General features: G+C 39.1%; 1 protein-coding gene and 1 long non-coding RNA gene across 7 annotated transcripts; one reads left to right on the top strand and one right to left on the bottom strand.

Moving 5' to 3' along the window:
• The first annotated feature begins 27362 nt into the window (after positions 1-27362).
• mcmdc2 (minichromosome maintenance domain containing 2) lies at positions 27363-40481 on the top strand. Of its 3 annotated transcripts, none has more exons than XR_010007385.1 (14): positions 27363-27502; positions 28413-28534; positions 28709-28768; positions 28849-29044; positions 29117-29239; positions 30831-30932; positions 31071-31199; positions 31291-31528; positions 31897-32102; positions 32338-32504; positions 36754-36924; positions 37069-37193; positions 39818-39922; positions 40142-40229. XR_010007385.1 is itself a non-coding variant. In XM_062985406.1 (14 exons), the coding sequence occupies exons 1-14, from the start codon at positions 27406-27408 to the stop codon at positions 40306-40308; spliced, it is 2013 nt and encodes a 670-aa protein (XP_062841476.1). In that variant the 5' UTR covers positions 27363-27405; the 3' UTR covers positions 40309-40481. The 3 variants fall into 3 exon arrangements, 2 of the variants coding, with proteins under 2 accessions (XP_062841476.1, XP_062841477.1); XM_062985406.1 differs by having other exon boundaries at positions 39813-39922; positions 40142-40481; XM_062985407.1 differs by lacking the exon at positions 30831-30932 and having other exon boundaries at positions 29117-29179; positions 31041-31199; positions 39813-39922; positions 40142-40481.
• Positions 39998-47149, bottom strand: LOC134300931 (uncharacterized). Of its 4 annotated transcripts, XR_010007386.1 has the most exons (14): positions 47042-47149; positions 43983-44034; positions 43696-43747; positions 43410-43461; positions 43123-43174; positions 42836-42887; positions 42549-42600; positions 42262-42313; positions 41975-42026; positions 41688-41739; positions 41403-41454; positions 41116-41167; positions 40583-40658; positions 39998-40289 (listed from the first exon to the last, which is right to left on the bottom strand). It is a non-coding gene; the product is annotated as an uncharacterized LOC134300931 (long non-coding RNA). The 4 variants fall into 4 exon arrangements; XR_010007387.1 differs by lacking the exon at positions 43696-43747; XR_010007388.1 differs by lacking the exon at positions 42836-42887.
• Between the last annotated feature and the right edge of the window lie 14972 nt (positions 47150-62121).

A 62121-nucleotide genomic window follows, 5' to 3' on the forward strand; every position in this document is an offset into this window, starting at 1 on the left:
ACCTTTTGCCACATTTCAGGCTTCAAACATAACGATATGAAATTGTAATTTTTTGTGAAGAATCAACAACAAGTGCGACACAATCGTGAAGTAGAACGAAATTTATTGGATATTTTAAACTTTTTTTAGAAATAAAAAACTAAAAAGTGGGGCGTGCAATATTATTCAGCCCCTTTACTTTCAGTGCAGCAAACTCACTCCAGAAGTTCAGTGAGGATCTCTGAATGATCCAATGTTGACCTAAATGACTGATGGTGATAAATAGAATCCACCTGTGTGTAATCAAGTCTCCGTATAAATGCACCTGCTCTGTGACAGTCTCAGAGTTCTGTTTAAAGCGCAGAGAGCATCATGAAGACCAAGGAACACACCAGGCAGGTCCGAGATACTGTTGTGGAGAAGTTTAAAGCCGGATTTGGATACAAAAAGATTTCCCAAGCTTTAAACATCTCAAGGAGCACTGTGCAAGCGATCATATTGAAATGGAAGGAGTATCAGACCACTGCAAATCTACCAAGACCCGGCCGTCCCTCTAAACTTTCAGCTCAAACAAGGAGAAGACTGATCAGAGATGCAGCCAAGAGGCCCATGATCACTCTGAATGAACTGCAGAGATCTACAGCTGAGGTGGGAGACTCTGTCCATAGGACACAATCAGTCGTACACTGCACAAATCTGGCCTTTATGGAAGAGTGGCAAGAAGAAAGCCATTTCTCAAAGATATCTATAAAAAGTCACCTGGGAGACACACCAAACATGTGGAAGAAGGTGCTCTGGTCAGATGAAACCAAAATCGAACTTTTTGGCCACAATGCAAAACGTTATGTTTGGCATAAAAGCAACACAGCTCATCACCCTGAACACACCATCCCCACTGTCAAACATGGTGGTGGCAGCATCATGGTTTGGGCCTGCTTTTCTTCAGCAGGGACAGGGAAGATGGTTAAAATTGATGGGAAGATGGATGGAGCCAAATACAGGACCATTCTGGAAGAAAACCTGTTGCAGTCTGCAAAAGACCTGAGACTGGGACGGAGATTTATCTTCCAACAAGACAATGATCCAAAACATAAAGCAAAATCTACAATGGAATGGTTCACAAATAAACGTATCCAGGTGTTAGAATGGCCAAGTCAAAGTCCAGACCTGAATCCCATCGAGAATCTGTGGAAAGAGCTGAAAACTGCTGTTCACAAACGCTCTCCATCCAACCTCACTGAGCTCGAGCTGTTTTGCAGGGAAGAATGGGCAAAAATTTCTGTCTCTCGATGTGCAAAACTGATAGAGACATACCCCAAGCGACTTGCAGCTGTAATCGCAGCAAAAGGTGGCGCTACAAAGTATTAACGCAAGGGGGCTGAATAATATTGCACGCGCCACTTTTCAGTTTTTTATTTCTAAAAAAAGTTTAAAATATCCAATAAATTTCGTTCCACTTCACGATTGTGTCCCACTTGTTGTTGATTCTTCACAAAAAAATTAAAATTTCATATCGTTATGTTTGAAGCCTGAAATGTGGCAAAAGGTTGAAAAGTTCAAGGGGGCTGAATACTTTTGCAAGGCACTGTACATCACTTTAAGCCAGTATCAATAGCTTGGCTGTCATCATTCATGCACAAATCAAGCCTTGAATATATTTCTGGCTTCAAAAACATGACTATCAACATGCCCCCTCATTAGGTTTTACTGCCCCCCCAAGCAAAGCAGTCCAGAACCGGGGCTGGTACAGACCATCCCATAAAACTTTTTCAAACTGTATAACCACTGAAGTTGACATTAATTGTGGATTCTATAGACCAGCCTTCTTTTCATCACCAACAAGTACTAAACAACAGTTATACTGCAAATATCATAACTCAAAACAACTCAAGGTTACAAGTGTTGTGACTTTCACTAAATGACCCAAAGAAAACCTTCAAGATGTTGTTGTGTGAATTCAAAATAACCCTTAAAGATTGACACAGACAACCGGGCTAATGATAAAAGCAAATAATCAATTTATTACTCAGCTGAGGGCCAATCTCAATGCAAACGCACACATGCCTTTACAGGAGAGAAAGGGCGACTACTGTCTGCCCTGTTGCAGTATTTATACCCCGCTTTACTGCCCCTTCAGGCTAACTCTTCTCAGCAACCCAGCTCAAGGTCAACCTTCCACACTAAACTTGTTTATCATCCTACAAGAAGAGTCAGTTTGTTAGAAACATGGCGTACTTCCACAATAATGCACCTGTATCAAAACCCTGCGTGCACCCCCGCACACACACAATCCTAACACCCATGCATTCCCATGGAAGCAAGAAGCCCATGCCAAGGTCAACATATCTCTGCCCTTAAGAAACCTTCCAAAAGTCTCTTCTACCTCTGCTAATTGAACTAAGAAAGCAGAAACTTATGAGTTTAATGCAAATAACTAATAGAATATAAAATTTCCATTCACAATGTAAAACAAAACTTTGCCATTCTTTGACAGACTATGTTGTCAAATAAAGAAACATCAAACTTCAAACATGTTAAACTTTTAAAATCATCCCTCCCTCCCTACTCTATACCTATATAACAGCTCCTTTATTTTAGCACCAGTTTATTTTCCATCGCAGAATTCACTGCAGCAGTTTCCCAGACGCGATTTTTTAGCGTTTTGTTTTACTCAGTAACGGATGTTATTTAAAATGTAGCGAATTACAATTCTTAATACAAAACATACTTAAGTAAAAGTCAAATTACTGGTTGTAAAATCTACTTTAAAAAGTACAAGTACACAAAAAAACTACTCAATTACAGTAATGTGAGTAAATGTAATTCGTTACTTTCCACCTCTGGTTTCTATTAATTGGTGATGTATTTCTTGGCCTGCATGCATTGCTCCACATTGCTTAATTATTACATGACTCAACCAAAGGTAAAAGAACTAAACAAAGCATGAAAAAGGTCAACATAAAATATACCCTTTAAATTTATGGTTTATGTGGAAATGTGTGTACTTTTAGGCGTATGAAAAAGTGTTGAAGTGGTGAAAGTGTTATTGACTACAAACAAATCAGAAGAGACAACATTGAAAGCTTTATAGTTGTTCAACCCCCTAATGGTCTGCTCAACCATTTGGCTGATCTTACTTTGAGTCTAAATACTTGGGTGAAAATAAGCTGTATTTAAATTATCTTGTTTGGGCCATATCGACTTCTTGTTTGACATGTGTTAAACTAAAAATATTGTGTAGATTGTTTTAAGAAACCTATATGTGAAATTACAGCCTGCAGCTGAAAAATTATCCTTAACAGTTAATTATTTTTGTGATCACCTCAGCTATTCGGTAAAGGCTCATTACTCTAATCACTTTGCAAAGTGCTTTTTATTATGGACAATCATAATCACCCACTGCACACAACTTTTGTGAAACACAGAAGGAACATAATTCTGAATGTAACAGAATTGTGGCACATGTACATATCTATGTATGTATGTGGGTGTGCACGTGTGTGCACAGACAGGCACATACACACCTCTTTGCACATCCATCTACACATTTTGTTTTTATTTTTGCACTGTAGACTTTATAATTTATACTTTACATTTGATACAACCTATACCAGTTGTGTATACCAAAATAACACCTCCATATGTACCCACAGGCTCTGTTGTAGTGTGTTGTTGTGCAGGTACGTGTTTGTATAATGTGAATCTTTATAGTGTGTACTATTAATTTTGATCTGTATAACTTGCTACCGAGGCCTATCTATCTATCTATCTGTCTGTCTGTCTGTCTGTCTGTCTGTCTGTCTGTCTGTCTGTCTGTCCGTCCGTCCGTCCGTCCGTCCGTCCGTCCGTCCGTCCGTCCGTCTGTTGAAAATCGAAAATACGATGTGCACTAGCAAAAACATATTAATTGTTTGTTGTTGGTATAATCCAAGAGAACTAAGAAATGCAAAGTAATGTTTTTTAAACATTTTCTTGGTAACAATGATTAATAAATCAATTGTTCATCAATTAGAGATTTCATTGCCATTATGAAAAAGATAGAAATAAAGACTCTTTTCATGGGATTCAAACTCCCACTTCCGCAAACACGTGGCACTGCCTTTAGCCATTTATCCTCTTGAGCTACTAGGGACTGATATGAAAAAGTACATTTAAATGTATTGAAATAGCTAGTTCTTCTGGGGTTTTTTTCCTTTAAGAAGAAAATTTGTGTATAATTTGAATTATTTTAAATATAATAATTATATTATATTAATATTTATTATTTTTACGCTTATTTCAATTAAATTGTTATTTCTATTAAAGTTTTTGTTGTTGGTGGTGGCGGTGATATGAATAGATATTAATAGTTTAAATAATAGTGATGTTATTTTAGTCACAGCTATCATATTTTGGCCTAATATTACAAAGTTTGTGAGTTTTTGCACATTCCCCGCTGTGGAAGTCAGAGCGACATTGTAGTTCAGACTACGGTGGTTCAAACCAACATGGTTCGAACTACGACGGTACCAACATGGTACGACAGTTTCGGGAAACAGTCGTACTTCGGATGTTTGTTAGTTTAACGATGCATCATACTATGGTAGTTCAATGCTAACCTCCGTCGTTGTTCGGGAAACTCACCCCAGATTGAGAAAAATAAAGAATGAATGGTGGACAGTACTTGCCAAATGGACACAGCGCTACAGTGACATAGGTGACATGCGCTCCCTCTACAAAGCACTGAAAACCGTGTACGGACCGTCACACCAGATCCAGGCTCCTCTATGCTCCTCGGATGACTCAACTCTACTAGCAGAGAACACTTTGAAAATCTCTTCAGCGACAAGCGTATTGTACAAGAGTCATCACTTTCAATGATTCCACAAATGGAAATGAAGGTAAAGCTCAATGTCCCATCAACTTGCGAAGAGGTAAGGAAGGCCTAAACTAAACTAAACCCAGGAAAGTCACCGGGGATTCCAGCAGAAGTGTACCAGCATGGGGGAGATGCAGTACTAGACAGACTCCAGGATTTGTTTACAAACTGCTGGGAAAAAGGGACAGTTCCACAGGATCTCAGAGATGCAGTCATTGTCTTCCTTTACAAAAACAAGGGAGAGAAATCAGATTGTTCCAACTATCGTGGTATCACGCTACTCTCCATAGCAGGCAAAATCCTGGCTTGACTGCTGCTAAACAGACTGATTCCCACCATTGCCAAGGAAAATACGCCAGAAAGCCAATGCGGTTTCCGGTCCAACAGAGGTACCACAGACATGGTCTTTGTGCTTAGGCATATCCAGGAGAAGTGCAGAGAACAGAACATGGGCCTGTATGCAGCATTCATTGACCTGACCAAAGCCTTTGACACCGTCAGCAGAGACAGCCTCTGGAAGATACTGGAGCGTCTCAGTTGCCCCCCGAAGTTCCTCACCATCCTCCGCCAGTTGCATGAAGGACAGATGGGTCAGGTCAAGCTCAACGGCTCTCTCTCTCTCTGACAGCTTCCCGATCGCAAATGGGGTCAAGCAGGGATGCGTGCTTGCTCCCACCTTGTTCTCCATCTTCTTCAGCATAATGCTTCGTGAAGCAAAAGAAAACCTGGTAGACGGCATCTACATCTGCTTCAGAACAGATGGAATTGTCTTTAACCTGTGCCGACCGCTGGCACAAACCAAGACCGTTGAAGAGCTGATCACTGAGTTGCTGTTTGCTGATGACTGTGCCCTTCTCGCTCACACCCAGAAAACATTGCAGCACATTGTTTGCTAAAGCTGCAAAGGCCTTTGGCCTTACCATCAGCTTGGAAAAGACAGAAGTGATGTACCAGCCTCCCCCACGAGAAGCGTACAGCCCACCACGAATCAGCATTGATGGCACTAGTCTGAATGCTGTCAAGCAGTTTACCTACCTGGGCAGCATCATCTCCAATGACGCAACTGTCAGTAAAGATCTTGACAAAAGACTTGCCCGAGCCAGCAGCACATTTGGACGCTTGTCCAAGAAAGTACGCTTGTCCCTCCGCCTCTCAACAAAAATCCAGGTATACAGAGCTGTGGTGGTCCCTACCCTATTGTATGGTTCAGAAACCTGGGTCCTATACTGCAAGCAGATCAGGCTGTTGAAGCGCTTCCATCAACACTGCCTCCGTTCCATCCTTGGTATCAAGTGGCAAGACTACGTCACCAATGAAGAGGTTCTCCAGCAAGCCAACCTGCCCAGTCTGGAGTCCATACTGCTACTGCTACATCACTTCTGTCTACCAAGATGGCGCCCTCCATGGCAGACGTCTTTGTAACGTCCTCCTTACTCAAACGCTATTTTTTGTTTAATTTAGCTCTTTTGTTTGTTTTAAACACAAAGTTTAGTTACGCACAAATTAGGTATAGCAGAGAAGCACTACTGGATATCGGTAAAGTTCATCATGAACTTACATTAAGCATTTCGGACTTTGACTTTCTTTTACATCCACACTCCGCGGAATTCGAGCAGCATGGCCCAGCAGCCCAGCGTTGGACGAGCAACGCAGACGGCAAACAGAGCGGCCAAAACGGAAGCGTAGCAAGAGAGGTGGGCTTCATGCTAGGCTAAAGGCTAGGGCTACACGACCACCGCTACCTAGCCTGTTGCTGGCTAACGTTCGCTCCTTCGAAAACAAGCTGGATGAGCTGAGAACCAGGACTACAACATAACGTGAGACCAGAGACTGCTGTGCTTTTATTCTGACAGAAACCTGGCTTTTGAATAAAACACCGGATTTGCCAATTCATCTGCAGACGCACTCTAGCTGCGTCCGAAATCGCATACTTACAGAGTACGTACTAGATTGGAGGAAGTATGCACTACTCGGCCGGTAAAAAAGTACATACTTACAGTACAGAAGTATGCAGTATGCACACAACACCGCTACGTACTACATCCGCCATCTTACCAACGTCAAGTGATGACGTGATGACGTAATATCACCATAGTTACAGACTCATTACAAAACCCACACGCCAAAATTTTTGGATATTTATTGTCTTTTTGTTATTTATTTGTCTTTAAAATTTTAATTTTATTTATCTTACACTTAAAAACAGAGGACTCTCTGTTTTCCGCCATCTTTCTTGTTTCTTATTCCGCTTCGAACGCCTACGCAGCTCCAGTTGCATTATGGGATACATTAGCGGACCAGAAGTGTGCATCGCTTGCATACTCAAACATGGCTGCCCAATAAGTAGGTCATCCGGGTACTTCTTGCATACCTCTTTGTGTATACTATGTATTCGGACATACTAACCGCTCTCGCGTCCTCATTTCGCGTACTATTGAGTATGGAAGTATGCGATTTCGGACGCAGCTTCTGTTTACTGCTGGGATCGCAACTCCGCGTCGGGTAATAACAAAGGCGGTGGTGTGTGTGTATGTTAATAACAGTTGGTGCTCGGATGTACAGATTATGGAAAAACACTGTTCAGCTGATTTAGAACTGCTAATGCTGAAGTGTAGACCTTTTTATCTGCCGAGGGAGTTTAACGCAGTATATATACTTGCTGTTTACATTCCACCGTGAGCTAATTCCGCTACAGCACTGGGGCTACTGCACGATACAATTAGTAAACAAGAGACTGCACACCCGGACGCCGTGTTCATCGCAGCCGGCGATTTAAACCATTGCAACCTCAAAAGTGTTCTGCCCAAATATCACCAACATGTAAGCTTTCCGACGAGGGAGAGGAACGTGCTTGACCAAGTCTACAGCAATGTAAAGGGAGCTTACAGGGCAGTACCACGGCCACACTTCGGACAGTCTGACCACATTTCCGTGTTTCTCTACCCTTCATACAGACAACTCCTCAAGCGAGCACCACCAGTGAGTAAAACTGTTAAAGTGTGGAATGAAGAAACTGATTTGGAACTTCAGGACTGTTTTAACAGCACAAACTGGGACGTGTTTAGGACTGCTGTTCTGAGAGAGGACTGTACTGTTGACTTAGAGGAGTATGCTTCTGGAGTAACTGGCTACATCAGCTACTGCACTGAGGCTATTGTTCCCACTAAACACTGCAGGAACTACCCCAATCAAAAACCCTGGAAAAACTGTGACGTTCGTTCCATGCTACGTGCTCGCTCAGCTGCATTTGTCTCAGGCAACACAGAGGACTACAAAAGGGCCAGACATAACCTGCGTAGAGCCATCAAAGGGGCCAAGAGACAGTACACACTGAAGCTGGAGGGATACTACATCAATGCAGACTCCTGGTGCATGTGGCAAGGTTTGCAACACATCACAGACTACCAGCAGAGGAACATAGACATTACAACCAGCAATCCATCACTAACAGAAGAGCTGAGTGAGTTCTACGCGCGCTTTGAGGCCCTCACCATCGAACCACTGAAAGAGGTTCCAACCACAGAGAGCACACAGGACGCATCACTCATTGTGTCTGTGATGGATGTGCGCAGGGCGCTTCTGAGAATAAACCCAAAGAAGGCAACTGGTCCAGACAGCATTTTCGGCCGTGCACTACAGGTTTGCTCATCAGAGTTGGCGGATGTGTTTGCAGACATATTCAACCTGTCTCTTATGCAAGCCTCTGTTCCTTCCTGCTTCAAGACCACCACTATTGTTCCACTCCCAAAGAGAAACACAATAACCTGCTTAAATGACTATCATCCCAAATTTTCTATCTGACAGATCTCAGTCAGTCAGGATTGGCACTCGAACATCCAGCACAAAGACCATAAACATTGGGACACCGTAAGGCTGCGTGCTGAGCCCTCTTCTGTATTTGCTTTTCACATATGAAAGTGTGGCCTCTTATAAAACCACCAGTATTATTAAATTGCTGATGACACCACAGTCATTGGTCTTATTACTGGGGGGGATGAGACGGCGTACAGGAGAGAGGTAGCAGATCTTGTGGACTGGTGTCAGAACAACAACCTTTCATTAAATATAAATAAAACAAAGGAACTGATTGTGGACCCCAGGAGGAGAGGAGAACAGCATACACCACTGTATATAGGTGGAACAGTAGTGGAGAAGGTGAAAACCTTAAAATTCCTGGGTGTGCACATCAGTGAGGATCTCACCTGGTTTTGCAACACAAGCCACATCATCAAAAAGTCCCAACAGAGACTGTACTTTGGCATGTCAACCAAAATTCTCAGCAACTTTTACAGATGTATAGTTGAAAATGTTCTTACCAGCTCCATCACAGTCTGGTATGGAAACTGCACTGCAGAGGACAGGAAGGCATTCCAGCGTGTGATAAAAACTGCACAGAGAATTTCTGGAACGTCTTTTCCTGCACTACAGGACATTTATCAGACCAGGGTTGTCAGGAGAGCCCACAACATCATTAAGGACAGCACCGGAAGGCAGGAGGAAGAGAGGAAGGCCAAAAAGAAGGTTTATGGCTGTGGTGAGGGGGGACATGCAGGTGATTGGGGTAACAGAGGAAGATCAGGACATGGCAAAATGAAGAAGAATGATCTGCTTTAGCAACGCCTAATGTCTGGTTCACACTAAACCAATTTTGCCCTGATTTTCGCTTGCCAAGAGGTCGCCACTAGATGTGGCAGCTCTGAGCTCGGGGCTCAAACATCGACTCTTGATCGGTATGTGTGAACTGTTCAATGACTCGATCCGTGCAGCTCACCAATTGCTCGCAAAAATATCTAGCATGTTAAATATCTGGACCTGTCGGCAACTCAAAATCAGTTAATGTAAAAGGTGTTGCGATCAGATTGTACTTGTTATGAATGCAAGATACAGAAGGGAAACCCGGAGGAAGGAGTTGTAAATATGTGGAACAGGGGCATCCTTGTGGGTCTGTTCGAAGACCTAGTGAGCTGCCTTGCTGTCTTACTGCCTACATACTGTAGGCAGCTGGCTAAGTAGAGATGATTCTAATAAGTCATTGACTTATAAGTCAGGTCATTCGAATGCACTACTTAGCGATTACATCAGTTTTTTCATCAGCCTCATGCAATTTAAACCAATGGGATGAGGTGGCACAACGCGCTAGCATGTCAACTAACATCTCCCTCCGTGTACCAAAAACGTTTAAATTAGCTGACAAGCCAGAATTTACAAATGACACTTGTGCATGTTTATACAAATTAAAAAACATTCATTGCTCAGCATCCGTCTGCCATATTTGTCATTTTTTTTGTGAGAAAAGTTGTGCCGCACTGAATGCTGGGATTGCCTTCATCGTTAAGGCAACATCGGATGCTCCCTCATTATTCTGTCAAAATACCGTTCAGATTTAAGGTGCCTTACTAGACAGCATTTTTTATTTTTTTTTATTTTTTATTTTTTTATACATTTAGCGCGTCCAATTTCATCCCATCTATCATCCTCTCATTAGTGCGGATTCCTGCTCCTGATTGGGGCTGACGAGGCCGTTCCACGCCTCCTCCGAAACGTGCACAGCCAATCGACCGTCTTATCACCCACACTTGAGGATCACACACCCCGCCACACCCCCTCCCGTCTCCATACAGGCGCCACCAACCAGCCAGCAGAGGGCGCAACCGCCCCGTTCCTGAGAGAGCATCCCCTACGGTCTCAAGTCCCGCCCCCCACCCGGACAACAGGCCAATCGTTGTCCATAGCCGCCCAGCCTCGACCGTGAAGGCAGAGCTGGATTCGAAACGACGCTCCTTCGAAATCCACCTGAGTGGCGGTTACAGCATTTTAAAAGCAATCACGTGCAGGATGACGTAAAATGTGGCCAAATTACAACCCCAATCAGAAAAAGTTGGGACAGTATGAAAAATGCAAATAAAATAAAAATGCAGTGTTCCTTACATTTACTTTGACTTTTATGTGATTGCAGACAGTTTAAACCCAATATATTTCATGTTTTTTTCTGCTCAACTTTATTTCATTTGTTAATATACCTCCATTCTTGCATTTCAGGCCTGCAACACATTTCAAAAAAAGTTGGGACGGGGTCAATTTAGGGCTAGTAATGAGGTGAAAAAACTAAGTAATTATGTGATTCCAAACAGGTGATGTCAACAAGTGATTGTAATCATGGTTTGGTACAAAAGCAGCATCCAGGAAAGGCTGAGTCTTTGATGAGCAAAGATGGCCAGAGGATCTCCAGTTGCAGAAAATTATTGAAATGTTTAAAAACAATGTACCACTAAGAAAGATGGGAAGGGATTTGCATATTTCTCCCTCTACAGTGCATAATATCATTAAGCGACTCAAGGAAACGGGAGGAATTTCGGTGTGTAAAGGCCAGAGGCGCAAGTTAAGCTGAACGCCAGTGATCTTTGATCCCTCGGACGGCACTGCATCAAGAACCGCCACTTAACAATAGCTGGGCAACCACATGGGCAAGGGATTACTTTGGCAAACCTTTGTCAAGCACTACAATATGTAACATGCACAAATGCCACTTAAAACTTTACTGTGCAAAAAAGAAGCCTTATGTTAACCATGTCCAGAAGCGGCGTCGACTACTCTGGGCTCGGAGGCATCTAGGATGGACCATCCCGCAGTGGAAACATGTATTGTGGTCAGATAAATCAGCATTCCAGGTCTCTTTTGGAAAAAAAATGGACGCCGTGTGCTCTGGACCAAAGATGAAAAGGACCATCCAGAGTGTTATCAGCAACAATTCCAAAAGTCTGTCATAGTATGGGGCTGTGTCGGCACCCTTGGCAAAGGTAATTTACACTTCTGTGGTGGCAGCATTAATGCAGAAAAGTACATTGAGATCTTAGAGCAACATATGCTGCCTTCAAGACATCATCTTTTCCAGGGACGTCCATGCATTTTTCAACAAGACAATGCAAAACCACATGCTGCACACATTACAAAGGCATTGCTGCGAAAAAAGAGGGCATGGGTACTGGACTGGCCTGCCTGCAGTCCTGACCTGTCCCTAATAGGGAATGTGTGGAGAATTTTGAAACAAAAAATGCAACAATAACGACCCCGTACTGTTGCATATCTTAAGACGTGTTTGCAGGAAGAATGCGATAAATAAAACCTGAAACACTAAATCGCTTGATATCCTCAGTGCCAAAACATCTTATAAGTGTGGTGAAAAGAAATGGCAACATTACAAAGTGGTAAATCCTTTACTGTCCCAAATTTTTTTTGGAATGTTTTGCAGGCCTAAAATGCAGGAATGGACATTTATTAATAAATGAAATTAAGTTGAAGTTTAGCAAATAAATTGTTTATGCCATGTGCGAGAATTATGTGTAACTGGTATCAATTACTTGGTACAGCTGGCCAATTTTTGTTCAACTAACATTAGGTAACAATAATAGATATGGGCTGTACTTACGAAATGGGGATGTACTTACTAACATACACAAAACAGTGGCCCAGTTTTATTTGGAGCATAAATGCTTGCAGTGTTCAAACATTTATACCTGAATGAGAATATTAAAGATAAGTGAGTAAAGCATTTACTCATATCGCCATATTTAAAGAGTTTAAAGATAACCTCTCAGACTATTCCCTGTTTAGCAGCAGTTTTAAGGCCCTGCATGCTGCTTTAGCCTGTTCACCATGGAGATTCTCTACCTTTGTGGCCAGCTCATTGGCTTTGCTGTCGTTTTTCTACTGGCCTTTACGGCTCACTGAAACTGGTGCTTTTTTGCATAGATAGGATCCTGAGGCACCAACTTGAGGTGCCGACTTGAGACCTGAAGCGCCCTCTGGGAGCGCTGACTTGAGCCCTGAAGCGCCCTCTGGGAGCGCCGACTTGAGACCTGAAGCGCCGTCGGGGGGCGCTGACGGGGAGCCAGAAGCACCATCTAGGGGTTCTAACGAGAGTTCAGAAGTGCCGTCGGAGGGCACCAACGAGAGTTCAGAAGCACCCTCTGGGGGTGCTGACTTTAGAGCAGAAGCGCCATTGGGGGCGCCAACTTGAGAGCAGAAGCGCCATCTGGGGCGCCGAGAGTTCAGAAGCACCCTCTGGAGGTGCCGGCCTGAGAACAGAAGCGCCATCAGGGGTGCCAATTCGGGAACAGAAGCGCCATCAGGGGGCGCCAACTCGGGAACAGAAGCGCCATCGGGGGGCGCCAACTCAAGACCAAAAACCAGCTGCGTGGAGCCTGGCGAAGAGGCTTCGGGAGTCAGCTGCGTGGAGCCTGGCGAAGAGGCTTCGGGAGTCAGCTGCGTGGAGCCTGGAGAAGAGGCTTCGGGAGTCAGCTGCGTGGAGTCTGGAGTGGCTTCTTGAAGCTTGAAGCCTGGTGGCGGCAGCAGCAGAGCTGAAGGAGAATTGTCTGTAGTAGACTGTGGCTTGAACTCTGCAGGCTGAAACATAAAGCTTGGAACTTTGACAGGAAACAGAACTGGAGAGGACTTGGAACTGTTCGACTCTGCCTGGGTGGCAGGAGGGCCCTTAAGCACAAACAGACCACCTCTGAAACCCTGACCTGCTGACTGACACCTACGACACCTTAGACACAGGACAGACTTGGACAGACAGACCAGGACAAGACATGACAGACTGACTGACAGAATTAACAACAAACTGACTAGGAGCCAGTAGAGGACTAGAACAAACTGGAATACAAGGAACAGAAGCCGGCGAACAAACAAAAGGACTCCCGGAGCCCTTAGGGTCATTACTAGGCACAGTACTAATCAAATTATCCTGAGTGGCTCCTAACATGGATGTGGGACGGTCATGAGCATTAGTAGTGGGCACTGGCACCCGGACCACACCAGCAGTGGGCACCGGGGGAAATTCCACCTCCCCAGTGGGCACTGGATGCCAGGTATAAGCTGCAGTGGGCGCTTTGCTGTGTGTAGCGTCTCCAATGGGTATGGGAGGTTGAGTGAACTTCCCTATACCAAACACATTAGGGTTTCTACCTGGAAGTTTGGCTCTCAAGAGGCCCTCAAAGACTTTAATCGAGTTCAGCTCAGCACCCTTATCAGACCAAAGCTGCCTAGCCCATTCTTGAGCAGCACCCTTCAGCCTTGACATCATAAACAACACCTTTTGTGTCTCAGTAGGCTGAGGGTCAAGAAGGTCTTGCAAGTAGAGCTGGCTCTGAAGAAGGAAGCCCTCGACCCAAGGGTTGCTTCCATCATAAGGTGCTGGCCTATTGAGCGGGAAGGTCTGAGAAAACCTCATGGAGCCAAAATCTGGGAACTCCTGAACAAACAACATCTCGCTGTGTCCTTTTGGGGGAACTATTATGTCACGCGGGGCTAAGGACAAGACAAAGGGGGCGGACACACACGCAGAGATGTAAGAACTAAACCAAGATTTATTATTAAAAAGACAAGACAGAACAAACAAGGCGAAACTAAACTAAACACAGCTAACTAAGGCTAATAACAAGAGCTAGGAACATGGCTAGTAACAAAAGCTAGAAACATGGCTAGTAACAAGAGCTAGAAACATGGCTAGTAACAAGAGCAAGGAACATGGCCAGTAACAAGAGCTAGAAACATGGCTAGTAGTAATAAAGTCTGGGGTTTTTGTTCAGAAACAATTATATAATAAGAAAACATAATTCCCCCTCTCATTGCACTCTCTGGCTTTTTGTAAAATAAAGTACACAAAAATATTAGATTGTCAATTCTTTTTTCAGTGAAAGTTTTTGTTCATAAACAATAATATAATAAAACTAAATGTATTCCTTTCACTGCACTTCTTCTCTGGCTTAAAACAAAGTACAGTACAACATTATAACTGAAGAACAAATGTTTTAAAACTTTAAAACTTTTTTTTTATTTTAATAATTTTTTTTTTAATTCCAGTGAAATATCCAGTGGAAAATATCCACTTTTTCGCTCTGCCTTTCACTTAATGCTATATGTATTTTCTCTCAGTGTCGCTTAGTCACGTGATGGCACGACAATAAAACACAGTGGAGCAGGTAGGAGCAAAGTGTGCTTGTTAGATGTAGTGTTTGCACACACACGTCTACTTTTTGATAAAACAGGAGGAACGTACTCAATGTAGCTGAGAAAAAACTGAAATCAAAGTATCGATCCCATCATGCTAGTATCGATCCAATTCCAATACCAACGTTGGTATCGATACTATCAATATTTGGATCGATCCGCCCACCACTAATGGAAACCATCCACATTATGAGATTGTGACTATAATGGGTGAAACTGTCTATGTAATCAAGCTTTGTGGACATTGAACCATTTCAAGTAGAGGCTGCAATCCTCAGTAAAAAAAAGGAAACTTTGCAAATTCTTCTGTGTCCTGTGTTTTTATCAAGTCAAGTCAACTTTATTTATATAGCGCTTTTTACAATAGACATTGTCTCAAAGCAACTTTACAAAATCCAGGACCAACAGATACAAAAACCCCTGTTGAGCAAGCCGAGGGCGACTGTGGCAAGGAAAAACTCCCTGAAAATTACAGGAAGAAACCTTGAGAGGAACCAGACTCAGCAGGGCCCATCCTTCTTGGGTGGCCTGGAAGAAAACTTTAAAAAAAAAGGATTTACACAAATCATACAAACACAGAATTAAATAATCTAAAAGTTATAACTGGTAATAAATAGATAAATAAATAAATAATTATAGAGTTGTTATTCGCTCTAGTCTTCAATAAAGTCTGTAGTGATTTCTTGTCATTCTTGGTGCAATTACTCCAGACCCGTCACATCCGGCAGGAGCAGCATCGTTGTCACGGCAGTCTCGACTTTTAATCCTTAACCTCGGCGGGTAAACAGGTTTCCATCAGAATGCCTTTGGAGCAAAACAACAAAGAATGTAGTTAATAATGTACAATGCTAGTTGAGTGAAACAGTTGTACAGAGAGTTTTAGACTCCGGCAGCCCTAAATATTACAGCATAACTAAAAGGGAGAGCAAGCAGGTAACAAGGTCATGAAGGCTTTCACAGGACATCAGCGCCCACCTCTCCTACCCAAACCGGAGTGATCGGACAAGAGAGGCAGAACGACAGCAACCCAACATCCCTGATCACCACAAGTTTCTATGACCAAGAACCCCCAAGCTCTCTATACTAATCAAAAGCCTGAGAAAATAAATATGTTTTCAGTCTAGACTTAAACATTGAGACTGTGTCCGAATCCCGAACAGAGGCAGGAAGATTATTCCAAAGTTGTGGAGCTTTGTAAGAAAACGCTCTTCCACCAGCTGTGGTCTTTTTAATTTTAGGAACTATAAGTAACCCTGCATCTTGTGAACAAAGTGGAGGCGCTGGGTTGTAGTGATTAATAAGCTCACTCAGATACTGTGGAGCCAGACCATGTAGCGCTTTATAGTAAAAGTATTATGTAATCAATGCGGAATTTAACTGGCAGCCAGTGTAGAGATGATATGAGTAATATGATCAAATTTTTTAGTTCTAGTTAACACTCAAGCTGCTGCATTTTGAACTAACTGGAGTTTGTTTATGGATCTACCAGAGCATCCAGTTAGAAGAGCATTACAATAATCTAACCGAGAAGTTATAAACGCATGGATCAGTTTTTCGGCGTCATTAACAAATAGTATATTTCTTATTTTAGAAATATATTTCTTATTAAGCAACTCTAGTAATATTATTAACGTGTGTATCAAAGGAGAGATCTGAATCTATTGTGACACCTAAGTTTTTTACATCTGAGCTGGGAGTAACAGAGAAAGTGTTTAGGTTTAGCACCAGGTTAGACAACTTGTCTCTTGCAGCTTTAGAGCCAACAAGTAAAACCTCAGTTTTATCTGAATTAAGTAAAAGAAAATTACCTGACCTCCAGTTTTTTATGTTGTTTACACAATTTTCTATCTTACTGATTGTGTCAGTATCATTTAGTTTGGCTGATATATACAACTGTTTGTCATCTGCATCGCAGTGAAATTTTATGCCATGTTTATAAATAATTTCACCTAGTGGAAGCATATAGAGTGTAAATAATAGCGGTCCCAGTACCGACCCCTGTGGAACACCACACTTTACTTTTGTAGTTTCCGAGCATTTATTATTTACATAAACAAATTGCGAGCGGTCAGTCAGATATGATTGAAACCAAGAGAGTGCGAGTCCTTTAACACCTACTGTATTTTCTAGCCTATCCAGTAAAATGTTATGATCGACCGTATCAAATGCTGCACTAAGATCTAATAGAACAAGAAAAGAGACACATCTATTATCAGAAGACATTAACAACCCGTTAACTACTCTAATTAATGCGGTTTCGGTACTATGATTGGGTCTAAATCCTGATTAAAATTTTTCATGAATACAATTTTCATTCAAATAATAACATAATTGTTTGGAAACGACTTTTTCTAATATCTTAGAGACAAAAGAAAGGTTTGAAATTGGCCTATAATTAGATAAAACATGTGGATCAAGATTAGGTTTTTTAATCAGGGGTTTAATAACGGCACTTTTAAACAATTTATGTACATACCCAAGGCTAAGGGATGCATTGATTAATGTAAGCAGGGGCTCTACAATAGCTGGGAGTAAATCTTTAAGTAAACGAGTTGGAACAGGATCGAGTATACACGATGATGACTTCAATGATTTAATCAACACAGTTAGTTAATTTTGGGAGATTGGATTAAAGGAATTTAGTTGGATTAACTCGTTACTATTATCACCACTGCTGCTCAGAGTGAGTCCATACTTAACATTGGCAAGTGACACACTTTGACTGAAGTCGTATTTTTTCTATCTTATCGTTAAAGAATTTTAAAAAATCATCGCTGGTACAGTCAGGTGGTATATTAGATTCAGTTTCATTGACGTTTTTAGTTAATTTGGACACTGTCTCAAAAAGGAATCTGGGATTGTTTTAATTTTTCTCTATTAGGGACAAATAATATAAAGATTTAGCTTTTATAAGTGCATGTTTATACTCAGTTAGAGCATCTTTCCAAGCAATCTTATACACCTCCAGTGTAGTGTGACACCACTTGCGTTCTAATTTCCGTGCTGCTTGTTTAAGTGCGCATGTGTGGTCATTGTACCAAGGAGCAAGTTTTTTCTCCCTAATCAATTTAGTTTTGAGTGGGGCTACGTTATCTAAGGTTGTGCGCAGTACGGTCTCTAGGTTTTGAGTTGCATGATCTAGTTCTTTAGGTTCTGATGCTGATATATTTGGTAATTCTGGTAGGCAGTTTATGAACGCTGCTGCAGTTGCAGATGTAATAGTGCGCTTACATTTAAAACGATGTGGTTGCTGTATATTATTGGACAGGGACACTTCATAAATTAGTAGGGAGTGATCAGAAATTAAGTCATTCTGTGGTACAATTTCCAGGTTGTCTATGTTTATACCATAAGTAAGTATTAAATCTAAGGTATGTTTACAGCGGTGAGTGGGTCCTGTTACATTTTGGGTGATGCCTAAGGATTCTAAAATAGAATCAAACGCAATTTTGAGTGGATTACACTTATCCTCATAATGAATATTAAAATCACCAACAATTAAAGCTTTTTTAGTTGATAAGACTAATTTAGAAAGAAAATCGGCAAATTTGTTAAGAAATTCTGAGTAAGGACCAGGGGGTTGATAAACAGTAACCAGCTTAAACATACTAGTTTTATCAGATGAACATTTATTGGTTATGTCAGAGATAAGAACCTCAAACGAGTTTGTTGTGGGAGATGATTTTACAGTAAGACCTATGTCTTTGTCATAAATTGTGGCTATTCCTCCACCACGACCACTAAGACGTGGCATATGTTCATAACTGTAACCCAGAGGAGATGCTTCATTTAAACCTAGATACTCATCAGGTCTAGCCCAGGTCTCGGTTAAACAAAGTGCACTAAGACAAGTATCTGTAATTATTTCATTTACAATTACTGTTTTGCATGCAAGTGACCTGATATTTAGAAGTCCTAACTTTAGTTTAGCCCTACTATGGTTTTCATGATGCTCATTTAGATTAATTTTAATTAAGTTATTATGATATACTTTTTGATATTGTTTTGGCTTACACCTGCCACGGTAAACAGACACAGTCTCAATGGTTTGTGACCTTATCAAACACCCCACAGTGTTAACTCTACCTCACATTAAATATCCTCCTGAGCTGTAACATTGTGCCGGATGAGTAAACACTGTGGATATGGATTCACAATCAAGAAATGAATATCCTCGTCGTCAAGACAACCTTCTCAGTATTTAGAAAATTATGTAACGCAGCCTGGTCCATCTCTAGTGAATCAGCCTGAAGAGCATTCAACAATGGTTCAAACCCTATAGTTAGTGAATTATGCAAATGTATTAATGAAGTAAAAGGTAAAGAAGCTCGAGATCAAGCAATCCAAGTTAATGATCACCTATCTAGATTACCTCCTCCTACTAGTCGACTTGAATCGTCACCTCCATTTTCAATGATTCCAAGTCCTTTGCTTCCTACTCATAACTCCTCAGTTTCAAATACTGCTTTGTGTTGAATTGAATTGGCCGTAGTGGTCCGGTGGAATAGCCGCCCAGATCACCCGACCTCACACCACTCGACTTTTAACTCTGGGGCCATCTCAAACAAATTGTGTATGCTGAGAAAATCCGCAACAAACATCACCTTCAGCACCGCATCGTGGAGGCTTGTGACAGCATTTCTCCAGAGATTCTCATGTGGGTTCATAACGGTTGGATCCAGCGCCTTTAGCTCTGTGTTCAGCACCAGGGACAACACACGTCAAATAGCTGTGCATCACAGGGAACGTTCCTGGTTGTTGTTGCAAATTTCTGTGTTAATAACTTTTGAACCACACCAATTGTTGCGATGATGGCCAAGGTGACCCGTTCAATGGGTAAATTAAAGCTTAAATAATTAACATCTTAAGTCATCTGTCAGTTTGCCCTCACAAATAACTTTGAACATGGAGAGAGACCAGCTTTACCATTAATCATAAAATTAAGTAAAGCTCTTACCCTAACAATTTAATTCAGTCATCATCAGCATTTTATTTTAGGTGCTAGCTGCTCCAATTAGGGTTGTCAACTTTCAGAACTGGAAATAAGGGACACCCTGGGCTGACGGGCTGAAGGCAGGCGTAGGGTGGAGGGTGGGATGGCAGGCGTAGGGTGGAGGGTGGGATGGCAGGTGTTTACTTGAGCGGGAGCAGGGGAGGGGTGTTTAACATTTATTATTTTCATTCTTTATAATAATAAATCAGAACCATATTTTAGACAAAACAACATAAAGAACATCATGTAACATTTTCTCTCAATAGTGCAAACAACATTTTTACATAATCCATCTTCACACTGACATGCAGCCCCGGTTCTGGACTGCGTTGCTTCGGGGGCAGTGAGAAAAGTAAGTAAGTAAGTAAGTAAACCTTTATTTATATAGCACTTTTTTAAGACAATGCTACAAAGTGCTTCACAATCAATAAGATCAATAAGATATGATCTAATTAAAAAGAAATAAAACACATAAAATACATATAAAACAAGAAAAACAACCCAAATACATCCATGGGTGAACTAAAAACAGACATAAATTATCCAAACAGTGCAGCTTCCTCTAATAAACCATAAGACAGGAAACATCATTTAAAGTCCATTCTCAAAGGCTATGGTATAAAGATATGTCTTAAGCCTTTTTAAAAAAATCTCCTTTGACCCAGCAAGTCTAATATCCAAGGGCAGGGTATTCCACAACTTAGGAGCAAATGCGGAAAACGCACAGTCCCCCTTCCGTTTCCGCTTTGTCCTAGGGACAACTAAAAGCCCCTGACTGGAGGACCTCAGAGCCCTGGCGCCGGCATACGGAATTAAGAGATCAGAAATATATTCTGGTCCATCACCATGCACCGCCTGGAATGTTAAAACCAAAATTTTAAACTGAACTCTAAAAGCAACAGGCAACCAATGCAACGATGCCAATATGGGAGTAATATGCTCCCGTCTTATAGTCCTAGTGAGTACTCGGGCAGCTGCATTTTGGACCAATTGCAGCCGTGCCATTTCCCCTTGACTCAAACAAGTGAACAGAGCATTACAGTAATCAAGGCGTGACGATACAAAAGCATGAATAATCCGCTCTGTATCCTGGAAGGAGAGCATTTTTTTGACTTTAGCAATATTTCTCAATTGAAAATAACAAGCCTGTACCAGCTTGGTTATATGCCCTGAGAAATTCAGCTCAGAGTCAAAAATAACACAGAGATTTCTGGGATAAGGATTTGACTGTATAGCCAATGACCCAAGTCCGTTCCTTAAGTTGTTGGCAACATATTGGGGGCCCAGAACCAATACTTCAGTTTTTCCCTCATTCAATTTAAGGAAATTCCAGCTCATCCAATCCTTTATTGCATGAATACATTCAGTTAGACTCTTTAATCTACTGAAGTCATTCCTCTTTACAGAAAGATAAAGTTGTGTATCATCAGCATAAAAGTGGTATGAAATATTAAAACGACGTATCAAGTTTCCCAAAGGGAGCATATATAAAGAAAATAAAATGGGGCCAAGGATAAATCCCTGTGGAACCCCACACAGAAGATCAGCACATGAAGACAACCTATCTCCACTAGATACCCTAAATGTTCTATTGGATAAGTATGAGACAAACCAATCTAATGCAGATCCTGATATTCCCACCCACTGATGCAGCCTCTTCATTAAGATAGTATGATCAACCGTATCAAAGGCTGCACTAATATCCAACAGAACCAAAACAGACACCTCACCAGCATCAGCATTCATTAGAAGATCATTTAAAATTCTCACAAGTGCTGTCTCTGTGCTATGTTTCTGCCTAAAACCTGATTGAAATTTCTCAAATATACTGTTTTTTTCTAGTACTACTAACAGCTGGTTTGCCACCACTTTCTCCAGAATTTTCGAAAAGAAAGGTAACTTTGAGATTGGTCTGTAATTCTCACAATTTGTTGAGTCAAGACCAGGTTTTTTGAGTATAGGCTCCACCGTCACCAATTTTAAACAATCTGGCACACAGCCTGAACTAAGTGATAAATTCACTATTGATTGAAGATTACTGCCAACAAAATAAAAAACTTTCTTCACAAATGAAGCTGGGAGAATGTCATCAGGAGAGGTTGAGGGATGCAAACAGTGCACAACTTCCTCTAAGTCCTCTAAAGAAATGGGAGAAAACTGATTTAAAATTTCAACCCTTCCACTCGGAGGAACAACTTCATAATCTGTAGAGGGAGGTATTATTATATTACTTTTAAGATCTATGATTTTTTCAACAAAAAACTTTAAAAACAATTCAGGGTCAATCTCAGAAATGGTTGTGTTCCCCGCTACCCCATTTACTAGACTATCTATCCTAGAAAACAAAATCCTTGGGTTGTGTTTATTTGCAGTTATTAACTCCTTAAAATATTTGGTTCTAGCATTCCTCAGTTTATTGTTAAAGATAGACCATAAGTCCTTCAGAAATAAATAGTGAACTTGAAGCTGTGACTTTTTCCATTCCCGCTCTACCCTCCTGCATATCCTTTTTAAGTGCCTGATATCATCATTTATCCATGGGGTAGAGTTAACAAGAGGTTTTATCCTCAGACTAACTGGAGCAACCTTGTCTAAAATACTTAAACATACATTGTTAAAAGAGCTAGCCAGAGCATTAACATCAGTACAAATGAACACTTGTTCACTAAGTCCTGTAAACTCATTTAAAAACTGTGATATTGACTCATTATTAAATATTCGTGAGTGCACATAGCGTTTAGAAGCAGACATACTATTAATAAATAAGGGCATATTAAAAGTGATACACTTATGGTCAGACACAAATAGATCTGTCACAGATACAGAGTGGAGACCCAAGCCTAAAGTAAACACCAAATCCAGTGTGTGACCCCTATTGTGAGTTGGGCCAACCACATGCTGAACAAAATTAAAAGATTCCATAGTGTTCAAAAATTCTACGGCAGTTCCATCAGAGGCATCATCAATATGCATATTAAAATCACCAAGCAACAATACTTTATCATATTCCAAAACTAGTGAAGACAGAAAATCCGATAATTCTGACATGAAACCGCTTTGAGACTTGGAGGGGGGGCGGTAAATCACAGCACAAAATACTGGAATCTTTCCTAGCACTTTAAAAGACAACATTTCAAAAGTTGTAAAAACTCCTACAGATACACTCAAACATGTAAATGAGTCTTTATAAATGACCGCCAGGCCGCCACCCCGTCCTGACGTCCTCGGGGAATTTAAACAAGAATAATTCGGGGGACACAGTTCATTTAGGTGCCAGTTCTCACTAGGTTTAAGCCAGGTCTCTACTAAAAACAAAAAATCCATGCCATGAGAGGATATAAAGTCACGCATAACAAATGCCTTATCAGATAGTGATCTGACGTTAAACAGTGCCAGCTTAGAATTTGAGACATTACTCGTATCCAAGGGTGATAGGCAGGGAATTGCACGTAGATTTTTAAAATCCACTCCACCGCCCCTCATTACAGGTTTCCTGGAATGCACACAAGGATGTTGTCCTGGAAACACCGGCTGCAACCAAACGTAGCGCTCCTCCATTGAGCGTAGCCGTGGGAAATATCCGAGGCGTATGTCTGTGCCATCAGAAAGCCGCCAGTTATTAAATTCATAAGACCGATCTGAACGGCGATTGTACTGGTCCCGCAGCCGGACCAGGAGGCCACCTCTTTTTCCTCGTTTCCTCCGCCGCTGTTTACGTCCAGTTGAATGTATTGTCCAGTATTGGGAGCGACACACCTCCAAAGCCGCCGGTAGAAGCAGTAGAGGTAGGGGAAAGGGATATCCCGCACCTTTCTCTTTAAAAAAGCCCTCGAGCATCCGAGTACGAATACTAAATAACGTCCCACGGTCATAGGTAATAGACACAGCATGCACTTGACTGAACAGAGACACAAACAGTAATAAAAACATAACAACAGGTAGCACACCTGAGACGTCGCCAAACAACGGCGCCATCTTGTGGAGTTGCAGTCTGGGTTCATAAAAATGTTGCCACATGCCTATCATCTTATGACCTTTTGAGCAGCAGACATTTGCCAAAAAGCCAAGAGATATGACTGTTATTCAGTGCTACGCACCAACTGCTGACGAACAAGATGAAGAGACTAAACTGTTCTTCAGAATCAGAAGGTTGAACATGTACTTGCACTGGCTCCCAAGCAATACCTGCTTGTAGTCATTGGTTATTTCAGAATCAGAATCAGCTTTATTCGCCAAGTATGTTTACACACACAAGGAATTTGTTTCCGGCTGTTGTTAGCTCTCTACAATTTACAAACAATACAATATACAGACAAAACTATATGTAGACAATGTACAAATTTACATGTTCAGCAGAATTTGCATATGTACAGAAAATATAAAAATAGCATAAGATAAATAGTAAAGTAAGGTAAGATGCAGTTACAGTATTATACAGCATGTATAAAGTGCAGTGTGGCATGTAAACAACAGTAAACAGCAGTTCAGTTTTAGTTATTAATGAGTTTGATGGCATTTGGAAAAAAAACTGTTACAGTGTCTGTTTGATTTAGTGTGCAGAACTCTGTAGTGCCTGCCAGAGGGTAGGAGGTTAAAAAGTTTGTGTCCAGGGGTAATTTTTTCTGCCCGGTTTCTGATCCTTGTTTTGTATAAATCCTGGGGGGTGGGCAAAGGAGCACCAATGATTTTTGCCGCTCAATTCACCACTCTTTGCAATCTGCATCTGTCCTGTTTTGTGGCTGAACCGAACCACACTGTGATGGATGTGCACAGGACAGATTTAATGACTGCGGTTTAGAACTGTTTCAGCAGCTCCTGTGGCAGACCGTGTTTCCTCAGTTGACGCAGAAAGTATATCCTTTGCTGGGCCTTTTTGAGGATGGAGTTGGTGTTGGCCTCCCACTTTAGGTCATTGGAAATAGTAGTTCCCAAGAACCTGAAGGTCTCCACGGTAGACACAGTGCTGTTGAATATGGTGATGGTGAGCAGTGTCAAAGGTTTCCTTTTAAAATCCACTGTCATCTCTACAGTCTTTATTGTGTTCAGCTCTAGGTTGTTCCGAGTGCACCAGAGCACCAGCCGATCAATCTCCTGCCGATATGCAGACTCATCTCCATCCTGGATTAGTCCAATGATTGTAGTGTCGTCTGCAAACTTTAGAATTTCAACGCAATAGTCCAAGAAGATGCAGAAGAAAGTGAAGTCCTTGGAAAATTTGGGAATGTTGCGAGAAACAGTAGGGGTCAGGTACTGCTGTATTTCTGTGCTGAACATAAGTTGGTTATCACCAACACACTGTTCCTCTCATCAGGCACCAGTTCAAATCAAATGAAGAGACCAGACTGACTACATCCTAATCAGTCAGCAGTAGAAACAGTTTGCCAATAAAGCACACACATGCCTTAGTGCAGATTGTGATCACAATCTTGTGAGCCATTAAGGGCAAAATGGAAGGAAACCAAAGATGATGTGTCAAAGATGGAAAGACTACTTACAAAACATCCCAAGAAATGGGGTTTGTAGTTGGTCTGCCCACATTTCTATAATGTATGTCTGTTTTTGTGCTTGAGTACAATCCGCAAACTTTTGTCCACTGTTGCGGCCCACTTAATAACAATTTTGAGAAGAAATGCATTAAGGGCTGAGGGCTCATACAAGGGGTGCATTGGATACATACAAGCGGTATTTTTTAACTTTTTGAATGAATACTCTGGAATAAGAGTGGAATAAGATCTGATTAGATTTCAGAGTGAAGATTGGACTTAACTCAGGACTAAAGTTTTATTTTGCCAAATATACTAAGCCAATGGTGCAACAATTGCTATGTGATGTTATTATATAAAAAAGTTTTGCATGTTCTCCCAATGTCTGTGTGGAGATTCCTCAAATGTTAATAATATCTTTGTATTTAATTTAATACAATGCTTTCTGACTTATTAAGTTAAATGCATCCACTTAAAAATAAAAACAAATTGTCTTAAGTATTATATTCAGTTTTTGGTGGATCCTCCTTTAATACCCAATTATAAAAGCTTACCAATTTATCAGCTTACTGTGAAATGTTTTAAAATGGTGTAACTTTCCTGTTTGTTATTAGACATAGCAGTTACAGATTTATAGACTATTATATTATTATCACTATTATTATAGTCAACATTTTAAAATAAAATTCTGGGTCCTTTCAGTGTTGTTTGCATGTTCTCCCTGTGTCAATGGGCAATCCATCCTACGACGTCCCCCACTGTTATTTACAGCTAGGGCAGTGGTTCTCAAACTTTTTCTGTCATGCCCCCCTTAGTAAGATGAAAAATTTTCATGCCCCCCGTCCCAACAAAATGCTAACAAAAATAGGCCAAGTTTAACTTTGTTGAAATAACTTTAAAGATCATGAATGTTCCTTTCACCTTTATTTTAGTAATTTCTGTTGTAGGCTTGATACTGCCACTCTCAAATCATGCTCAATGTTGAGCTTAGCCCATTTCTTAGAGATAGGATGTGGCAAAGGGGAGCAGAATGCCCACAGCCCTCTTAGTGGATGTTCCCTCTCCACACCAAGCCAAAATTCACTCAGTGTCTGAGCTGTATCCATATCTACAGCTGCAGGGAGTATGAGCTTCTCTGCTATTGTGTGTGGTTTTTTGCACTGGGCAATTCTATACGTGACTTTGTATGAAGCCATTAGTGCTTTGCTGTTCACTGACGCAGCTTTTACGAATTAAAGTTCCTGCTGACGATATTCACCAAGTTTTCTCTGAAAGAACTCGAGTGGCTTATTGATGTGACTGGGGTGTAATGTCTCCAAGTGTCTTCTTAATTTGTTGGGTCTCATACAATCAGCAGCCAGAGTTTTTAGACATAAAATACAAACTGGTCTGTCCTCCTCTCCCACTATATTCACTGTGAACCCAAGAGCAAGATAGGCTTTGTCATATTTTCTTGACTTGGTTTTTGGTTGATTACCGTCACTTGTTTTGTATGTCTCGGAAGCATCATCTGTTTTTCTTTTCGTCCCTGTCAAATACCTCCATTCTGTATATTAAGACTCTCTGTCAGAATGAATACTGCTAACCTGAAAGCACGGTTTGTTTATTGTCCACCGTTAAAAAGATTCCGACGTTAAAGCATTGGTTCCGCGCTTCATTTCCCAGTCAGACACGCCCCCTTCATGTCTCTCTGCCCCACACGCTTTGAGAAACGCTAGGGGCAATATAGAAACACCAAAAAATATGGAGTAAAAATATCCACAAGAGGGCGACACACTGTTTCGCCAATTGATGTGACTAGTACAAGAGCCGGAATGTTCACATAATAAATGAAGTACACAAATACTTTTACGATTATTATTATTGTTGTTGTTTGTTTGTTTATTTAAATAATTGTTAGAAATGATTCAGTCATACATATAATGTGAAATCACTCGGACTTATTGAGAGTAACACGCTGCACGTTCGTATTCTGACAACTAAAGATGACAAAAGATGCGCAAAAGATGACAGTTTAGTGATAGTCACGTGAATCGGTCTGAGATGAATTATTTCTAGGTACGATTTTCGATTGACAGAAAATGGAGAATATTTTGTCTCTTAAAGAATCGATAGTTATTTACTTGGATAGAAGTGGAGGGCTGCAGAAACTCGTTGAAGCCTGTCAATCTTTCAAAGGTTAGTCTAAAGACGGTTATTGTAATTTACAGTTTTAAAGTAGGTATGCATAAGTTGTTAGCTGTGCTAGCATGGTGTAACAAACTGTAGCTTTTATGTCGTTTACGGCCTTGGCATCTCAGTGATTTCGCCAACGGTTCTTTTTTTCTGAATTCTTTAAAAGTTTGTTGTGTGCATTCTTAAAGCAATTTCATAAAAAAATATAAATTTTCATCAACCTTATTAATTTCGTGATGCAGACAGTCTACATGCTAACTTTGTAGCATGGCCTCCTATTTCCTTAATAATGTGAATTATGCTTGACTGTAATATGTGACTTCTCTTTGCTTATATGAATAAGGCTAGTTGGACTGCACCCAATTCATATGTCTAACAAGAGCCAGAATGGTCAGTGCTAGTGTTGTACCATTTGCCGATCATTTTTAGAAATTTGATTAAGTAAATTTAGTACACAATGATACCAATTTTTAGCTGTCCAGATCAATTTATGTGTTTATTACATTTTTTTTTTACATAGTTTCGTCGTTTGCCTGTCTTTATGTAGAGTGAAAATTTGTATGAATAGTCAAATGTTACCCAAGAATGGTTAAAAACAGCACTGCCAGCAATTAGAATCTGCAAGCAAGTTTTACTTAACCAAATGCTTAAAGGATGCACGAAGTTCATCTTTCAAAATGCATGGACAAAAAAGCCTTTAAGCCCCTAGCAATATGAAGATAATTTGTGGACACTGTCACTTTTCCTGGCAGCATCTAGGTCAAAACCGGCTTAATAATTTCTCATTAATTCAAATGTAACAACAAAAGAACAATAAAACCAGTTTTTGTTGTCACAAATTAAACTAGCGTTACTCATGAATTTTTTTTTTAGCTGGCACAAAAAATGTCATCTTTGAAATGTTTTTTTTCAGATTTTCAGCAGGTGTATCATTTTAGTTTTGAAGTAAATCCATCTGACATTTTTGAACTGGATGCCAGATTGGGAGATTGCATATTACACAACCCTCAGAAAGCTACCTCACTGTTTCAGTCTGTAAGTTTCTATTAAAGATATTTTTTAGAGTAAGGTTGTCAGTCTCTTATCTAGGCACTGTATTTTAGGATAGTAATTAATGTAAATAATATATATGTGGCAAATTGTGCCCAAGCTGACAAAAAGGTTAAGAGCCACTGCCCTAATTATAGGCATGTTTTTGTTGTTTTGCAGGTTTGTTTTTTGTCAATAAAGACATTGTCACTAATTAAGCACATAAACGCTGAAAATCAGGTATGCATATATTTATCTATCCAATTATAGCTCCCAGTCCAGTTCTGTTACTTAATAATTCTCTTTCTTGCTTCCGTGAGGTTAACGTTGTTCTGAAACTAGCGCACATGCCACCTTTCCCAGACTACTTTCTGGATTTATCTGAGTTCCCTTGGGGTTATGGGCATATGAGGCCTATGGCATTGGAGGGTCTTGTAATTGCCATGACCTGTGTCACGAAATACACTCAGGGAGCCAGATTTCTATGTGCAGAAGAAAAATGTCCTTGTTCAAGGGGTAACTAAGAATTGTTTTTTATCTTAAACGTTTTAGTACTTCTTGCTGTAACTGTTCTCTTTATGCCACCAGGATTCCACCACATTAGAGTACATGCTCCAGGAGCCACAGAGTCTGCTACTGTTAGAAGTGACTGTATCTGTTTTCTCTGCTCTTCACCACTTAAAGAGGATGTAAAATCTCGTGTTTTAGGGGGTAAGAACCAAGTGATTGTCCACACAGGTTTCCTCCAAGTTGACTGTAGATGCACTGGCTACTCTGCTCCTAGGTGTAATGATTGTAAATGACTATTGCTGCTCTGCACTCAGTGCTCTTGAAAAAGGCTCAACTATGACCCTTATCAAAGTTAAGTAGTTATTAAAGATGACCTGCATGTTACAATCTTTCAAGACATTAAAGGAAGGCAAAGAAGGCATTGGTTGGTTAAACATATCAGATTAATTAGATAAAATAAGATCAAGCAGATTTTTAATACCTTCCACTTATGCCCAACCCCTCCGAAGAGAGAATGTAAGCTTCTGGAAATTATGTATGCATCTTTTTTAAACATACCATTACCTGGCCTACCAGAGTGGACAGTAACTTGAGGGACATGATAAACCCTTATAATCACTGATAAAATAAATACAATTTTGACAGAAAAAATCTTGTTACAGCATGACCATGGCCCTGTGAACAAAGCAAGGTCTTTAAAGACATGAAGAAAAGCTTGGTTTAAAGAAACTCCAGTGGCATGCACAGAGCCCTGACCTCATACCCACTGGAATGGACTGAAACATCTATTGAGGCTTTCTTGACCAACATCACTACTTAGCCATACAAATGCTCTTTTGACTGAATTGGCACAAATGTCAGCAGACATACTTCAAAGTCTTGTGAGAAGCCTTCTCAAAAGAGTGGCTGTTGATATAGCTGAAAAGATCAAAAAGAGGTCTTACTATTTTAATACTATTTGTTTTGAACTGGGATATCCAACAAGCTCATGGTCAGGTGTCCAAATAAATTTGGTTATATAGTGTACATCTTATATTTATCTTATATTTATTACAGAAACAGAATTTATTGGCCAGGGACAGGGGAAAACCTGTAGTATACAGTATGATTAATAAAGAAAGTGTAAAGTGTATAACATATTTTTTGGAGTAGAATAGAATGCAAAGCGAAAAGACTTTATAATGTTCTGATTTTTACATACTAAATACCATTGTCTGCTGGTGATGCAAAAGGCCCCAAATTGTAGGAATGACACAAGCAAAATTTATGTAAGTACACTTAGTCCAATCTGCTTTTTCAAATTCTACAGTGAATACTTAAATACCATGAGCTCATGTTTCTTTGGGAGACACAATACATTGCATTTGCCAAGATGTATTTGTCGACCTAGAAATAATTTTCTTTCAAATAAAGCCACAGATGAATTTTCATTTCTGATTGATAACTGTCAACCTTTTTCTTCTTCCCACCTAATCACTATTTGGGGTAAGCCGTGAAAGCAGCCAATCAAAGGTTTACCCCTTCCTCCCCTTCCCTATTTAGGTCAAGTACAGATACCTAAAAAAGTACACTAACGACATACCACCTAAGAAGGAAAGTGATAAATTAACATGCCAATGGATAACTGGTACCAACTGATATGTTTCCTGAGGCAAACTGGCGCACCCAACAGGAACCCATGTTGACATAAGGAATATCCAGTGTGACACAAACACTACATGCTGCACTGCAATAAGAATACATTACCACAGTACCCAAGTTAACATATTTTTTACTGTGTCTCTATGCACAGACAAGCAGCTGATTGAGCTTGTTCACGTGAAAGCACTGGAAGGGTTGGGAGTTCATGACTGTTTTTCACTAAGATATCAATCGGTCACTTTATTTCTAAGAGGTAGGTCAAGATTTGATGTAAAAACGTGGATAGTTCAGTTATACTTGCAACTGGTGTGTGACATATGTGACATGCTATGAAGTTTGTTTCCTTAAATCATAAGTACAGCTCATAACTATTATTGTTACTTAATGTTAGATGAATTTTGCAACTCCATGAAAATTGGTCAGCTGTACCGAGTAGTTGGAATACCAACTCATGTACAACAGTGGCCCAATCTTACTTGGAGCATAGAGGCTTGCAGTGTTCAAACACATACACCTGACTGTAAGTATTAATTAAATATAAGTAAGTAAACATCAAGATAACTCAATCTTTAAGCAGTTTCAGGGTAGATAATCTTTAATTCCCCCCTTAGACCATTCCCTGGTCAGCAATAATTTCAAGGCCCTGCATACTGCTTCAGCTTGTTCACCATGGAGATTCTCTGCCATTGTGGCCAACTCATTTGGCTTAGCAGTCGTTCCTCCTGGTCTTTACAGCACACTGAAACTGTCACTTCTCCTCAGCCTGGTGCAGACCAACAGGGAGTATTCAGATGCACATAACCATTTGGATGTGCTGGCACTCACCAGTGAAACTTACATTATTGAGAGGTAGACTTTAGAGACTGTGATACTAAAAAGTTGTGGTTCTTAATGTGTACTTGTGACTTAATGAGCAACTAGAAAATAGAATTTCCTAAATCTGTTTTTTCTGATTGCATTGATTGGTTTTCAAATTTTTAAACACTAACATTTTAAACAACAAAAAATTAGCAGTTATCCAGTATTTACATAATTATTGAATATGTTTAATATAACAAATAGCACATTATGTCAAGTTGATTGCTTTATTTGCATTGTTCCAGAATTTTTATCACAAAATTAGAAATTATTTTCATTGACCAATTTTTTTTTTAGATGAAAGAGAGTAAACTCTTAAAAATCTAAAGTAACAAATAACTGTATGCATTTCTTCTCAGGTTAATGATGTACAGTTTGAGCCTGGCTGCACGGGGCATTCGTCATCCAGTTAATGGAGAGCTGTTTACTTCCCTGTCCAGAGATGAGCATGGAGCAGGAACAGCCAACATCCATGCTGGTTCTGCCCTGCTGGCTGCTGGGGGTGTGTGTCTGTTGGGAGATTTAGCATACTACAAGAAAGACAAGATAGATGCTCTTCAGTCAGGTACTACAGGAATCTTAAAAGTTGAATAAAATAGTTCAGTGTTAGGGGCAGGGGTTTTTAGCCTATAGCATGTAAGCCAGTTGCGGCCCATGACACAGATGTGCTTGCCCGTTCTTATAGACTATATGTATGCTCAGTACAACAAGGTTGGCTTTTGGTCACAGTCCATTAGAGGTGTTTGCAAAAATAGCTGCCTATGCCTACACTTTCTTACACCACTCTTGTGTTCCCACAGCATTAGAGAGCAGAGCAGTGTCTGTGTTTATCCCTGGAAAGAAGTATGGTGAGGATGTAGACCAGCAACTTTCATTTCCCATCCATTGTAACTTCTGGGCCCTGGCTGATGCAACAGCACCTTCCAGGAAGCCTACCAGGCCTGACGGTGTAGTGCTTGGCTCAGTGGTAGGTTTTCTCTTAATAAATAGCCTGAGCCAATGGCAATTAGTAGGTAACATCAATGTCTGTAAGGATTTTGGCATATTCTTTCCTTGTCTGCGTGGGTTTCCTCATGACACTCAATGGGGAGAACAATCTGATGTCTAGAATGTTCTGGTGACCGAATAATGTGAAAAACCATGAGATTCTACTTCATTTAAACCATGTCTTCTTGTCATTAGCCTTAGTTGTTCCATAGTGGCTCATTAAATGTGTAACTGTCCTTACTACTACAAGTAGTGTTGAAGTAAACAAAAAGTAAAAAAATATAATTAATATTATTAAAAATAATTAGTCTACGTTATGCATATCACTGTTATGTAGTACTGTCATTTCATTTTTCTTATTCTAATAATACCAGCCTTCGAGACTGCCTGATTCATGTACAATATTTGTCAATGCTGTAACTTAAGTTTTACTAAATGATTCTAAAGACTACATTTAATTGTAAGGCTACCAAGCTAGACAATTGTTTTCAACATAATCTCAGACTAATAATAAAAAAAGTTGCAAAATTAAAGCAATACATTTAATCATAATATCACTTCTTTCTGCACCACATACGCATACAGGTACACATGTTTAAAATGAACTTAGATACATTTAGAAAAATCAGAGCAGTAGTCAGATGTAAAAAAGAACTCTTAGGCAATTACTTTGACAGGTTAATAATAAATATATAAAATATATAATAAAAAATGGCTAACTTTGACTGGTTTCTAATAAACAAGGTAAATGTGCTAGGTCTAGCCAATCTGCTTGATTTTTTGACTGGAACACCATTGAAAAGTTCTGAAAATACTTCAAAAAAGTTGGAGCAGTAGGAAAAATTTATATGAAAACAGACAACGCTGATTTGCAAATTCTTTTGACCTGTAATTAATTAAAAACACAAAGAGTACACTATTGTTTCAACAAGTTTTTGTATGTATTTGTATGTATAATGTATTCCAATGTATTCAGATGAAGGCTGCAACACTTCCCAAAAAAGTTGAAACTGGGCACATTTATATGGAAGGGTATGTAATTTGAATGTTTTCCTCAGCATTAATGGTGCCTTCACAGATGTGCAAGTTCCCAATGCCATTGGATTAACAGCCCTAAGCCTTGACAGATGTTGGCTTTTGTAGTTTGTGCTATGATAACAGTCACATGTAAAAAAAAAAAAAAAAAAAACATTTAAATAAAAATCCAAATAATGATTGTAATCAATGAAAGCAGTGATTGTTATCATGATTTGGTACAAAAGTATCCACGAAAGGCCGAGTCTTTGAGGATAAAAGATAGGCAGATGTCTAGTCTGTCAACGAGTGTGTGAGAACATTATCAAAATGTTTTAAAACAATGTTCCTCAAATAAAGATTGGAAGTGATTTGCATATTTCTCCCTCTAAAGTGCATAATATTATTAAACAATTCAAGGAATCTGGAGGAATTTCAGTGCGTAAAGGGCACTGATCCCTTTTCAGCACTGCACCAAGAACCATCATTTATCAATAGCTGATATAACCACATGGGCAATGGATTAATTTGGCAAATTATATTCACAAATGCCACTTAAAACTTAGGAGGCATCTGGGATGGACCATTACACAGTGGAAATGTGTTTTGTTATCAGATGTATTCCAGATTTTTTGGGAAGAAATGCAAGCCATGTGCTCTGAACCAAAGATGAAAGGTCAGGGTCTGTCTTGGTATGGGGTTTTGTCAGTGCCTTTGGCTAAAGTAATTTAAATGTATGTGAAGCAGCTTTAATGCAGAAAAGTACATTAAGATTTTACAGCAACATATGCTGCACACAATACAAAGACATGGCTGCAGAAGAAGAGTTTCAAGGTACTGGACTGGCCTGCCTGCAGAACATACAGTCATGTGAAAAAATTAGGACACCTCATGAGAACCTTTGTCTTTTTGAACATATTTAAACATATGGACATTTGAGCTTCATTTGAACAGTACTGAGAGATTGAGCTTATATCATTAAACAAATAAAACTAAAAAGATACTTTTAAACAAGTTGTAAAATGTAATGAACAAAAACGAAAATTTATTGTGAGGAAAAAGTTAGGACACCCTATGCCTTAATGGCCTCAATTAGACGTTTCCTATAACCATCTACCAGTCTCTGACATTGACTGGGAGAAAGTTTTTCACTTTCTAGGATTAAGATCTGGGCTTTGACTTGGCCATTCCAGAACTCTCCATTTCTTTCTTTAGAGCCATTTTTTGGTGAATTTACTGGAATGTTTTGGGTTGTTGTAATGTTGCATGGTCCACCTCCGCTTCAGCTTTAGTATTGACAGATGGTCTTACATTTTCCTCAAGCATCCTCTGATACAGTAAAGAATTTATCGTGGATTCTATAATGGAGAGCTTGCCAGGCCCTGCTGCTGCAAGCCTGTGAAAAGCATCATGACTTTGTTACCTGCTCGCTCTCCCTTTTAGTTATGCTGTAATAATTAGGGGTCCCGGAGTCTTAAACTACTCTTCTGCAAAACTGACATTTTACTCTTAACGATTTCACATTTTAACTACATCTTCTGTCGTTTTACCCCGATGTTAAAGACTGCACGTCGAGACTGCTCTGCCAACAATGCTGCTCCTGCTAGATGTAATGGAAACCTGGCTTGTTTCCATCAAAAATGTCAAGAACTCACTACGGACTTTATCACAGACAAATAATATAGAACTCCTAATTATTTTTTGCTAGTTAAAAGTTTTAGTTGAATTAAATTTTGTGTATGCATGATTTGTGTAAATCCTATTTATTCAAATTATCCTCCAGGCCACCCAAGGAGGATGGGTCCCTGTTGAGTCTGGTTCCTCTCAAGGTTTCTTCCTGTAATTTTAAGGGAGTTTTCCTTGCCACTGTTGCCCTCGGCTTGCTCAACAGAGGTTTTTGGTCTGTAGGTCCTGGTTTCTGTAAAGTTGCTTTGAGACAATGTTTATTGTAAAAAGCGCTATACAAATAAAATTGACTTGACAAAGCAGCCCCAAACCACGACATTTCCACCTCCATGCTTCACAGTTGGTATGAGGTTCTTTTGCTCAAATGCTGTGTTTGGTTTGCATCAAAACATGTCTTCTGTTACTGTGCCCAAATAATTAAACTTTGGATTCATCTGTCCAAAGCACATTGTTCCAAAAGTCCTGGTCTTTGTCTAGGTGTCCTCTGGCAAATCTTAGTCTTGCCCTGATGGTTTTTTTTTTTGACAGCAAGGGTTTCCTTTTTGCACACCTCCTATTAAAATATTGTGCAGTCTCTTTCTGATGGTAGATACATGTACATTGACATCAACTGTGGCAAGAGCTACCTGTAGGTCCCATAATGACATTGTAGGATTATTGGAGACTTCTTTACGCATCTTGCGGCCTGCTCTTGGGCTGAACTTGCTAGGACAGCCTGACTGACCATGTTGGCAGTTGTTTTAAATGTTCTGTTGTTTTAAATGTAAATTATTTTCCAGACAGTGCAATGGCTGATTTCTTATTGTTTTGAGATCTTTTTAAATCCCTTCCCAGACTCATATGCATCGACAACCTTCTTTCTGAAGGCCTCCGAGAGCTCTTTAGATCTCACCATGGCGATAACACTCACTTTAACAATCAAGAGCAAACCAAACTAATGTCCTCTAACAATGGTCTAATCATTGCAGCTGATGTGGTGCACTGGATTCTAATTTTAGACATTTTAAGTAGTAATAAATGTGGGGGTGTCCTAACTTTTTCTTCACAATAAATTTCCATTTTTGTTCATTACATTTTACAACTTGTGTTTAAAAGTAATTTTTTAACGTTTTTGTTGTTCATCCTAGAAAGTTGATGGTTTTTTCAGCAAGACAATGCCAGGCCTTATTCCTGTAGCCTACAACAGCAGGGCTTCATAGAGTGCATGAACCTACTTGCAGATCCATCTTCTTTTAAAAATGTATGGCGCTAATAAAAAGCAATGGTGATCAGCTGAAGTATTGTATTGCAGTGGTTCTCAACGGGGTGGGAGGGGGGGGGGGGGTCCTGTTGCATTTTATTAAGTTAAGAAAAACCCATAGGCATATAGGTTATGTCTAAACTATGGTGGGTTTGTTTATAAAATACATAATAAAATTAAGCTTGTCAGCAAAAATAACTTATCTTTTTTTTGTACTTTGCTTAGTTATATAAAAATGAAGAAAATTAACAAAATTCATTCATGTTTGCCCATTCTTGCATGTATATAGGAAATAGGTCCGGTACCTCCACAGGTTGCGGAGGCAATTGGACTAGTGATCCAGTGCAGGGAGGCAGAAGACCACTCACTGTTTTCTGTACATACCCTGCAGCATGCAATTTCACCAGGGGAACCTCTTTATCCTGCCTCCATGCAGTTTACAACAGAGCACTACAAAGAGGTTGATAAGCCATGAAAATTACCAGTGCTAAAATCCTTTTTAACTTAAACATTTTGACAGCTTCCTTAAATTCAATAATAACATTTTGTTGTCCATACTGTATATTTGTTTTACTAGTGATTACAATGTTTATCTTCCTCGCAGCTCTTGACTTATGCTCAGAGTCTGAAAGTACACATGAGCCCTGAAGCTGAGAAGATGGTTCATGGTTACTATATGGCCAATCGGAGGGTGCGCTCTTCAGTATCTGTTACATCAATTAAACTGCTGTAAGTATAGTAAAGAAGTAATTTCATGAAGAAATTACCCACTGCTATATGCCAGTGTCAAAACATAAAATCAGTGTCAACTGTATACTCATTTTAGTTATTGTTTGTACAGTAGTGTTCAAAAAAATAGCAGTGATTTTAAAAAAGTGAATAAAGCACAAAATCATTATAACTTTTATTTCCATAAATGCAAATGCACTGAAAATACTACACTTTTAATTCTAAATCAAAACATTAACAACATTTAGCCAGTTTGTGTTAATCCTTTACAGAAAGTTAAGAAAAATGAATATTAGGCTGTTCAAAAAAATAGCAGTACCAGCATTTTTCTATAAAAACTCAAGAAATGTATCTATAAACTGAAAATGTTTGAGGTTTCACTTTACTTTAAATTACTGAACTAATATTTAGTGGCATAACAATTGTTTCCAAGATCTGTGTTGCATGGAGTCGACCAACTTCTGGCACCTCTGAACAGGTATTCCAGTGCAGGATGATTACACTACATTCCACAGTTCTTCTGCAATTTTGGGTTTTGCCTCAAAAAACCGCATTTCAGATATCAGAACACAAGTTCTCTATGGGATTGGGCTGGCCACTCTATTACCTCAATCTTGTTTGTCTGTAACCAAGATGTTTTGGGTCATTGTCAAGTTAAAACACCCATTTTAAGGGCATTTCTTCTTTGACATAGGGCAACATGATGATCTCAAGTATTCTGATATATTTAAACTGATCCATGATCCCTCGTATGTGATAAATAGACGTAACACCATGGTATGAAAAACATCCTCATATCATAGTTTTGTACCACCATGCTTTACTGTCTTCACAGTGTACTTTGGCTCGAATTCAGTGCTCGAGGGTCATCTGACCCAAAAAGAACAATTTTGCTTTCACCAGTCCACAAAATGTTGAGCCATTTCTCTTTGGACCAGTCAATGTGTTCTTTGGGAAATTTGAACCCATTCAGGACACGTCTTTTTCTTAACAACGGGACTTTGCAAGTTCTTGCTGGTAAATTGGCTTCACTTAATCATCTTCTGTACTCACTGGGAACTTCAGATGTTCCTTGATCTTTCTGGAGGTGATCACTGGCTGAACCTTTGCCATTCTGGCTATTCTTTGATCCATTCGAACAGTAGTTCCACGCTTCCTTCTGCATCTTTCAGGTTTTAGTTGTCACTTTAAGGCATTTGAGATCATTTTAGCTGAGCAGCCTATCATTTGCTGCACTTCTCTGTATGTTTTTTTCCCTCTAAAATCAACTTTTTAATTAAAGTACGCTGTTCATCAGAACAATGTCTGGAACAACCCATTTTACCCAGTATTTCAGAAGGAAATGCACTATGACCAACCTGTGCAACATTTGCCACCCTCCTACCTTAAATAAGGGCCAAAATTGACACCCATTCTTCTGCAGAATGAATGACTTCACCAATTGAACTCCTCATTGCTATTATTTTGAACAAACCCCTTTCAATCAATGCTTTGATTACTCAGAATGAACGGCATGCATGTCCTAATTGTTGGGTTTGTTTTGTTTTCAATACTCTACTACACTTTCAAGTAAATTTTTTGCTATGTAGAAATAGCATTTCTACTAAAAACTTTGATTTATCAAGTTAATGGTGTTGGACTGCTATTTTTTTGAACACCACTGTATATGTGTACAAAACGAAAAATGTTCCATACACAAGTACTGACCAACAGTACTTTTGTAACAAGCAACACTGCACGTTTCCTACCTAGGCTCCATTTAAAAATCCAGTGTAAACTCTAGTACAAAACCCTAGGTCTGTCACAAGCCGAAAAAATGGGTTGCAGAGGGGGAAAAAAATTTAATTATCTTGTATGTGAATGCCCCCGTATGGAGGCTCTATGTTACATCTTGTAAAGAGAGAGTATTGTGCTGCCTGGGTCGCTTAAATTTTTTTTTTTTTTTTTTAAATTACCAAAAGGTAATTTCTGAAGGTTTCATAATTCACAAAAAAACTAAAACAAAAGAAAAAACACAAATGTTTTGCACTTTAAATTTAGCCAACTTGGGAGAGGTAGAAGTATCGCCAGTATTGCTTGCAACGGTATAAGAATGAATGCTTTTGATCTCATTTGTACACAACTTTAACAGAAATAAATATGGAAAACAAGCCTAAATGTTCTAGATTCTTCAACACAGGTCATTTTATTTTTATTTACCAGGCATTTCTCTGAAGATATGACATTTTGCAAATAAATGTCTGTGTAAAAAAGCTCTGGTTTTTATTTTTAAATCATTTCACAAATTCATTTCATTTTTTTCACATTATTCACAAGTTTACCCTGTTAAACAAAGTTCAGCAACAGATGACACTCCTCGGAAGTCACAGTATTTACTCACCTGCAAAATGCCTTGTAAATAAAAACTGAATAAAGTAGAAGCTGTAGAAGCATGCTTAGAAGAATCAGTAACATTTAGGCTTGTACTTGCTGACTAAAGGTTAATACAAAACAGTGATTTATATGTTAGTTAAAAGCTTTACATAGAGCAAGTAAAGACAATACAAGAAACATTTCACTATTGCAGCAAGAAAGTACACTAAGAATGCATCTAAATAACTGGCTTGGTGGTTTTGCCAGTGTAGCCCTTGCACAGGCACATGCCAAGCTTAATCTAAGGACACTGGTTCTACAAGAAGATGTGGTGATTGCAGTGTTGCTCTGCGAAAACTCAACCACTCTAAGATATGGTAAGACCTTACTATTCATCTTTTGTATGTACACATTTTTAAATGTAACCATTTATAAATTAACCTACAGAAAACTACCATGATAACCTTATTTATTTCTTATTTTAAAATTTTGGCACAACACTTTAAGGGTCAAGATCAAGTTAATGTTACAGTTTATTCTACAGTTATTAGCACTTATGCTACAGTATTATTCTCGAGTCTGTCTTCGGATTGCAGGGGCCTCAGCTCTTATTATTCCACCTGATGCAGTGTTTCCTTATGATCTGCATGACCTGGAGTCCCTGTGCAGACGAGACCTGCTCCTAAAAGAGTTTCAACAGCAGATTCTGCAATTTGTGTATTCCTACGCACCAGGAGTAGCCACCTATAGCATGGAAGAATAGAATACATTGTTAACCAGCAGACCACCTGAATTGTTTACAAGCATTTATGATTAAATATTTCAGAACATAAACCTAGGACATACATGGCTGTCTAAAATGCCTAAGCTCCAGATGACAAGTTTAAAAAATACTAATTAAACTCATTGGGCAAGAAAAGCTACTCAGCAACTTAATTATTAGCAGTGTATTTGTTTTTCATAGTTTTGTTGTGGCATTTTCCAAATCTAAAAGGCTTTGATTTTTAGATTTTCAAACACGGTATTCAGAGTCTTACCATATTAAGAGTAGTTCAAAGTTCAGCAACAAATGACTCTAAACTGAAGTGTCTCATGATGGCTGCAACTCATTTACTATTAATAAATAAATAAAAACAAACCTTAGATGGTCACATAATTAACACACTATTTTAGTTAGATAGGTAAAGGGCAAAAACACAAAACCGCAAAGTGGCTTTTCAGATTACATTAAAAACAAACCATTTTAGCCTGATGGGTAAATGAAGAAAACGTGAAAATCTTATAAAGCAGGTTATGCACATGCTCTTTTAAATGAGAAAGTATATTTACCATGCACTAAGAACATCCACACTTCCTTTTCAGTAACCATGTTTATTTTCACAGAGAAAAACATCTTAAGAACAATTTCCATACCTAAGATAATTTTCATAACCAGATCATTTTCAATAGTTGCTCAGAAAGTCACATTATCAACAACCCAATCTGGTCTGATGGGTAAACGGCAAAAATGTGAAATCATCATAGTGCAAATCTAGTGTCTTCACATAGTAAGCCTAATGTTTAATCTTACCTTTGAGTGCATTATAGTGCAGACAAATCAGTCACCCTTGATTTTGAACTTCCTTGAGGAAAGAAAAAAAAATCTTGTAAATTCTAACATGTTTAGTTAAAGTGTGGTGCTAATGCATAGTCTGCATTTGTAATGGTAAATTTAATGTACATGATCCCATGCTTTTCAGTAAGTCACATTATCAACAATCCAATCTGGTCTGACGGGTAAACGGCGAAAATGTGAAATCATCATAGTGCAAATCTAGACTGTGTCTTCACATAGTAAAGCCTAATGTTTAATCTTACCTTTGAGTGCATTATAGTGCAGACAAATCAGTCACCCTTGATTTTGAACTTCCTTGAGGAAAGAAAAAAAAATCTTGTAAATTAACATGTTTAGTTCAAGTATGGTGCTAATGCATAGTCTGCATTTGTAATGGTAAATTTAATGTACATGATCCCATGCTTTTCAGTAAGTCACATTATCAACAACCCAATCTGGTCTGACGGGTAAACGGCGAAAATGTGAAAATCATCATAGTGCAAATCTAGACTGTGTCTTCACATAGTAAGCCTAATGTTCAATCTTACCTTTGAGTGCATTATAGTGCAGACAAATCAGTCACCCTTGATTTTGAACTTCCTTGAGGAAAGAAAAAAAAATCTTGTAAATTCTAACATGTTTAGTTCAAGTGTGGTGCTAATGCATAGTCTGCATTTGTAATGGTAAATTTAATGTACATGATCCCATGCTTTTCAGTAAGTCACATTATCAACAACCCAATCTGGTCTGACGGGTAAACGGCGAAAATGTGAAATCATCATAGTGCAAATCTAGACTGTGTCTTCACATAGTAAAGCCTAATGTTTAATCTTACCTTTGAGTGCATTATAGTGCAGACAAATCAGTCACCCTTGATTTTGAACTTCCTTGAGGAAAGAAAACAAAATCTTGTAAATTCTAACATGTTTAGTTCAAGTGTGGTGCTAATGCATAGTCTGCATTTGTAATGGTAAATTTAATGTACATGATCCCATGCTTTTCAGTAAGTCACATTATCAACAACCCAATCTGGTCTGACGGGTAAACGGCGAAAATGTGAAATCATCATAGTGCAAATCTAGACTGTGTCTTCACATAGTAAAGCCTAATGTTTAATCTTACCTTTGAGTGCATTATAGTGCAGACAAATCAGTCACCCTTGATTTTAAACTTCCTTCAGGAAAGAAAAAAAAAAATCTTGTGAATTAATATGTTCAGGTCAAGTATGGTGCTAATGCATGGTCTGCATTTGTAATGGTAAATTTAATGTACATAATCCCATGCTTTTCAGTTAGTCACATTATCAACAACCCAATCTGGTCTGACGGGTAAACGGCGAAAATGTGAAAATCATCATAGTGCAAATCTAGACTGTGTCTTCACATAGTAAGCCTAATGTTCAATCTTACCTTTGAGTGCATTATAGTGCAGACAAATCAGTCACCCTTGATTTTGAACTTCCTTGAGGAAAGAAAAAAAAATCTTGTAAATTCTAACATGTTTAGTTCAAGTGTGGTGCTAATGCATAGTCTGCATTTGTAATGGTAAATTTAATGTACATGATCCCATGCTTTTCAGTAAGTCACATTATCAACAACCCAATCTGGTCTGACGGGTAAACGGCGAAAATGTGAAATCATCATAGTGCAAATCTAGACTGTGTCTTCACATAGTAAAGCCTAATGTTTAATCTTACCTTTGAGTGCATTATAGTGCAGACAAATCAGTCACCCTTGATTTTAAACTTCCTTCAGGAAAGAAAAAAAAAAATCTTGTGAATTAATATGTTCAGGTCAAGTATGGTGCTAATGCATGGTCTGCATTTGTAATGGTAAATTTAATGTACATAATCCCATGCTTTTCAGTTAGTCACATTATCAACAACCCAATCTGGTCTGACGGGTAAACGGCGAAAATGTGAAAATCATCATAGTGCAAATCTAGACTGTGTCTTCACATAGTAAGCCTAATGTTCAATCTTACCTTTGAGTGCATTATAGTGCAGACAAATCAGTCACCCTTGATTTTGAACTTCCTTGAGGAAAGAAAAAAAAATCTTGTAAATTCTAACATGTTTAGTTCAAGTGTGGTGCTAATGCATAGTCTGCATTTGTAATGGTAAATTTAATGTACATGATCCCATGCTTTTCAGTAAGTCACATTATCAACAACCCAATCTGGTCTGACGGGTAAACGGCGAAAATGTGAAATCATCATAGTGCAAATCTAGACTGTGTCTTCACATAGTAAAGCCTAATGTTTAATCTTACCTTTGAGTGCATTATAGTGCAGACAAATCAGTCACCCTTGATTTTAAACTTCCTTCAGGAAAGAAAAAAAAAATCTTGTGAATTAATATGTTCAGGTCAAGTATGGTGCTAATGCATGGTCTGCATTTGTAATGGTAAATTTAATGTACATAATCCCATGCTTTTCAGTTAGTCACATTATCAACAACCCAATCTGGTCTGACGGGTAAACGGCGAAAATGTGAAAATCATCATAGTGCAAATCTAGACTGTGTCTTCACATAGTAAGCCTAATGTTCAATCTTACCTTTGAGTGCATTACAGTGCAGACAAATCAGTCACTCTTGATTTTGAACTTCCTTGAGGAAAGAAAAAAAAATCTTGTAAATTCTAACATGTTTAGTTCAAGTGTGGTGCTAATGCATAGTCTGCATTTGTAATGGTAAATTTAATGTACATGATCCCATGCTTTTCAGTAAGTCACATTATCAACAACCCAATCTGGTCTGACGGGTAAACGGCGAAAATGTGAAATCATCATAGTGCAAATCTAGACTGTGTCTTCACATAGTAAAGCCTAATGTTTAATCTTACCTTTGAGTGCATTATAGTGCAGACAAATCAGTCACCCTTGATTTTAAACTTCCTTCAGGAAAGAAAAAAAAAATCTTGTGAATTAATATGTTCAGGTCAAGTATGGTGCTAATGCATGGTCTGTATTTGTAATGGTAAAAAAAAATTTATAATTTTTTTTTTTATTAATTACATAAATCTCATTACATAAACTGGGCACTTATGATTTTAAGATTATTATCTGGTTTGATAATGTAAACAGTAAAACTAATAATTACATACCATCAAAACACAATTAGTCATTTCTATACAGATGCTGCACACAGTACAAAAGCATGGTTGTGGAAAAGAGGGTACGGGTACTGGACTGGCATGCCTGCAGCCTTGGCCAGTCCCCAAAAGAGAAAGTTTTGAAAACACATGAAACACTTCATCACATGATATCCTCAGTGGCAATACATCTTTTAAGTGTTGTAAGAAGAAATACAAAGTGATAAATGCTTTACCGTCCCAATTTTTTGGAATGTATCGCTGGCCTCAAATGCAGGAATTGATGTATTTTAACAAAAAATGATGTTGACTAGACAAATATACATTCATTTATTTGCATTTTCCATACAGTCCCAACTTTCTTATTTGGATGAAATAGCATCACTACAAGGTTGCAGCAGCAAGCAGGGATACGCTCATAGGCAATTAAACAATTAACCTATTGCGTTATTGTTTTGAGTTAGGAGAACGAGACTTAAAACCACTGGTGCCAAGTAATTCCCCTCTCTGTGTTTAAATGTGAAATAAATTTTTAAACTTTTGTTTCTTACAGTGGACTGCACACCTGTCAATTAAGTGGTTTCTTCATTCTATATATTCAAAAAGTACCAACACAAATAAGGAAATGTACAACAGACAGATTTAAAAGGTTATTACAGCATATTCATGTTAAATAACCCAAGGTAAAATCCAGATTTTTATAATTCTGATGGCTTTTAGCCTAAAAGTTGTCAGTGCATGCTGTTTACATCACAACTTAAATATTTATTTATTTGGGTTTTAATGCCATGTTTAACACACGTCATTTTATGGCAATATGGGTATTATATTTCTGTTGGCTTATTTTATCTTGTCTTTATAATTTGGGCTATTTTTGTTTTCATTTTAATTTTTATGGCTGCAAGATAGATTAAGACTGTTCTTGTGTAAGAATTTCTTTTATGGTTCCGGGCATGTGTACTTCTTATCCTTCCTTGGTGTATTTGGGGCATCACAAATAACTGCAAATATCCGACATGAATCAGACCACTATTGTTAATACGGACACCAGCACTCATCCATTTAACTTAATATGAATATTTGCAAAGTAGCCTTTTGTCAGAGCCGTTTATTTTGCACTGCTTTAGATAAGCAGCCCTCAGGGATCAGTAAATGAATTCAAATCCACTTCACTTTAAAACTTGACTGATGAACTAAAGGTCAAAGGGGACATGTAACACAGCTTGGATGAACAGATCCTCACAAGCAGCACAAGGACTAGCCCAGTGTAGTATAACTCAAGGTCAGGACCTTTACCAAGTCTGCAGCTCCTTAGAGAAAACTAAAATTCATAATTTCTTAACATAGGTCATGAAGCCTCACAAGGGACATTAGACCTGGTCATAACCAAGGGACACTCCAACCAAAAGTAGGATAAATGGCAATGGGGCAAATTTATCAATCCAAGTGGGACATACAACTGTCAGAATGATTTATACTATTGCCGTGACATTTTAAGATGCTTGTTGAACAAATTGGGCCATTACATTTTTATTTTGAAAAATCATACATAACCTTACTTTATCCAGCAATTAGAACCCCTTATAAACCATGAAAACATGGGAAAATAAAGTCAGTTTTATATACATAAAGAAGGACAGGGTTATTGTTTAAGGTTAATGTACTATAAATGTCTGAGATAATACATAAGCAATGATCCCATACTCAAGTTTCTCTCTTAATCATATTTTATGTTCACCCCAATTTTTTTTATATCATAACAGCAAATTTCAACACCAATAAGTCTATATACTCTACTCAATCAGTACTTTGAATGCATATCATCTTTCTGCTATGATTTTACCACATTAAATATTTTGTCAAAATATCATGGTATTAAAAGAAGCAATTTAAAGTACACATGTTTTGGCCAACAGCAACATATATCAAACACCACAACTAAGTGTTAGGGTTATGATTTATGCAGATTTTCATCAACCACTTCCACTGGGAAACACTGAGCGAAAGACACCCTGGACACTAATCCTTTGCGGGCCTTGGCCACCCAGCCGAATCTGGTCTATGTAGACACCTGGCCAGCCAGTAAGTAGCTCAGCTGAGATTCTAACCCAGACCTTAGCAGTGGTTGGTTAGTGTAGTAGACTGTTGCGCCACCCAGGCGTTATTATGCTTAACTTATTAAGCGCCAAATATTAATGAACAATAAATGTCTAAAAATCTTAATTTAAACTTTCACAGTAGAATGTGATATTTGCAATCTCAACATTTACACTAGATCTGTATGCTGCCAAATTTTAATATACAATTATTTGTTTTAACATTTTAAGATTAATAATCTTAACATGTCTAAAACTTATTTTACTAATGATTTCATTTTCGAACATAAATTAATACAAGGAAGAGGCCTAGACTTTGTTTTTTGCAGAGAATATAGAATAGTAATATTATTATTTAATAATTAATATTATAGAATATTTAGTAATAATTAGTAAATTTTGACAAGAACTAAAAATTAAGCCCTTAGGCAGCAATAGACACAATGGGTCAACGTAATCACCACGTGGCCAGATTTTAGAAGGCGTCTAAATATATGGCAGATCGTTCAGTCATGGCTAGGCTTTTTACACGGAGAAACAATGTAAGTTAAGCTATACAGATATAATCAAACTAAACATGATGAAGCAAACTGACTTTCTTATTAATCGTCTATAAGCGGAAACTAGGCCAGAAACTGTAAGCAAAGCATATGGCGATAAATTGAACATACAAGCTCAAATTAAATTACAGCTACCGGAGAAATCGCATACTACCTGAATGGGCGAAATTCATTTGCGTACAACATTTTACATTCGCAACTTTGCAGATCCCCAAAAAAAACATTCATCATCCGTCTAAGCGTCTGCGCTGCAAAGATAGAAATGTTGTGCATGCGCGTTAAGTAACTTTAAAAATGGACAAACCCCTCCCCCCCATCCAAACAAGCATGCGCACTAGAGCCTAGTGAACACTGAAGTACGCTGGCAAGTATAGCCTCAAGTAACAAAAAACAATGAGACAGAAATGCTTTCTGTATTACATTTACAAAAGATAGGATTTGTTCTGCTTGTATTTGTTTTAGGACTAGAGGACTTAGGTTTAATTTAATAATTAAACAGGCATTTAAATAACGTTTTAAGTACATTTAAGCAGTGTGGGGCAGTGGTGCAGCGGGTAGTGTAGGTGCTGCACAGCACCAGGCTCCTAAGGACCAGGACTAATGCTGCCTTCAAGTCGTGTCGGAAATATCGTATACGAGATGAGGGCACATGGACGGCAACTCAAAGTCGTATTCACCAGTGAGAAACTCGGATTTTTCGATGAGCCCCGAGTTTCCGATGTGGGGGCGTGTCATTAACAAAACGTCATGGCGACTGCCGGTGTTACGGAGAATTCAGTTCCCCCTGTTTCCCCTTTAACGCGCATGTGCAAAAATCATGACTTTTTTTCAGTCGCTTCGTTGAGCGTCGGTTTATTTGGAATATGTGTTTATAGCGGTATGTTCTTTTCACATTTCATGTTGTATGTTAGGTAGTTTGTGATTAAATACATACTTTAAAGTGCTGAGTGAACTACTGTCAGAGGTTTTATTGCTCCACCGCAAGTCAGAGGTTTTCACACTGCTGTCTTCAGCCTTGCTGTCAAACAACTAGAATTAACGTGTCAGATTTTTTTGTAAATAAATCCTAATACAGGACATGCTCTTATTCACACACTAGTCTGTTTCTTCTCGTTTTGTGGCACAAGATAAAGTTTTGGTGCAGATACAAATAAACTATATCGTACAGGACAATAAGCAGTCTGTTATTATTTAAGGTTATTCATCTCAGCTGCACTACCATTTACTTTCAAGAATAGTTTCATTCATGGTGATCTCTCTTGTTCATTTAAACTTCACAAACTGCATCCATGTGATTTAAAAATTAACAAACAGTATGTAGAACAAGTTTAACCTATAGACCAGTCCATTACACTAATAACACAGGGGGGAACACATTTACCTGGAGACCATATGGTTCCCCACATGTATATTACTGTGTGATGATTCTTTTCTTTTTTTTTTATTGCAAACTACAGGCACACACATTTTAAGAACAAAATATCTGTATTAGAAATTAGTGTTAAACTAAATTATGCATATATTACAATTATGCAAATATATAATAAAGAAATCCACCTCAATGCAAAGTAAAACTTAAATACTTGAAAAACTAACATATTTATAGCTTAATAAATATATTAAAAAAAAAACTAAATAAAATAAAATCTGACGTGCAAATTTATTTGGGGATGGTGCCCTGAGATTGACTAGCATCACATCCATAGTGCACTCCTGCCATACGTCCAGTTTCCCCAGGAACAGTTCTGGATCCTCCACGGCCATGACCAGGATAAAGCAGTTACTAAACAGAAATGAAGGATTAATTTACTATCTACTTTTTAAATAAACTAAAAGAGCAACATAAAATAAAATACAGCAACAAGCAAACTTTTTAGAAATAACGTCCCAGTTAACCTTGGTCTAATCTTCAGTACATGCCGGACAATGAAGATCTTCCTCTACTGGTGGGTTGCCAACACATGACTGGTGGTACCAAAGAAATAGTAATAATGCCTTAATTTTATTGGCTTTTTCATTGCACCATGCTATTATATATGTCCTTTACTTTCCCTCTGGGATTAATAAAGTGATCTATCTATTATAGCTACACTTGTAATTGAGAAGTCTAATGTAACCATAAAACTATTGTGTGACTTTTTATTGATCAATTGAAGGACTGTGTGATCATTGAGATTGCCTGTGATGGATGTGACAGATGGTACCACCAGTCATGTGTTGGCAACCCACCAGTAGAGGAAGACCTTCATTGTCCGGCATGTACTGAAGATTAGACCAAGGTTAACTGGGACGTTATTTCTAAAAAGTTTGCTTGTTGCTGTATTTTATTTTATGCTGCTCTTTTAGTTTGTTTAAAAAGTAGATAGTAAATTAATCATTCATATCTGTTCAGTAACTGCTTTATCCTGGTCATGGCCGTGGTGGATCCAGAACTGTTCCTGGGGAAACTGGACGTACGGCAGGAGTGCACTATGGATGGGATGCTAGTCAATCCCCAAATAAATTTGCACGTCAGATTTTATTTTATTTAGTTTAAAAAAAAATATTTGTATTGAGCTATAAATATGTTAATTTTTCAAGTACTTACGTTTTACTTTGCATTGAGGTGGATTTCTTTATTATATATTTGCATAATTGTAATATATGCATAATTTAGTTTAACACTAATTTCTAATACAGATATTTTGTTTGTTTGTGTGCCTGTAGTTTGCAATTAAAAAAAAAAAATCATCACACAGTGATATACATGTGGGGAACCATTTTTTCCAGGTCTCCAGGTAAATGTGTTCCCCACTGTGTTGTTAGTGTAATGGACTGATCTATAGGTTAAACTTGTTCTACATAATGACAACAGGTAAATACATCACCAGCATCACTGTAGTGTTTTATAATTACACACACAGTGATATACATGTGGGGAACCATTTTTTCCAGGTCTCCAGGTAAATGTGTTCCCCCCTGTGTTGTTAGTGTAATGGACTGATCTATAGGTTAAACTTGTTCTACATAATGACAACAGGTAAATACATCACCAGCATCACTGTAGTGTTTTATAATTACACACACCGTAATATACATGTGGGGAACCATTTTTTCCAGGTCTCCAGGTAAATGTGTTCCCCCCTGTGTTGTTAGTGTAATGGACTGATCTATAGGTTAAACTTGTTCTACATACTGTTTGTTAATTTTTAAATCACATGGATGCAGTTTGTGAAGTTTAAATGAACAAGAGAGATCACCATGAATGAAACTATTCTTGAAAGTAAATGGTAGTGCAGCTGAGATGAATAACCTTAAATAATAACAGACTACTTATTGTCCTGTACCATATAGTTTATTTGTATCTGCACCAAAACTTTATCTTGTGTGACAAAACGAGAAGAAACAAACTAGTGTGTGAATAAGAGCATGTCCTGTATTAGGATTTATTTACAAATAAATCTGACACGTTAATTCTAGTTGTTTGACAGCAAGGCTGAAGACAGCAGTGTGAAAACCTCTGACTTGCGGTGGAGCAATAAAACCTCTGACAGTAGTTCACTCAGCACTTTAAAGTATGTATTTAATCACAAACTACCTAACATACAACATGAAATTTAAAAAGAACATACCGCTATAAATACATATTCCAAATAAACCGACGCTCAACGATTCAAGCGACTGAAAAAAACGTCATGATTTTTGCACATGCGCGTTAAAGGGGAAACAGGGGGAACTGAATTCTCCGTAACACCGGTATGGATGCTGCCCCTACAGTAAACGGTAAAGGTTTTGAGTTTATTAGCGGTAGTTTTGCATGTTAAATGTAAATTTCAAGCTTGTATACATTTTGTACACAACGTGCACTTGTTCTAATGAAGAATAGCAACAAAGCTGATCAGACGAACCCAAAAAGTGTTGCCTCATGAGCAGATATTTTGTGCACAGATATTTTTGTGTTGTTTACGTACATTCATCCACCTGTTTTGGTATATTCAGTCAATTAGCTAACAAGCTGCATTACATATAAATATGATTTGTTTGCTTCTGTGTAACTGACAGTTTTTCTGCTGTATTGCACAGTGTTTGTAGATGCAGCAAACAAGTTGTACTGGGATTCAGCTCTCACCATTCCGGTGACAGAGGTGTTATATCAACCTCAAAGTTCTGCCGCCCTGTATCTTGACGAGGCCTTGACAATCCAGCTCACCCTCAACAAAATCACATGTACAGGTGTAAATCTCTCTTTTACAATATTTTCATCGTTTTGTAGATCAAACAAGCTACATTCTAGTCTCATCAATATATTAAAGTGTGGGATATTTGCATAAGCAAATTTTATACTGGTAACATAATTCAATGAATTGTTATCCAGGTTAAATGTTTTCACACACCTTTATATTCTAATAAAAGCATAAACAAAAGGAGTTTTGTCATGGCGTCCATTTTTACCCAACCAAAAACCACTTGAACGCACATCATGTCGTAATTACAACCTCCGAACTCGTAAGTACGAACTTCCGAGGAGGACTTGAAGGCAGCATGAACATCATCTCTTGTCCCTACCTGTGAGAAGTCTCCTCTTTTTAAAATGGGTTCCCTTTCACCTCTTTGGAGGCCAAGTCAACACCTCAAACTCGTTGTTGTGCTCCTCAAACCATTCCTGAACCATTTTTGCTTTGTATTTCTTCTTTTGTGTAGTTTTTCATGTAGGAGGAGATGATTTTTGCTACCATTAACTTTCCACCTAAAGATTATTGAAAACCAGTTGTACCGACAGGGAGGTGTCTGCAAAAGTTTAATAAGTCTCTGAGAATTTTCAAAAGCACTTTTACAATCAGCTTAACTGCTACTAATTGTAATCTTTTCAAGATTGCAAAATTATTTATAACCATGATCAATTTGCACATCATTATTTTTAATTTTATAAATGACCTTTTTGTGTAACTATTAAAAATACAAATATTGTCACAATAGTCTGAGTTGGTGTGGTCTCTGGAAAAGGTTTTAATGCTGTCTTGAGTCCATGCCATTCAGCAAACTCAAATGTGCTGTCATATCCATTTGTCTTAACAGTCACTTCCATCTTATCATTCTATGAAGAAGTCAGGGCAATGATATAAAACAATATCTAAGAGTTCAAGAGTGAGTTCAAGAGAGGCTTTATTGTCATTTTAGCTATATACAAGTAAATATTTAAACGAAACAAGGTTTCTCCAGGACCAGGGTGCACCACAGAACAAAAAGTGCAAGACAATACGAAATACACAGTGCAGATAAACAACAGTACAATAAATACACAAAGGCCTACAATAAATACAAAACACATTTCTAATCTAAAAAGTAATTAAAGGAGACGAGACTAGAGACAAGAGTAGTGTTGGCCAGTACATGGTACTGAGTAAATGATAAGTGAGGTAAAAAAACATTTTTATATACAGTTAGCAGCATAGGGTTTTCATAGCAGCAGAGATATAAAGGAGTAAGGTGCAAAAAAAAGAAATTTTGTGCAAAGATGCAAGTAATAAAGTTACTAAGTAGTTGTATGAGTCCAGGGATCAAGACTGTGTTGGTTGTGTGTGTGCGAGTGTGTATGTGTGTGCATGTGCAAGTTGGTGCTAGTGTGTATGTGTGTGCAAGTGCAAGTGCGTGTGTGGGTTTAAGTGAATGAATGTACAGTCTACAGTCTAAGTATGTGTGCAATTATGTATGTGAGTGTGTGTGTGAGCATGTGCATATACAGTGCCTTGCAAAAGTATTCAGCCCCCTTGAACTTTTCAACCTTTTGCCACATTTCAGGCTTCAAACATAACGATATGAAATTGTAATTTTTTGTGAAGAATCAACAAGTGGGACACAATCGTGAAGTAGAACGAAATTTATTGGATATTTTAAACTTTTTTTAGAAATAAAAAACTAAAAAGTGGGGCGTGCAATATTATTCAGCCCCTTTACTTTCAGTGCAGCAAACTCACTCCAGAAGTTCAGTGAGGATCTCTGAATGATCCAATGTTGACCTAAATGACTGATGGTGATAAATAGAATCCACCTGTGTGTAATCAAGTCTCCGTATAAATGCACCTGCTCTGTGACAGTCTCAGAGTTCTGTTTAAAGCGCAGAGAGCATCATGAAGACCAAGGAACACACCAGGCAGGTCCGAGATACTGTTGTGGAGAAGTTTAAAGCCGGATTTGGATACAAAAAGATTTCCCAAGCTTTAAACATCTCAAGGAGCACTGTGCAAGCGATCATATTGAAATGGAAGGAGTATCAGACCACTGCAAATCTACCAAGACCCGGCCGTCCCTCTAAACTTTCAGCTCAAACAAGGAGAAGACTGATCAGAGATGCAGCCAAGAGGCCCATGATCACTCTGAATGAACTGCAGAGATCTACAGCTGAGGTGGGAGACTCTGTCCATAGGACACAATCAGTCGTACACTGCACAAATCTGGCCTTTATGGAAGAGTGGCAAGAAGAAAGCCATTTCTCAAAGATATCTATAAAAAGTCACCTGGGAGACGCACCAAACATGTGGAAGAAGGTGCTCTGGTCAGATGAAATCAAAATCGAACTTTTTGGCCACAATGCAAAACGTTATGTTTGGCGTAAAAGCAACACAGCTCATCACCCTGAACACACCATCCCCACTGTCAAACATGGTGGTGGCAGCATCATGGTTTGGGCCTGCTTTTCTTCAGCAGGGACAGGGAAGATGGTTAAAATTTATGGGAAGATGGATGGAGCCAAATACAGGACCATTCTGGAAGAAAACCTGTTGCAGTCTGCAAAAGACCTGAGACTGGGACGGAGATTTATCTTCCAACAAGACAATGATCCAAAACATAAAGCAAAATCTACAATGGAATGGTTCACAAATAAACGTATCCAGGTGTTAGAATGGCCAAGTCAAAGTCCAGACCTGAATCCCATCGAGAATCTGTGGAAAGAGCTGAAAACTGCTGTTCACAAACGCTCTCCATCCAACCTCACTGAGCTCGAGCTGTTTTGCAAGGAAGAATGGGCAAAAATTTCTGTCTCTCGATGTGCAGAACTGATAGAGACATACCCCAAGCGACTTGCAGCTGTAATCGCAGCAAAAGGTGGCGCTACAAAGTATTAACGCAAGGGGGCTGAATAATATTGCACGCCCCACTTTTCAGTTTTTTATTTCTAAAAAAAGTTTAAAATATCCAATACATTTCGTTCCACTTCACGATTGTGTCCCACTTGTTGTTGATTCTTCACAAAAAATTACAATTTCATATCGTTATGTTTGAAGCCTGAAATGTGGCAAAAGGTTGAAAAGTTCAAGGGGGCTGAATACTTTTGCAAGGCACTGTATGCGTTTGTGTGTATGATTAAGCATAATCGTGTGTCAGAATCTAAGTGTGTTGTACAGTATATGTGCAGGTGTTTGTGACTGTGCATATGTTAGTTTATGTGCATGTAAGTTTGTGTATGAGTGTGTTTGTTTATGTGCATGTGTGTTTGTTTGTAGTGTGCGTATCGTATGATTTAGTGTTAGTGTATGTGTCTGTGTGTGCATGTGCATGTGTATGTTTGCATGAGTATATATACAGTATATAGGACACCCCATGAAAACCTTTGTCTTTTTGAACATATTTAAACATATGGACATTTGAGCTTTGTTTGAACAGTACTGAGAGATGAAGCTTATGTAACTAAACAAAAAAAAGTTAAACATTACTTTTAAACACAAGTTGTAAAATGTAATGAACAAAAATAGAAATTTATTGTGAAGAAAAAGTTAGGACACCCCCACATTTATTACTACTTAAAATGTCTCAAATTAGAATCCGGTGCACCACATCAGCTGTAATGATTAGACCATCGTTAGAGGACACTAGAGTTTTATTTAAACCTTAGACTTTAGTTTGGTTTGCTCTTGATTGTTGAAGTGAGTGGTCTCACCATGGTGAGATCTAAAGAGCTCTATGAGGACTTCAGAAAGAAGGTTGTAGATGCATATGAGTCTGGGAAGGGATTTAAAAAGATCTCAAAACAATTAGAAATCAGCCATTCCACTGTCGGGAAAATAATTTACAAGTGGAGAACATTTAAAACAACTGCCAACATGGCCAGGTCAGGCTGTCCTAGCAAATTCATCCAAAGAGCAGACCGCAAGATGCGTAAAGAAGTCTCCAATAATTCTACAATGTTATCTTGGAACCTACAGGTAGCTCTTGCCACAGTTGATAGCAAGGTACATGCATCTACCATCAGAAAAAGACTGCACAAGTTTGATTTTCATGGGAGGTGTGCAAAGAGGAAACCCTTGCTGTAAAAAAAAAAAAACATCAGGGCAAGACTAAGGTTTGCCATAGAGCACCTAGACAAAGACCAAGACTTTTGGAAGAATGTGCTTTGGACAGATGAATCCAAAGCTGAATTATTTGGGCACAGTAACAGAAGACATGTTTGGTGCAAACCAAACACAGCATTTGAGCACAAGAACCTCATACCAACTGTGAAGCATGGAGGTGGAAATGTCATGGTTTGGGGCTGCTTTGCAGCAGCAGGGCCTGGCAAGCGCTCCATTATAGAATCCACGATGAATTCTTCGCTGTATCAAATGGGGGCTTGAGGAAAATGTAAGACCATCTGTCCAAAAACTGAAGCTGAAGTGGAAGTGGACCATGCAGCATGACAACGACCCAAAACATTCCTGTAAATCCCCCCAGGAATGGCTCAAAAAAAGAAATGGAGAGTTCTGGAATGGCCAAGTCAAAGCCCGGATCTTAATCCTATTGAGATGCTATGGGGTGAATTGAAATGGGCTGTGCATGCAAGAAACCCCTTAAACCCTTAAACCACACAGCTGAAGCAATTCTGCATGGAGGAGTGGGAAAAACTTTCTCCCAGTCAATGTCAGGGACTGGTAGATGGTTATAGGAAACGTCTAATTGAGGTTATTTCAGCCAAAGGGGGAAATACCAGCTATAAGGGCATAGGGTGCCCTAACTTTTTCCTCACAATAAATTTCCATTTTTGTTCATTACATTTTACAACTTCAGTTTAAAAGTAATTTTTTCAGTTTCATTTGTTTAGTTATATAAGCTCAATCTCTCAATACTGTTCAAATGAAGCTCAAATATCCATGTTTAAATACGTTTAAAAGACAAAGGTTCTCATGGGTTTTCTTCTACACTCACTGTCCATTTTATCAGCTCCACTTACCATAGAAGCACTTTGTAATTCTACAATTACTGACTGTAGTCCATCTGTTTCTCTGCATGATTTGTTAGCCCCCAATGTATATATATATATAATGTATGTGTGTGTGTGTTCAATTCCCAGGTGGAGCAGTCTGGGTTCTTTCTGTGTGAAGTTTGCATGTTCTCCCTGTATCTGCGTTGGTTTCATCCGGGTGCTCCTGTTTCCTCCCACAGTCCATAGACGTGCAAGTGAGGTGAATTGGAGATACAAAATTGTCCATAACTGTTTGATATTAAAACTTGAACTGATGAATCTTGTGTAAGGTGTAACTACCATTGCTGTCATGAATGTAACCAAAGTGTAAAACATGATGTTAAAATCCTAATAAAACATAAAACAAACTAAACATATCTGACTGGATATATTAGCAATTTACCCTTAATCTTTTGATTAAGTGTAAAAAGTTTTGTTCACCAATATATGAATCAAATGTTATATGTCAGACCATAATAAATTTTCCTGTCAATTGATTAATTTGATGTTACAGTATTAACATGTCTTTCTTCAAAAACATATTTGTTGTAAATGCGAGGAGGAACTTTGATTTTTTTTTATTCTTATGTTTATTACAGCAGGTTATCAAGAATTAAAGTCATTACAGAATTTATCAGTGTCAAGCTGGCAGCAATGGGGTATCAAATATACAGTATATGGTGTTCAGTTCAAAACCTTGTATCGCGTTACAAAAGAAAGAAAAAAACCTTCCATTTGAAGTTAAATGTAAAAAGATTTTATTTCAAGTCTTTTTAACTCCATTCAAGTGGTCTATTCATCATGAAATGAATGTTAAACAACTGCCAGATTCACAAACCATAAGAAACAGCAAAAACTGTTTTACACACTCAATATAGAAGCACTTTGTAGTTCAACAATTACTGACTGTAGTCCATCTGTTTCTCTACATGCTTTGTTAGCCCCCTTTCATGCTGTTCTTCAATGACTCTCCCAGGACCACTACAGAGCAGGTATTATTTGGGTGGTAGATCATTCTCAGCGCTGCAGTGACACTGACATGGTGGTGGTGTGTTAGTGTGTGTTGTGCTGGTATGAGTGGATAAGACAGCAGCGCTGCTGGAGTTTTTAAACACCTCACTGTCACTGCTGGACTGAGAATAGTCCACCAACCAAAAATATCCAGCCAACAGCACCCCGTGGGCAGCGTCCTGTGACCACTGATGAAGGTCTAGAAGATGACCGACTCAAACAGCAGCAATAGATGAGCAATCGTCTCTGACTTTATGCCTACAAGGTGAACCAACAAGGTAGGAGTGTTTAATAGAGTGGACAGTGAGTGGACACCGTATTTAAAAACACCAGCAGCGCTGCTTTGTCTGATCCACTCATACCAGCACAACACACACTACCACACTACCACCATGTCAGTGTCACTGCAGTGCTGAGAATCATCCACCACCTGGTCATCAAGAACAGAAAGGAGGCTAACACAGTATAGAAAGAAACAAATGAACTACAGTCTATAATTGTAGAACTGATAAAATAATCAAAGAGTGTAGTTTTGTTGGCTTTTTATGCTTTTGTTTAAAAACAGAAATAGAGTATAAACTATAATATATATTTACAATATTTAAATGTGCACGTTCTTAAAAAACGAATGTTTAGCTCCATCCCTTGACAAGTGGTCCAATCTCACGACACAGTAAACAGCTGATTTATGCTCCCAGATAGCGATCACTGTGTCAAACAACTTATTCTTTTTAACCCGTCGGATGCAGCGTTCAACATGTACCCTGAGAATTTTCCGATCCACCCCGATCTTGTGGACTCAAACTCTGTATATTCGCCGCTATACGACACGTTGTGATTGGAAATTTGCCGGTGTTTATAACAAACCGGAAGCTAGACTGCCCGATTAATGCTAAACGGAAACGCGTCACAGAGCTTGTGTGCATGGAGCCTATACCTGCTCTGTGGTGGTCCTGCGGGGGTCCTGACCAGTGGCGGCTGCTGGTCTTTCAAAGAGGGGAAGCTCATTGTTGGCTTACATCATAAAATTTGTCAATTTATTTATACATAAATTCTGCCCTCTGTTCCTTTTCAAGAAAATGGCCTGTGATCCTATCGTACCAAGTAGGCGTCTTTTCCAGGGACTTGACCAATGTCCTGAAACAAATACTATGAGTGTGTTTTATTTACACAATGAACAATGGAAATGGTCAAGTAATTTCACCAAGAAATGGGTTGCAGTTTGTCTTTCGACTTCACTCGCAAAAACCGCGTTGGGACTGAAGCTCCCAGTGATTAAGTGACGTGTAGAGCTCAAAATAGCTGTCAATCAAAACGGGATTCAGCCTTTCGACTGATCCTCCAATCATCTTGCAGAAGCTCCGCGTCCAGACCCAAAATCGTGGCATTTATCCAATGACCAGCGAGTTTCGAAGCAATGAAAAAAACTTTTCCATGCATTCCCATTGAAGTGAATAGACGCTCAGCTTCTACGGGCAAATGCATTGACGCTACGGGAGTTAACAAAATCGAGTCAGTCGATTTGTGATCAGTAGCTGATTCTGAATGAACTCGTCTTCGAGATGAAGGTGTTCTAACGCATTTGTAGTCAATGAAATGTTAACACAACACGTACATATTTGACCATTTAATTTTTGACATTTTAGGGAAAGCTGAGCTTCCCTTGCAGTCTTAAAGAAATCGCCACTGGTCCTGACCATTGGAGAACATTGGTAAAAGCAGTCTAAAAAAACATGCAGAGAAACAGATGGACTACAGTTAGTAATTGTAGAACTTAAAAGTGCTTCTATATGGTAAGTGGAGCTGATAAAATGGACAGTGAGTGTAGAAACAAGGAGGTGGTTTTAATGTTATGACTGATCAGAGTATATATACAGTATATATATATATATATATATATAGAGTATATATATATATATATATATACAGTGTATCACAAAAGTGAGTACACCCCTCACATTTCTGCTAATATTTCATTATATCTTTTCATGGGACAACACTATAGACATGAAACTTGGATATAACTTAGAGTAGTCAGTGTACAGCTTGTATAGCAGTGTAGATTTACTGTCTTCTGAAAATAACTCAACACACAGCCATTAATGTCTAAATAGCTGGCAACATAAGTGAGTACACCCCACAGTGAACATGTCCAAATTGTGCCCAAATGTGTCGTTGTCCCTCCCTGGTGTCATGTGTCAAGGTTCCAGGTGTAAATGGGGAGCAGGGCTGTTAAATTTGGTGTTTTGGGTAAAATTCTCTCATACTGGCCACTGGATATTCAACATGGCACCTCATGGCAAAGAACTCTCTGAGGATGTGAGAAATAGAATTGTTGCTCTCCACAAAGATGGCCTGGGCTATAAGAAGATTGCTAACACCCTGAAACTGAGCTACAGCATGGTAGCCAAGGTCATACAGCGGTTTTCCAGGACAGGTTCCACTCGGAACAGGCTTCGCCAGGGTCGACCAAAGAAGTTGAGTCCACGTGTTCGGCATCATATCCAGAGGTTGGCTTTAAAAAATAGACACATGAGTGCTGCCAGCATTGCTGCAGAGGTTGAAGACGTGGGAGGTCAGCCTGTCAGTGCTCAGACCATACGCCGCACACTGCATCAACTCGGTCTGCATGGTCGTCATCCCAGAAGGAAGCTGACGCACAAGAAAGCCCGCAAACAGTTTGCTGAAGACAAGCAGTCCAAGAACATGGATTACTGGAATGCCCTGTGGTCTGACGAGACCAAGATAAACTTGTTTGGCTCAGATGGTGTCCAGCATGTGTGGCGGTGCCCTGGTGAGAAGTACCAAGACAAGTGTATCTTGCCTACAGTCATATATATACAGTGTATCACAAAAGTGAGTACACCCCTCACATTTCTGCAAATATTTTATTATATCTTTTCATGGGACAACACTATAGAAATAAAACTTGGATATAACTTAGAGTAGTCAGTGTACAACTTGTATAGCAGTGTAGATTTACTGTCTTCTGATAATAACTCAACACACAGCCATTAATGTCTAAATGGCTGGCAACATAAGTGAGTACACCCCACAGTGAACATGTCCAAATTGTGCCCAAAGTGTCAATATTTTGTGTGACCACCATTATTATCCAGCACTGCCTTAACCCTCCTGGGCATGGAATTCACCAGAGCTGCACAGGTTGCTACTGGAATCCTCTTCCACTCCTCCATGATGACATCACGGAGCTGGTGGATGTTAGACACCTTGAACTCCTCCACCTTCCACTTGAGGATGCGCCACAGGTGCTCAATTGGGTTTAGTCCATCACCTTTACCTTCAGCTTCCTCAGCAAGGCAGTTGTCATCTTGGAGGTTGTGTTTGGGGTCGTTATTCTGTTGGAAAACTGCCATGAGGCCCAGTTTTCGAAGGGAGGGGATCATGCTCTGTTTCAGAATGTCACAGTACATGTTGGAATTCATGTTTCCCTCAATGAACTGCAGCTCCCAGCAACACTCATGCAGCCCAAGACCATGATGCTACCACCACCATGCTTGACTGTAGGCAAGATACAGTTGTCTTGGTACTTCTCACCAGGGCGCCGCCACACATGCTGGACACCATCTGAGGCAAACAAGTTTATCTTGGTCTCGTCAGACCACAGGGCATTCCCGTAATCCATGTTCTTGGACTGCTTGTTTTCAGCAAACTGTTTGCGGGCTTTCTTGTGCGTCAGCTTCCTTCTGGGATGACGACCATGCAGACCGAGTTGATGCAGTGTGGACTCAACTTCTTTGGTCGACCCTGGCGAAGCCTGTTCCGAGTGGAACCTGTCCTGGAAAACCGCTGTATGACCTTGGCCACCATGCTGTAGCTCAGTTTCAGGGTGTTAGCAATCTTCTTATAGCCCAGGCCATCTTTGTGGAGAGCAACAATTCTATTTCTCACATCCTCAGAGAGTTCTTTGCCATGAGGTGCCATGTTGAATATCCAGTGGCCAGTATGAGAGAATTGTACCCAAAACACCAAATTTAACAGCCCTGCTCCCCATTTACACCTGGGACCTTGACACATGACACCAGGGAGGGACAACGACACATTTGGGCACAATTTGGACATGTTCACTGTGGGGTGTACTCACTTATGTTGCCAGCTATTTAGACATTAATGGCTGTGTGTTGAGTTATTTTCAGAAGACAGTAAATCTACACTGCTATACAAGCTGTACACTGACTACTCTAAGTTATATCCAAGTGTCATGTCTATAGTGTTGTCCCATGAAAAGATATAATGAAATATTTGCAGAAATGTGAGGGGTGTACTCACTTTTGTGATACACTGTATATATATATATATATATATATATATACTGTATATATATATATAGTGTGTATGTGGTTATATGTATATGGTTGTGTGTGTGTGTCCAAGTCCAACAGTTCAGACTTGAGTTCAGGAGTCTGATGGCTTGTGGAATGAAGCTGTTGCACAGTCTAGTAGTGTTTGTCCGAATGCTGCGGTACCTTCTCCCAGACGGCAGGAGAGTAAAAAGTCCATGTGTTGGGTGTGATGGATTCTCCACAATTCAGAGAGCTTTGCATATGCAGCATTTGTTGAAAATGTCTGTAACAGATGGATCCAATGGATCCAGGTGAGGTTCTCCGCCAGGTGAACACCAACAAATTTGGTGCTTTTAACGATCTCCACTGAGGAGCCGTCAATGTTCAGTGGAGAGTGGTCACTCTGTGTTCTTCTAAAGTCAACAACCATCTCTTTGGTTTTGTCAGCATTCAGAGACAGGTTGTTGACTCTACACCAGTCCGTTAACCGTTGCACCAACTCTCTATAGGCTGACTCATTGTGTTTGCTAATGAGGCCCATCACGGTCGTGTCATTTGTGATTTTTAGAATGTAGTTAGAGCTGTGCATTGCTGTACAGTCATGAGTCAGTAGTGTAAACAACAATGGACTGAGCATGCAGCCCTGAGGAGCTCCAGTGCTCAGTGTGGTGGTGCTGGAGGTTTTTATTGCCGATCCGGACAGACTGAGGTCTCCCAGTCAGAAAG

Source organism: Trichomycterus rosablanca, chromosome 23 (genome assembly GCF_030014385.1).
Source record: "Trichomycterus rosablanca isolate fTriRos1 chromosome 23, fTriRos1.hap1, whole genome shotgun sequence".
In the NCBI taxonomy this organism is placed as follows: Eukaryota; Metazoa; Chordata; class Actinopteri; order Siluriformes; family Trichomycteridae; genus Trichomycterus; species Trichomycterus rosablanca.

Coding starts and splice junctions, on each gene's coding strand:
- mcmdc2 (XM_062985406.1), top strand. CDS start 27,406: ATGGAGAATATTTTGTCTCTTAAAGAATCGATAGTTATTTACTTGGAT. Junction 29,240..30,830: donor AAAATCTCGTGTTTTAGGGG/GTAAGAACCAAG, acceptor CTCTATGCACAG/ACAAGCAGCTGATTGAGCTT. Junction 32,103..32,337: donor GATAGATGCTCTTCAGTCAG/GTACTACAGGAA, acceptor GTGTTCCCACAG/CATTAGAGAGCAGAGCAGTG.